The sequence below is a fragment of the Pelobates fuscus genome, chromosome 3 (assembly GCF_036172605.1).
Source record: "Pelobates fuscus isolate aPelFus1 chromosome 3, aPelFus1.pri, whole genome shotgun sequence".
In the NCBI taxonomy this organism is placed as follows: Eukaryota; Metazoa; Chordata; class Amphibia; order Anura; family Pelobatidae; genus Pelobates; species Pelobates fuscus.
The window spans coordinates 381,178,461-381,250,549 of NC_086319.1; the positions used below are offsets into that span (position 1 = coordinate 381,178,461).

Consider the following 72,089-nt stretch of genomic DNA (forward strand, 5'->3'; position numbering starts at 1 on the left):
TTCCCCTACTCTCCTGTGTTAATACATTCCATGTAACAGAGCACTCTGTTTTCACTCTGTTGGGGGAGTGATAGCCGCGATATAACCGCAACTACACCAGCAGGAAATACGTGCCGTCCATCTTGCACTCAAACCTGGATAGAGACCATGGTGGCTACCTGGTTCAATTTGCATCTTAAGTCGCTTCTGCCCACAAGGAACCAGGAGTGTGCTAATTGGTGAGAAGGTAGAGGAGGTGGAATGCTAACGAAAAATATTGAAACTTAGGGGGAGCCCCCTTCTGCAGAGTCGGAGAGACTTATTCCTTTTGACTGTCACTTACCTGGCAGGAGCTCTACGAAGGATTGGATCACTTTTTGGACATTTTACCTTAGGGAGATAGCGCTGTCCAGGGATGTATAATATGTCATTGTATGTGGGAAAACCTGTGTTTTGGGGTTACCGCTGTACGGCGTCTTGTTGTCTGGAAGTTAATTAAATCATCCTAGTTAACGGAGTTATCCTACAGACACATAGGCGCCAGGGATGGGAACTATTGTTCATGTTGATGATCCCCTGTTAGGAATATTGATATAAATATGTGCTGGCTGTGCCAATAAAGTGTGTCAAGTTTGGGGAACTGCTATAATCAGTTCTGCGATTCTAATCCAGTGATCGGGAAACTTTGCCTGAAGTATTCATTCGGAGTACAGGAGCTCCGTCATACATTTACCCACTATTCAAACCTGATGTTTCTTTTGCTTTTTTTTCTGTAAGGCCATAAAAGAAATAAGGGGAATGGAGAACTTAGCTCTGAAGAAAATCAAGAAAGTTGAAAGTATTCAACAAGGTGACTTAAAGGGGGATTTGCTAACATTATACACATATAAATAGGGAACAATATGACTTGTTCAATAACAGAAGTCTACATTACCCAAATTACGATATTAGGGGGAAAAAATGTCATCAATAGTTGCAGAAAGCTGTTTTTACAGTAAGAACATCCTTCACTTGGTCTGAAATTTCAAAGATTAATGGATAGCCATTTTTAATATTTATCAATGCCCAATAATTTAAAAAGAGGCAGAGGCACAATCCTTCTTCCTACAAATAAGATGTAAGATATGGTTGGAGTGGTTTTATGCAGATTAACCTCTTAAATTCACTCAAGTTCCTGTGCATTTCTTGATATCAGAGAGGGCTAAATGTGTCAGTATAGAATGAGATGATCCGAGAGCAGATCTCCATGTAGGAAAGCCAAGTCAGATATCTGCTAGTCCAATACATCAGTAAGTGGGTAGGTGCAAAGAAGTGGAATAGTGGTAGATGGGTGGATTCCAGAACAGAAACTTAAGCTGGGAATGGATCAGGAGAAGGGTTTAGAAGTGGATCTGGAGTGGGAGCAGTATCAGGAGCAAAATCATGATCTGGGTCGGGTGGGAAGCAGGATCAGGCAAAAGGTTTGGAGCTGGACCTGGAGGGGAGCAGTAACAAGAGAAGGATCTGAAGTGGGAACTTGAATTGGGTAAGAAAATTTAACTTTTTGGTACTTCCAACAAAATCAGTGTCTAAACATTAAAAAACTTGCTGTACACCATGGAGTCGCAAACCAACCCAAACATCAGCAGGGAACGCACACAGAGAAAAGCCCTACACAGAACACCTGGGCAATACGGACACAATGACAAATCCAACGCAAAACTAACTAATAAACAAAGAATGTTTAAAAAAATAAAAACTTGCTGTACAGCAGAGATTAATCCACACAAACATTTGGACAATACAACATGAACCTTGAAGTTGAAAAACAAGAAATTCAACCTAAAAATACTAGAAGAATTTTATGACAATTTTACGGCTTCAAACAATGATGTGTATTGACTTTGACTTGCTTATGTACAATTATCATGTTCGTCAAGATCAAGATATGCATACGCAACAGCAAGGTCACGTGTACAGATAACAGTTGATACTTGGGTAATGAGTCTACCTACACGTTTTAATAAAGAGGGTTTGAAGGTTCTGAATAAATTTCCTGGAATAATATACTTAAAAGTTGGCAAGCACATAAGGCCCCTATGCTCGTGGGGCCCCTGGGTAACTGCTCAGAATCAGTGAGCTGGGTATAGCCCAGGGTATGGTTACAATGTACGTGTGACATGGGAAAAGCAGGACATTGTGTGGTTCTGGCTGTACTGGCATTTTTATTGACCCATTTGATGGACAGGCTACGCTGGTATTGTGACAGTAACACAATATTATTATACTTTATTTATAAAGTGCCAACACATTCTGTAGTGCTGTACGTGGTTAGAATTGATACAAGTAAAAAGACAAAGGTACAATACATCTGGGACAATACTAAATTTGACAAACAAATACAGGAGGAGATGAGGGCCCTATTCCAGTGGAAACGACAGCTAGAAGGGTCAGCCAAGTATCACGATGCACTGCTATTTAAAGTGCCTATATGGTTGGTCAAAAACAGATACTGACAAGGCGGAGCCGAGCCACGAAGCGGAGAAGTCGCATGGGACTGCAGCTCCCGCAGAAAAAGCAAACTTTCACCCATTTCAGCCCATTAAACCTCTCTCAAATCATCACCGGTGAAAGGGAGAGCCGGCAGAACCGATATGGGGCGTAAATCTAAAAAAGCGAAGCCCGATCAGCCGAGGCAGAGCCAAGACATCGGGGCTCTTTGGAGACAGGCCCGCGAGGCGGCAAGGCCCAAAATGGCCGACCACACTGACACATACTCCGACTACTCGGACGACTTCTATCAAGAAGGAGAAGTCCCAATGACCGCACACTTACCTGCACAGGGGACTACACCTCCAGACCCGGACAACGCTCCGGTGACCACCGCAGTACTAAAAACCCTGTTGGCGGGCCTCCAGACCACACTACAGGCGGACATGGCTTCCCTGCGCACGGAGCTACAAGGCATGAATGGCAGGCTGGGAACCCTGGAAAACACCTCTGTGGCGCGAGATGCGCAAATCACAGCGATGCAGGCGGAAATTACTAAGCTACAACTCAAAAACGAGGAATATGATCAAAGGTTCACCGCCGCAGAGGAAGAGCGCAGGGCCACTAATATCAAGGTACGGGGGCTGCCGGAGGATATACCGGCAGAGGAGCTGCCGCACTTAGTCCGCAGGCTCCTGACGGAACTACTCACACCGAAGCAATCTAAATGCATTCCAGTCGAATCCGTATTCCGGGTCCCAAAACCGGCTAGAGCCCCGGCTTCTGCAACCCGTGATCTCATAGTCCGTTTCCACCACCGCAAGGACAAGGCCACACTCCAGGCAGCACTTAAGAACAGAACTCAGGTTTCGTTTGAGGGTCATACATTAACCTTCTTCGCTGATGTGACTGGCGGCACGCTAGCATGGAGGGGGACCCTGAAGCCATTCACTACCCTCCTCAGGCAACGGGACATTAAATACAGGTGGCGCTCTGACCGATCGTTAATTGTCAGGAAAGGGGAAGACAGCCATGTGGTGCACTCGATGCAGGATGCAAGAAACATACAGCACATCTTAGGCCTACCCCAAGATGCGATCCCTGGACCGGTACACCAAGAGAACCCACGCCAGCAACACAGATGGGACCCAGTGCGCTCCAAAATATTTGTACCACGCGGACCAGAACAGACCACCGCCGAAGATAACGGCACTTGAAGGGGCCCTGAGGTCTTTCCAAATGCAGATCACTCTGAACGGGACTATAGGCCACTCGGCCGCACTAAGACACTATGACATAAGACTAAGACACTATGACATATTACGCGGGCCACTCAAGTTCAATGAGTGTCCTTAATGTTGTTTTAACGCTCATTAGTTGTATAGCAAATGTCCACACAATACAGCTCACTTATGCATACGCCCACACCGGCGCCTCATCTGATCCAAACTACTCTCAAACGCACCTAGACATACGTGGGGCTCCTTCCCTCCCCCCCCTCCCCGGCCGTGGGTGGCCGCGGGGGGGGGGGGGCGGCGAGGCAGTAACCAGGTACAGCATACCCAATTTTGCAGTCAGTGACACGTTTGAGCACAACAAGAAATGCTTCACAATTTATACATCCATTACATAGTTTTATACCATGTTTTATTGTATTATATTATATAGTCCAGAGACGTCTCTCTAACATGTGCACACTTTATATATAAGTGAAAACAAGCGATATCAAGAGGTTAACAGTTTAGAATTTTTGTTTTGTTTTATCTCAATGTAACCTATATGCATTCAAATCTCACTCGCCCATTAATGGCGTAGTACACAATGAGCTAGATGTTACCTGGGCACCTAAACCAACGTGATACTCTCGATTACTCAAGGCTAATCGCCTAGCTGTAATTCATACATTGTACTTCATTTATTACTACCAAGCCTATTACTATGCTCTTCAAAAAAAAAAAATTTGTGCAATTCCCACCGGCCACTGTATTAATCGCATGTATCCCAGTTTTATTGCACGCTGTTGTGGCGTATGTGACTCGTATGTAATATCTTGCACTCCAAAAATAAAGAATTCAAAAAAAATAAAAATAAAACAGATACTGACATTGAAGGTAAGCAGTCCTGAGATGACAGTCAGCCATGACAGCAAAACAAAGTCACCCATTTCCTTTACGTATTGTGACAGTCTTAAAATCCAAATTGACTTTGCAGGATTCATTTCCTGTGCTTCTCCTGTGTGGTTGTAATTTTTGCCTGTTTATTGAGGTGGTTACACCCTGTAACAGATTACTCTAGTCCTAGGAATCGAGGAGGGATTTGTAGGCCAGCCTTCTCCCCACAGACTATGGACCATGTCCCAGTACCCTCTGAGAAATGCACAAAATGGCTAATGTCAATGGGGAGGGGTATAAGAGGGACCTGGGTGCTTATTCTACCATTGTCAATAGGGAGGGGTATAAGAGGGACCAGGGTGCTTATTCTACCCTCCAGTGGGAGCTGGGTGTACTCTAGAGATCGCCTGAACCTATTCGCTCACCGAATGCCTGACCGAAAGATAACCTGAATCACAGTGGAACTAATCACCACATTGGAACTTTACCACGATCCAGTAAATCTTTGATCGGCTATTTGAATAGTATGTCGCTTTTCTCTCAAAGCTCCATGAACTCCTTCTATGAGACCCTGACTATCCAGTTGCACACACATCGAACTCCTAGATGCATTAGAGAATAGCTGTCAGCCGGTTTCAAACTTTATCATGCTGTTGCTTTGGCACGGGTTCGCCAATCCGAGTGCTCTTTGAATTTGCAAGCTAGGGATTTGGGATTCCCTGGCTCCCATATCTGGAGAGGACACAATATGGGGAGTCGTTATTAACTTTAAACTGACCTAATTAACTCTTATCAATCTGTACAGAGAGCCGCTGAGAATGGAACATTTTTGTATGAATCATCTTGGCAACCAGTCTTACGGCAAACCGGTAAAACTAAACATGTGCGAGGGAGTGCAACCAGGAACTAAAGATATTTAAAGAAACATCTGAGCGGCCATTTAAAGTAAAGACCTTAAACTGGAGACCGGGAAGGCTGCGATCAAAGGATGTGATCTGCACTTAAACTGCAAGATTTGGGAACAATAGGGGACAATTCAGGACTTTGCATGATTGGCTGTTAAATATTTACTGTTTAATCAATCTAATGTATAAATAACCTGTGTGTCTCCCATTGAAGTGAGTTCTCTGGCTTACTACATTCAGTCTTGGCTAATGTTTGTGGGTGTCCAAGGAAAAAGCTATAGCATGTTGAGTACACACTTTGGAGAGCTACATCCCTCCGTTCTCTCAGCAGGGCTATTATCACTACAGAGGAGAAGAATACACAGATGGTGAGGGAAGGGCAAAGCTTCTCTGAAGAGCCTCCTGGGAGCCAGAGAAGAATTGACTACAGAATGGGACAGGTCAAGATTCCAAGCCCACTAGCCTTAGAATGCATCTTACACATTCAGTAACTAACAGGAAACAGTTTGTCACATTTCAGAATGTGTAAACTGTAGACTTAATTCCATGAAGGAGCCCGGAATGTAACTGACATTGCTACGGGCAGAGAACTTGGTACTAAAACGTGCTCCCCAGAGGCCATGTTTGAGATACTGTTGGATAAATTATATTTTGGATGGAGAGAGGCACGTTTGTTATAACCTAGGGCAACAAGTAATTCCTGCCCTATCGAGTTTAAAATAATAAAACCTCACCAACTTCCAATTAAAATATGGAATGTTTATTCCCCCTCGTTGAGGGGCTATGCTTTAAACACAAGGATATACATTTTTTATCCTGACATTGATTTTCTGCATTAGGAACATACTCACCTGATAAATTAATAATACTTGAGAATTTTTTTCTCCCTTGTTCTGTCTGGTCTTTTCGACCCAAGATTAGGCTATGAAGCCCTGCTGTTGTGCATTCACAGAATCCAGGCTCCCTCGGCTATAATTTCACCCCCGGGAAGCTTTCTGTCCTATAACTCAATTTTTCTGTCTAGCAAGTTATATAATCATTCACTGTTTACTCCTTTCTAAGATGGCTTGTTTCAATGCATTACCGTAATTTGTTATCAGTGAGCTGTTCAGCTTTAGGAGAACAATGCATTCTCCCTAACCATAAACAATACATTCTCCCTAACCATAACCTCCTCTCTAATTTAATTCTGTCCGTGGCAGTGTGGTGTTACATGCCACCATTGTTAGTAGCAATATAATGCCATTGCACCCACAGTAGCATGTTAAATATATATGGTTACAGAATACCTAGGAAACAAATGATAGAAAATGTAAACAACAGAAACAAGTTGTAGTCACGAAACCCTTAATTACCAAAAACAATTAACAGGTCATATGGTCAGCTGCAGTTGCAGAGTAAAACCAGAATAAGCCCATAAGGAGCACAGAAGCCAGAATAATCTGAATATAAGTCATGTCACGTAATAATATATCTGACAAACGCAAGCACATTCTCTCAGAGCGGTACCATGACAGGACACTGAGCTCGGGGATTGCTGGGTAATTGTTTGGATTTTGGCAAGACAAGTCAGCCATTTTCTTTACAGAGAATGGTTCATAACTATTCCTATAAATAACATACCATACATCCACGCTGAATTGTAGTGAAATTAAATCAAAATGGCAGACGTTAGGGGAAAAATTGCTGGTTTTAAAAGATTCTAGCTAAAACGAGCTAAATGTTTTTGGTTCAATTGTCATTTGACAACCATGCAGTGACCTTTTCGATATGTTGATAAAAGTCAAAGGTTGGTACTAGAGACTTTTTTCAAATTTCTTTTAATTATGTGAAGAAAAAAAAAAATATGTAGAAATGTAAACTCACCCAGTCTAATTGAAAGTGTAAATGCAAAATTAAAGGGACACTCCAAACACACAAAGCTCTTCAGTTTGAAACTAAATCTTTTTTTCTGCAGTACAAACAAATTTTGTACGGGATTCTTCGCGGTTTAAAACTTTATATATCGAACAAGTTAGTTATCTTTAAAAACATATTTGTCACGAATGACAGGACAGGCTGAGGTTGGCTCAAAGATGCAGTGACCTGACTTATTAGCTGACCTTAATGGATAATTTATTGCATGTTCCACTATTTTATTTCATATTTTTGGTTGGTGAGGCTGGGGAGCTCCGAGGATCGCCCCTGGAACTGACCTATAAGGGTTCCTAGTGGGACTTCTTCACTTCAGATATCTGCGTATTCCAAATTCCATTTAAGAGTCAGTTAATAAGACAGACCCTGGTGGATCCCGTTCATACTTATTCACTGACGTGGTTGGCTTTTGTGTGGATGAGCAAAATGAGGTTAAATTCAGTTAATTAAATTGCAATCAAATTTTCAGATCTGGTTGAGGTTTGGTTATTTATGGTGCTTCAAGTGTTTTTTTTGAGTAAAGTTTTCTTGGTAATTTTGTTTATACATTTAAGTGTTTTGTTTATTATTCCTCATTCCATAAATATTAGCATTTTATTTAAAAAAAAAAATTATTACTAAATTGCCTCAGGGGTATATAATGAAATGTGATGATCTTGCCTCCGCTCTGCAGTAAAAGATTTGTTGATCACAGGGCAATGCATCTACCGTGATATTATAAAAATGAGTTTCTACTTCAATACATAAATAACTTGTCACATTAATATTTATGTATTTACACTAAATTCAATAAACAGGGAATTGTGCAGAACTGAATATGAATTGCATATTTGAGGTCAAAATACTTAGGAAGAGAAGGCATTTGATTTGGATTTCCTAATATGATCTAATGTTTGTAATTACTTGGTCAATTCTACTCAATTTCTGGTTTCGTAAATATCTGTTGAGTTTACCTGCAAATAGAGAATGATGGCGAATTATCAAACAAATCGCAAAATTCAGGGTGCAATAGAGATTGCAAATTTGTCTGTATCAGCTTTTGCTGCCTACAGTTTGTGATTGAATTTTTTTCTACAATACAGTGTTTAAAAATAAGATTTGCTGGAATTGCTTCTACCTGTTTTTTTGTTGTTGATGTTTTTCGGTTTACTTTTATATTGATTTTGGCATATTCTATCTTTGGGAGATTTACCCTTATAAGTTTAATTATATCAGTACCTACTATCAGTTTCTGATTTGTACTTTGTATTCAATGGGATCTGGTTTTATTAGGTGATTTTTGTAATCAGATAACTAACTGCTAGGGGTAATCATTCTTGACTTGGGATTTGGAAAAATTTGTAAAAATCTCATCGGGAGTGACTAAACGGGTAACGGACATGTAACGGACATGAAAACTGTAAAGTTTCCTTCAAAATTGCACGAATAGAAAAAAGCTATTTTGGCGTAAAATTGAAATTGGTGATGTTTTAGGGTCAAGGGATCTCTAATTGTAAGGAAAGCTCTGTAGAGGTAAAATGTTGTTGGAAAGAACTTACCAGTGGCTAAATGAACTCATCGAGTCTTTCCCGTTAGTGTATAAAGGCTCAAGTCATAGCTGTCATTTAGGGCTTTCTTTCACTCTCGAACATGTATTATGCAAGCCTTTAACCATGCTAGAAGCCAAATTATTTTTTTGCAGTGAATTTCCTTTCTGACGGTGCCTTTTTCTTGCTAAACTGAAAATTGCAGAGATCGGGTTAAGAAATGGCGCATTGTAAGAAATAATAGCTAAATTTTCAAAATATATTAGTGATAAAAGCAGTGTTCTTCATACCGAATGTGTGTTTGTTTGTGTTTAAAAAACGAATGCCTACCGCATATAGGATAAAGTTGCCATAGACTGTTCTTAGTTTATTTTACACTGTTTACTTTATACAGTTGATTTTATACCGTTTATTTTATACTGTCTCGCACACCACACACATCTGGGAAAAACAGTTTGTTTTCTCCCCTAGGCCCACTCATCAGGCTCACACTGCGCCATTAGTCGCTGGGGACTGTAACGGAGGCCATCCCCCCCCATCACCCCTCACCAAGTACTGATAACACGACAACGCATCTTAAGTGCAGACCCTGAGAAGGGCTCCGTGTCCCTAAGAGGTATTGCTACACGCAGGTGCCTTCCCGGACGCATGCCATCCTATTCTATGGGGGGGTAATAACTGCGACCTCTTAGCATTACACTCTAATGTAAAACATATGTCATACTCAACTAAACCACACATTCCCGAGCCATGGTACCCGATATGTTAAAAGTCACCGTAGCACATCACCATGGACACATTAGTCTGATTAGTCTGAATTGTTTAATATCATAAAAGTGCTTGACTTTACCTGCCACACACTTGTTACTTTTGTTTGACGTGCGCTTGCATTTGATGTTAAGGCAAAGCGAGCTTATTGTTATATGCTGCACAATAAAAATAAAGAATATAAAAAATAAAAAAATAAAAAAAAGAATATAAAAAAAACAAACAAAAAACCGAATGCCAAGATAAAGAGGTAACACATTACATGAGGGATCTAAACATTGTGTGTAATATTTTTTGTTATTCTCATATAATAAAAGGAACACACATGTTCCATTTTGTAATGACTTTATTGTCTACATTCCCGAGTCACTCTGCATCCCGTGTTATCAGCATTGCACAAAATGTTGCAAGATGAGAACAAAAAATTCTAAATGTGTTTTGTCTTATTCTCGTGTGCAAATATGTTTAGGATGTCAGTCTTGGTAAAGAAGGAGCACAAAGGTAGCATATAAACCAAATGGACTGTGCTTATTCATACAAATCGCACTATTATTTATACATATCTTTAAACCCAGACATTCTACGTGAGGTGTCATAATAGACCTTTAACTTACTGAGAGACGCACTGGCTTTTCCTGGATCCGTATCCCTCCCATATGCTGTTTGGATGCACATGAAAAGTGCTGTTTTGTGTACTTTCCACTTGCTCCAGTATCACAATCAGTTAATTAATGGAGGAGGAACCTTAATTAAACTTAATTGCATATATCAGCGTCAGAGGATGGAGTTGTAGCTCATATATATATAATTATTATTATTATTTATATAGCGCCATCATATTCCGTAGCGCTGTACAATGGGTACATACAGATTTTTTTTTTTATTAAATCAGTGTATCTCTGTGATGAATATTCTCTGCATGCAGACGCTGAACGTCAATGCTGCATACTGTGCAGCACTGACCCAGGAAGAACCTCTAGTGGCCGTCTGAGTGATTGCCACTAGAGGTGCCCCTGAACAGCAAGGTAAACGCTGTCTCTTCTCTGAAAAGGCAGTGTTTACATGAAAAATCCTGCAGGGACTGACTATACTCACCAGAACCACAACATTAAGCTGTAGTAGTTCTGGTGACTATAGTGTCCCTTATAATTGTAAAGAGTATAGCAAAGTCTTGGGGCAAAGCACAATTTCTAGGGTAGAGTCTAGCACCTCACCATCTTCATCAGCCCCCACGGCTACACTGATTAGATTTACCTACCACAGCATGTGACATACTGGAGGTAAACGCTATTCATGTACTTCTTATCAGCAGACTTGATATGTATGAAGACGAAAACACAATGGTTATGGTAACCCTATTTTATTTAACCTTTAATTTAAAAAAAAAAAAAAATTATATATATTTTTTTTTCCCTGCCAAAATGTTATTCTTTTCAACTGAGAAGAGTTAATTATGTTTTTTTACAAACTTAGATATTAATTAGTGGTGGATCTAAAGACAGGGTTTTATTAAGTAAAAAAGTACATTTTATTTATACACTAAACTCTGAACCACAAAACTACTAATTTCAGGACATTTTTCCAACTTGGCTAATTGTCCAGTTAGGGCATATTGTGGACTAACGTTTTCAATAGTTTAGTTAATAAATCTTCCTGTATTATCTCCCGTGATTTTAAAAGCCAAGCCAGCATGCAGCACTAGGGACGACCTCCACAAAACAATCCTTTGGCTTGAGAAATCAATGCATTTTAAAGATTTTTATTTAGAGTGTTTAATTATAGAGCCTGGGGCTGATTAGACGAGAAGAGTGACCAGTCCATAGTGGGGGGTGGAGAGAAGGGAGGGATGAAGGGAGGGAGAGAAGGCTTGAGGGAGGGGGATGTACGAAATATTAAGACACACGTAGCATCACTGCATTGAAGGCAGATACAGCAGTGATACTCTCAGCTGATACGCCACCAATCTGTCAGACTATTGAACAGTCAAAGACTGGAGGTAAGAGACATGGGGGGTGATGGCACGGGGAGGGGGGGTGAATGTAAAGAAAATTCTAGGAGATCATGTAAGTTACTGAGAAAAGACGGTGACGATGAATCACTTTAGATGTCGCAGACTCCTCCGGTACTCAAGGGGTTAAGTAGGGAATTAAGGGAATCAAAGCGGTGCAGGATGGAGGCGCAGCGCTAGGTAACTGGGATAATATGATTTACAAGGGTGGTAGAGAGAGAAGCAGGAGAATGACGAAATGCAGGGGGAGAGAAAACACTGCGAGGGCTGCACTGCATTAAGTAGACAGGCTGCAGAGGGGTTCATTGGGAAAACCGCAACAGGTGGGAGACCGAGACTGGTCTAAGGGGATTTGTTTACTAAACTCTGAGAATTTTACCAAATCAGTCATTTTTGCCTAAATGATGCTGTTTGGATTTCACTGTGCTGCGTTACATTTATTGAATAACCCCGGTGTGCACAGGTAATGGGCTGCGTGACGCCATGCGCCTGTGAGCATGGTGCAAGCTGTGTAAGGTGATATGGGATTTTTAGGCACACCAGAAATTTTAGGTCAAAATCATTAAATGTGAACTATTCTCTGCGTTTCCGATTTTGCTACGTTAGCCTTAAATCAGTGGTCCCTTTGTCCTTAATTCACAGTTTAGTGATCAAACCCCGTGCGGGAGTATTAGGTAGGCCAGCGTGTACGTGCGCAGGGTATGTGCTGCGTTTTGTGTATGTTTGAAGCATGTTGAAGGGAGTGTATGCAGAGGAGCTGTTTATAGAGCACATGTTAAAACTCACCTGGAATATGGGGCGTTAGTAATAAATAGGGCAATGACAGGAATATATCGCTGGTTTCTATGGTGATTGATCCATTTAAAGAATGCCTCTAAATGGTTTCCTAGATACCCACCAAAGAAAATTTAAAAAAATACACTAGAGACATTGTTTAACTCCTTAAGGACACATGACATGTGTGACATGTCATGATTCCCTTTTATTCCAGAAGTTTGGTCCTTAAGGGGTTAAATGAGGGCTACCAGACTCGTGAAAGGTCGGAATGATAAATAATACAGATCTCAAGAGAACAAAACCCCTATTTATTGATAATCTAGATCAAATAGCCGTTCAAATTAAACTTTCAAAAACCTTTAGCAAGCTACAACAGAAAAGCCGTTTCCATAGCACGTATATAAATACTAGTTATAAGTACAGTAAGTATTATACGAAGTAGAGTAATAACTTGGAGGTGAGGATACTAGCAGTGATCAGCTTATATGATTTTAAAGAAATAGTAGTCAATGCAAGGAACAGTGTCCCAGCAGAGCTGGTGGTGAGTAATGTGTGTGAAATCCTGGCATAGATACCCTGGTGTCCTAAACAGGGAACACAATCAATAATTAAATCAGTGGTTTTACACAAGAAAAGGCTGATCAGACAGGTTGGTTATCGTTTTAATCTGTCATCAAAATATGTGATTATTTGATTTACTGTAGAATGTGTAAAACAGGTTTTTGCTTTTTAACTCACAACCGTAATGAGTTCTGTGACACTCTGTGAGCTACCTATATTTTTTCATAATTTATATTTCTTTTTTTTTTTTTTCGTCCAGTGTCCTGTTTGTTATATTATGCGTTGTGTTATATGTACATGTAACACGCTGGCTGGCTGTATTCGTAGAAAGTAAACTATAGGTGGAATTCGATTAGAGTTTTTGTGTTTAGTAAGTAAAAAAGAAGGATGTAAGTGTGTTTGAATAAGACAGTAAGCAAGGCACCGTATCATGGAAGGAAGGTTGTGTATAAATATCTTCGGGCTAATCGGTAGGATAAACATTGTACGGACTGCCGGGAGCCTAGCAGTGTACTGCATTCAGCACAGAATATGAGCCACGTCCACTTTATAACAAAATGTAATGAATTCATTGCTGGCAGTATAATTAAACAGTAGAGAACCCATCAACTGGCAAGATGGGCAAGGTCCACAAGTCTTCATACACACTGCAAGAACAGACTAATAGCATCGGCATAAAGGCAAAGAAAATCAGGGGACGGGCAGGGGGGGGTATTTCATAATAATCCGAAGCCCACTTAGGGATCATACATCCATTCCGTTTTCTACATGCAAAATTATATATTGTCATTGAAATAAAATCTATTAGTAGAATGGGATAACCAACTTTTAACAAACAATTTGTTTTTCCGATCTTTCTTAAACACGTGATCTTTATAGTCACACCAGATCCACGGAGGTGGGGTGGTATTTGTACTTCCGCAAACCCCCTTGTTTCTACACCCATGACTAACGGAACAATGCCACCGTCCAATAATTTTTTTTTTTAAATCCATTGATTATTTTAAAAAAATAATAAAAAAAAATTGGAAAAAAGAAAGGTTAAAATGGCACAGTACTTACAAAGAGGCAAAATTAGTTAGCAAAAAAAAAAAAGCCTAATGCATGGTTGGTGATACCCTGGTTGACAGGATGATTGATGTAAGCATGGCGCCATGCAGGGGCAAAGTTAACTTCAAAATAAAAAATGTCCAGGATTTGAGTCTATGGTAAGATTTGATGACTGTGCTAGTTACACGTGCTGTCACCCGCTCCACGACGAAATGTCCTCTCCCTAACTAAATGTCATTGATGTCTGCCACTTCAATATAATTCTATTAACCTCTTAGCTATATTCTCCCTGGGATGCATCCCACTATTGTCCCATTTATGCTGTTCTGGTTTCTTTCCTGCGTTATCTCTGTATCATCTCACAATGTCCTCTGCCATTCCATTGAATCACTCTCCCACTAAGGGCTTGCTCAAAAAAAAATGCTGCCCACAACCAACTACCACCACACATACCCTAACTTCTCACACACATTTCACCGATCACAATAAACATAACATTCACACACAGACACTCTCTAATCCAGACAGGCAAATACACAGACACTTATTACATGGTGAGGTTTCAGTTAAATCTTTGTCCCAAACCAGACCCCTTTATGAGCCTTACTCTACCTCTAGGTTCTTACCATAGCTATTAATATTTTTTTCAAAACCTCTCTTTCTTACTCTGGGTGGATCTCGGTTTGTAATTGCTCTACAATCCAAAATTGATTTTTTTTCGCCCTCTCCTCATCTCTATCTTTTTCACACTTATCAGTTTCCATTCCAAATTCCCACTGTCCCCCGGCCTTCTTACATGTGCGTTTCTACCGTTCCAATTACAATTATTTATACAGAGCCGACATATTCAGAAGCGTTGTACAATAGGTAAAACAAGACAAGGAACTAATGCAAACATGTTTGACATACGGGAACAGTAAGTGAAGAGTGCCCTCCCCAAACCCAAACCAGCGTCTTCTGTTATCAAACCCCCTTTATTCTCCTTGCCTCTTTTCCATACTGTCCTCAGTGTTTGTGCACGTAGACACTTTCTGTCATTCTCTCTCTTCTCACACATACACACACGTTCTCAGTGCCCTCTACAAACACAAACACAGGCTGCCCAAACAGCAGTGACTGACTGCGCACTTGCGTTCACAAGCAGATTGTGAACTCACTATTTACATCACATTCGTAGTGGGTACCCATGGATGCACACACACTCGTCACCAAGTTCCTCCCACATCCATTCTACATCCGTCCATCCATCTCCAACAGTCAGGACTGAAAGCTGCATGATATTTCAACTCTGTACAAATTGTGATTTCCCAATGGACTGTGTCCAGCACTAAAGCCTATAATGAAGATTTTGGGGGGGGGAGGGGGGGTTACTGGTATATATGTTGCTGAAAGGATTTGGGGTATAAACTGTCCTACATTCAAAGCTTCTGCACATAAAGCCCCTCCCTAGGCAATGCTCATGATACCATTTTAACCATTCTTCATGCAGAGCGTAATACCCTTTATGGGTTGTTTTTTTAAATTTTATTTATTTTTAACAAACAGTGGATTCCTTAGAAAACGACGTTCTTCTGTTATCAGATTCTAGCACTGTGTATGAGGGTAACTTCCTCCAAACAAAAATTCAAAGGAAGAAAGAGTTGATACAATGGGGAAATAAATACAAAAAAAATTCTATTCTAAAAAATGTAACTGAGATACCGAAAGTGGAGCAATCACCATAGAAACCACCCAACACGTACCAATTGCAGCTCTACCCTTTTCACATTTTTGCACCAATTTTCGAACAGAATACTTTGATAGTTCCCCCCTCCTCGCCCAACCCAACATACTAAAACAATCTTACCATGATGGGAAGGATACTTGTGAGCTCACAGTTTCAGCTAGACACACAGATACTTTATTTCTAAGAATAACCCGTTTTATACACAAAACATTCTCAGTTCAAATTCAAAACTGAACTTTTATTGACGGTCATTAAAATCCACATGCAGCAAATCACATTGTCAAAGTAAAGCCAGCGGCAGAATCGCATCAAACTTAATGTGTTTTTCACGCTTAGCAAAGTGCTTACCCATAAATAAAACCTACAAAGGCTGAAATCCATTAAATAAAGTACAAATAGGGGGTGCGACTACATTGACCACTTCCGAAAAATCTCTGGCTCTTGGGATTAGTCCAAACCAGGGACGAGAAACCAAATATTGACATAAACGCAATGGACGGATTTGTAATAATATCCGGGTTATTTTCATTTTCTTACATTGGAATTCTGAACTGTTATTTGAATGGATCTACGTAGATTTAAAGGTATTTTAATCAATCAATGAATAAATATTGATTTGTTCGCAGGTACTTTAGCACTACAGTTTTAGGAACTATAGTCCAGGGATAGGCAACCTTCGGCACTCCAGATGTTGTGGACTACATCCCCCATAATGCTCTTACACCCATAATGCTGGTAAAGCATCATGGGAGGTGTAGTGCAAAACATCTGGAGTGCTGAAGGTTGCCTATGCCTGAACTATACTAATGTCAGATTTGTGGACTGATACCCTATTCTGAAGAGTTTTTATAAACGCAACAAAAGTTAAATCATAGTCAGTATAAGACTTCATGTTAAACCCTGGTTTTAGTTTTGAAATTTAGAAATTTTACCAAAGAATCATCTACACCCCGTGATTCCATGGCGAGACACCCCCAAATATCAAAGCAAAATGTTTTACAGAGTTATTCGCTAAAGTGAGAATTCAAAGTGAATTTCCCATTTAAGGCCAGAGTAGTCGAACTAGAAATAAAACTAACTTCCAATTCAGCTATTTTGGCCTTAAATTCAGACACCAAAATAACTTCATTTAAAGTTATATTTATAAAATATTTTACCAGGATGATACATTGAGTTTTCTCTCGTTTTCAAGTATGTCCTGGGTCCACAAAACATTGCATTGATACAATAGGATACAATATTACAAAAATACAATATACAAACTATAAATATATATATATATATATATATACACATAAACACATATATAGATTGAATACATAACAGGTAATAAATATATTCAACCATGACAGGTGCATTCCGTGCTGATGTTTATTGCCATAGATCTCTTAAAAGATTTTAGATTGAATGAAGAATTGACTGTGTCCGTGAGGTTATTCCATAATTGGTGCTCTGTAGGAAAAGGAGGATCGACACACTTTATTTCTGTATTGCGGTATGCTAAATATCGTGCTAGTACTGGATTGGAGGTTATAGGAGGTGGGAACAGCTGGGGAGAGCATTCTACTCAGGTAGGGTGGGAGCTTCCCAGAAATGCTCTTATGCACAAGGCTGGAAAGATGAAGAGTGCGTCGGGATTCCAGCGACAGCCAGTTTAGTTCTTGTAACATGTCACAGTGATGAGCAAAGTAATTACATTCTAGTACAAAGCGGCAGAACAAATTATATAACGTATTAAGTTTATTAAGGTGGGTTTGCGGTGCGGGTGCATATACTACACCCCCATAATCAACGACCAGCATTAGCATTTGTTGCACTATCTGTTTCATTACTGTAGGGCTTAGGCAGTATTTCTTTGTGTACAGGGCACCTAGTTGTGGGTAAAGTTTTGAAGAGATTCTTTGAATGTGAAGGCCAAAGGATAGATTGGGGTCTAGCAACATGTTTAGGGAGAGTCTGTTATCCGCTATCCACTTTTCTACCTCTGTGAATTGGTTTTGGTGCACAGCCTCAAGTTGCGGTAGCTTGGGTTTACTGGCGTTGTTAAATGACGTTGTTATGGTGCCAGAAGGCGCCCGGGGGACTTTTACCTCAAGGATTTAAACAGGTTTTTAAAAAGCTGCCTCCATCGGCAATGTCCACTTTCCCTAGGCGGCATCTGGCTTTTGAAATGTCACTTTCAAGAAAGCGTGGAGTACCGCAGGGATGGGGCATCGCTGATTGGCTGAGAGTGGTCAACTGATGCTCTCAGCCAATCAGTGATTCTCCACTTTCAAAATTGGCTTAGAAAAGGTTATGGCTTAGTGCTAATCCAGGTCCCAATGTTTTTCCTCTTCTTATTAAATACAGTGAAAGGGTTTTTAGCTTAGGGGTAAATAAAGTGAGAACTCAAGAATTGTTTAAATGGTGTTCAAGGTTAGTAGTTCAAGGTGAGCAGTAAAACTATCAAATTAATCGCCCTTTGGGCATCTTAGAAAACATCTGAGAAGGCTAACAACAAAATTGAGTTTCCAGCAGTTTCCCTGTGGAAACTGTCAGAAATAATCCCATTATTTAATGATTCACCAGTTTGAGTTAGATCTGAAAAACTAATAATGGTTGTTTCAATATTATCCATAATCCATAAAGTGTATCCATTATCCATAAAGTGTTTTTACAATATAATTGTGTTTGTTTACTAACCAGATTACCAACAGTTCAGCAATGTTCATCAATGTAGTAACTGGAGTAATAAAATAATTTTGGAAATGGGTTTTCAGACATATCACTGCTCCCACCAACTTGTGTATAGCAAAGTGGACGAGGGTGCAAATGTTGCCCCCATAGCAGTGCCATGCCTTTGGAGTTAGTAAACCTCATGAAGGCTGGCTCATTGATGGAGAGTGTCAGCTGAGTATCTCTCGGCCAATGAGCTAAGCCCTGCATGGCAAGGATTAGGTCAGTGCAGGGAGCTTCTGGGAACACAGGAGAAGACAATCAGCACCCGGCAGACCCCAGGTAAGTTGTCAAATCGTTGTCTAGTGTTTTTATTACTGATCACGACTACCATAGGGGTTATGGTGCTTGGAGTATTGCCCTAAGTGTGCATAAGCATTTTTTTGGACTCACAAATGCAGCTTTAGAAACAATGAGACAATTATTTTAAAAGATCTTGATATAACTTTTTCCAACAGCATCCCTTCAGGTTGATCTTTATATTGATAGAATATTTTATGTTGTATCTGCTTAGTTATTCCAGTCGAGAATTATTATTTTTACTGATATCAAGAATTTAGGCAATATTTGGTTCCCGTTTCTCACTCCAGTTTCAGGTATGAGTATTAGGTATAGTATTATGTTACTATATTTGCTTGTTTAGTCTCAGAAGATGTTAATGGGATACTAAAGTGCACCTGCCTCTCTCCCCCCTCCCGCGCCCCGGTAAATAAAGGGTTAAAAGCCATTTATTTACTTACCTGATCCGAGCACCGATGTCCCTCAGCGCTGGGTTGAAGCTCCTCATCCGTCCCCCGACGAACGGGTTCTAATGCACATGCTCGGCAAATGCCGCTCACAGATTAGACCTCCCAATAGGAAAGCATCGAACTAATGCTTTCCTATGACGAATAATCTGACGCTGGAGGTCCTCATGCAGAGCGTGACTACTATAGTGGGCTGTAGTGGTTATGGTGCTTGGAGTATTGCCCTAAGTGTGCATAAGCATTTTTTTGGACTCACAAATGCAGCTTTAGAAACAATGAGACAATTATTTTAAAAGATCTTGATATAACTTTTTCCAACATCATCCCTTCAGGACCTCCAAATCTGACGCTGGAGGTCTTCACGCTCTGCATGAGGACCTCCAGCGTCAGATTTTTCCTCATAGGAAAGCATTAGTTTGATGCTTTCCTATTGGGAGGTCTAATCTGTGAGCGGCATTTGCCGAGCATGTGCATTAGAACCCGTTCGTCGGGGGACGAATGAGGAGCTTCAATCCAGCGCTGAGGGACATTGGTGCTCGGATCAAGTAAGTAAATAAATAAATAAATCCAGTGTCAGATACCAGACCAAAGGTCCACCTCAATCCAAGAAGACCTATAGTGACTGTCTGCTAGACAGCCACTAGAGGCTGACTTAGACTGTAATGTAAACATTGCCGTTTCTCTGGAACATTTCAGCATTAAGGGCAATAGGGACACTGCACTCAGACCACTTCAATGAGCTGAAGTGGTGTGGGGGCCTACAGTGTCCCTTTAATTTGAAACTTTTATCAAAGCATATCTTCTGAATCCACAGCTAGACATCCTTAAATTTTAGAGCAAAGTCTTACAGAGATTTTCAATAAACTGAGAATTCAAAGTGAATTTCAAACTTAAGGCAAGAGTAGCCAAACTGGAAACACAGCTGACTTCCCATTCAGCTATTTTGGCCTTAAATGGACACTATAGACATCAAGACCACTTCATCTCATGTCCCCTTTTTGAGAAACTGCAATTATTATATTGCAGGGTTAAGACTGCCTCTAGTGACTAACCATCAGACAGCCACTAGAGGTCCTTCCTGTTTGCTAGGCAACTTTTGCCTCTGCATGAGGACATCCAGCGTCGGTAAAATCCCCATAGGAAAGCATTGAAGCAATGCTTTCCTATATGGAAAGCTTACTGCGCTTGCAGAAGAGCATGTTCAGTACCAGACAATATAAAATATACCACCTTGCCAATCATCAAAAAGCCAACATATTCACCTGTATAAGGAGCATGCTGAATTATACCAATAGCAGTGTCATGTGATAAGGCATTCATATTGTACTTGCCTCTTAAAGACAAAAAAAGGGTAATAAGGCACTCAGGAGCCGGGTTACTGTAATAAGATGTTACAGGGTAATAAGGCACTCAGGAGCCGGGTTACTGTAATAAGATATTACAGGGTAATAAGGCACTCAGGAGCCGGGTTACTGTAATAAGATGTTACAGGGTAATAAGGCACTCAGGAGCCGGGTTACTGTAATAAGATGTTACAGGGTAATAAGGCACTCAGGAGTCGGGTTACTGTAATAAGATGTTACAGGGTAATAAGGCACTCAGGAGCCGCGTTACTGTAATAAGATGTTACAGGGTAATAAGGCACTCAGGAGCCGCGTTACTGTAATAAGATGTTACAGGGTAATAAGGCACTCAGGAGCCGGGTTACTGTAATAAGATGTTACAGGGTAATAAGGCACTCAGGAGCCGGGTTACTGTAATAAGATGTTACAGGGTAATAAGGCGCTCAGGAGCCGGGTTACCGTAATAAGATGTTACGGGGTAATAAGGCACTCAGGAGCTGGGTTACTGTAATAAGATGTTACAGGGTAATAAGGCGCTCAGGAGCCGGGTTACTGTAATAAGATGTTACAGGGTAATAAGACACTCAGGAGCCGGGTTACTGTAATAAGACGTTACAGGGTAATAAGGCACTCAGGAGCCGGGTTACTGTAATAAGACGTTACAGGGTAATAAGGCACTCAGGAGCCGGGTTACTGTAATAAGATGTTACAGGGTAATAAGACACTCAGGAGCCGGGTTACTGTAATAAGATGCTACAGGGTAATAAGGCACTCAGGAGCCGGGTTACTGTAATAAGAAATTACAAGGTAATAAGGCACTCAGGAGCCGGGTTACTGTAATAAGATGTTACAGGGTAATAAGGCACTCAGGAGCCGTGTTACTGTAATAAGATGTTACAGGGTAATAAGGCACTCAGGAGCCGGGTTACTGTAATAAGATGTTACAGGGTAATAAGGCGCTCAGGAGCCGTGCTACTGTAATAAGATGTTACAGGGTAATAAGGCGCTCAGGAGCCGGGTTACTGTAATAAGATGTTACAGGGTAATAAGGCACTCAGGAGCAGGGTTACTGTAATAAGATGTTACAGGGTAATAAGGCACTCAGGGGCCGGGTTACGGTAATAAGATGTTACAGGGTAATAAGGCACTCAGGAGCCGGGTTACTGTAATAAGATGTTACAGGGTAATAAGGCACTCAGGAGCCGCGTTACTGTAATAAGATGTTACAGGGTAATAAGGCACTCAGGAGCCGCGTTACTGTAATAAGATGTTACAGGGTAATAAGGCACTCAGGAGTCGGGTTACTGTAATAAGATGTTACAGGGTAATAAGGCACTCAGGAGTCGGGTTACTGTAATAAGATGTTACAGGGTAATAAGGCACTCAGGAGCCGGGTTACTGTAATAAGACGTTACGGGGCAATAAGGCAATCAGGAGCCGGGTTGCTGTAATAAGATGTTACAGGGTAATAAGGCACTCAGGGGCCGGGTTACTGTAATAAGATGTTACAGGGTAATAAGGCACTCAGGGGCCGGGTTACTGTAATAAGATGTTACAGGGTAATAAGGCACTCAGGAGCCGGGTTACTGTAATAAGATGTTACAGTGTAATAAGGCACTCAGGAGCCGGGTTACTGTTATAAGACGTTACGGGGCAATAAGGCAATCAGGAGCCGGGTTGCTGTAATAAGATGTTACAGGGTAATAAGGTACTCAGGAGCCGGGTTACTGTAATAAGATGTTACTGGGGTAATAAGGCACTCAGGAGCCGAGTTACTGTAATAAGATGTTACAGGGCAATAAGGTACTCAGGAGCCGGGTTACTGTAATAATATGTTACAGGGTAATAAGGCGCTCAGGAGCCAGGTTACTGTAATTAGATGTTACAGGGTAATAAGGCACTCAGGAGCCGGGTTACTGTAATAAGATGTTACAGGGTAATAAGGCGCTCAGGAGCCGGGTTACTGTAATAAGACGTTATGGGGCAATAAGGCACTCAGGAGCCAGGTTACTTTAAAAAGATGTTACAGGGTAATAAGGCACTCAGGAGCCGGGTTACTGTAATAAGACGTTACGGGGTAATAAGGCACTCAGGAGCCGGGTTACTGTAATAAGATGTTACAGGGCTATAAGGCACTCAGGAGCCGGGTTACTGTAATAAGATTTTACAGGGTAATAAGGCACTCAGGAGCCTGGTTACTGTATTAAGATGTTACAGGGTAATAAGGCACTCAGGAGCCGGGTTACTGTAATAAGATGTTACAGGGTTATAAGGCATGCAGGAGCCGGGTTACTGTATTAAGATGTTACAGGGTAATAAGGCACTCAGGAGCCGGGTTACTGTAATAAGATGTTACAGGGGTTATTAACTTTACAGCACCCTCTGACTTACATATATGTATATTTTTTTGATTTTCCAATTTGCAGACCAGCATGACAGCTCTGATCCTGTTGCTGCTCGAGTCCCTCCTAGTATTCTCATTATCCACAGCGTCACCAGAGACTTGCCTGTCAAACGGCAAACAATACAAACTCACTCCCTCTGCAGAGCCTGGACTGCGGGAGTGTCAACAGTATTCGAAAAGTGAGTGAAATAAACAATATTTTTTTCTAATCTGGATGTAGGCCATGGCCGCATAGTTTGCCAACCAGACATGTCACGCTAATTCAGTGGTTCCTCAGATATACATAGTAAGTTATATTCACCAAAGTGAGAATTCTTGTGGATTCAGAATGAATTCAAAGTCAAAATTAACTGACAATAGAACTGACTTGGAGAATTTTTCCAATTCAGCTAGTTTATTTTTTTTAATTCCGTTTTAACCGGTTGCCATGATGTTTCTATGAGAATTGCTTGGGTCAGGTGACTAATTTATATTTCTCATTGCCACAGTGCTACGGAATTTGCTGGCGCTATATAAATAAAATAATAATAAGACTTTAATTGGGGAGGGAGCATAAAAAGTAATGCTTTTGAGGAAATCTCATGACACATACAAAGAAATGGAACATGACACATACTGGGCAAGAGATTGGAGACCCAAATGTCCTTCTTGCCAGGGCCGGATTAACATAGGGGCTGTTGGAGCTGCAGCTCCAGGCCCATGTCTATGGAATAGGCCCATTGAAAAAAATAAATATATATATATTTATTTTTTACTACTCTTCATATGCTTTTATTTAGGTTTGGAAACTTAATAGGGATGTAGGGGAACAAAACTGGTGTGGACTGTCTGACAATTAAATTAGTCAAAACTTTTTCTAAGTTGTACTTATTGTAACTGAGACCAACACACTCACCATCCAGTTCAATGGTCCATCTGTTGTTAATTAGTTAATTAATTAATTAGTGTTAACTAAAGGAACGCTCAAACCCACTACAGATTATTGTAATAATACAGCATCTTGTGGCTGTTTTGTTCAGTAAATATTTTGGTGCAGTTCATCCAGTTTTTGTCAGTTTTCAAGCAGTAAAAGTTTGGTTCTTGTGGCACCCAAAGTCCTGCCCCAATTCTGTCCCCGTGATAATGCAGAAGACTAATTTTTTGAATGACAGCCTCCACGTGCTTAGGAGATGTGAAACAATCGCTGCAGAACAAGCGGCTTTTGGTGCCGGACAGCCCTGGTGTTTGTACAATAACCTCTTGCCACATGCACACGCACTCACATTTTATCTACAGCTGCACCCGCTGGTTCTTAAAGATTAGGTTTAGACAGATCTCTTTACATCACACTATGCTAGGCACGGTCACTAAGCGGTACAGGGCACCACCTGCCATACGACAGCTATTGCAATATTGTAGTTACCGTGCAGCAACCTGAAAAATTCTTTAACGGCCCTTCCATCATTCACACAAGTACTACCACATCTCAGGTCCTCTACGATGCAGTACACTTGTGATCTAATCCTGCTCTAGGTTACCGCATCCATACTTTCAATATGTTCGTTCTCTCACTCCATCACACAATCTACTTGCTCCAAAACGCTTCGCCTTAAATGGACACTATCGTCACCAGAACGATTTTATTTGTTCTGGTGAGTATAATCTGTCCCTTCAGGCATTTTGCAACAAACACTGTCTTTTCAGATGGCTACAAAAGGTGCTTCCTGTGTGCAGGAAGTGTGCAGCACTGCCATTCAGTGTCTCCACCCTCTGCATGCACACACGCAACTTTCTTTATAGAGAGGCACTGATTCAATGCATCTCTAGGAGGCAATGCTGATTGGCCAGGTAGGTGTTTGGCTCCGCCCCCGGTTCACCTCCTTGGCAATCTCAGCCAATCCAATGCTTTCCTATGGTACAGCATTGTGATTGGCTGAGTTCATTACTTTTGATGGTCAGCCAAGGAGGGAGATCAGTGCCAGAGCCAGCACCAGCAGACTGGAATAAAGAAAACATTTTATTATATTTAGGGGGCATAGCAGGGCTAGATGGTGTTTTTAACACTAAAGGGTCAGGAATACATGTTTGTGTTCCTGACCCTATAGTTTTTCTTTAAAACCAAGGCAACCTTTAGACATCAGACTTTCCATGTGTATCATCCCACAATCTCACCGTCTTTGTTTCTACATTTTAGATGCATGCTGTTCTCCTGAGTACTTACACGCCAATCTCCCCTCTCCATTCCCCTGGGATCAGTGTGGTCCTCTTAGCCACAGGTAAGACCCTTTGTACACACGTAGTGGAAGAGATCAAACAAACACACCCATCTAACCAAGCTTACCTCTCTCCCACTCACAGGTGTAAGGCACAAATAAGCCGAGTGGAGTGCATGTATCTGTGCTCCCCACATATTTCTGAATGGGGGGACCCTGAATCTGCTTCTGGACTGAATAAGCTGCCTCTGTGCATTGGATTCTGCAACCAATGGTGAGATCCAGATTTTCATTTACTATAGTAACCAGTAGACTTACGCAAAACAAGAGTTTCAGCTGTTACGAATGAATACAATTCCTTTTTAATCCGTGAAAAAAAAGTGATCTGTGTGTAAAAAAGGTGCTTAAAATAATAAGTGATAACAAATAATTATTAGCTGCTACAACACTTGAAGAAGATCTCTCCAATCTTAAAGTAACAATAAAAGATAGGGAATTTGAGAGGGTAATACAAATAAGGAAAACCCACCACAAAGGCCCTTAAGTGGAGCGCTGGTAAATACTCACCCCTAAATTTAGGGGTATCGGATAATTCCAAGTGAAGTTGAATATGCAAAAACAAAAGGGGAAACAATCCCCAATGGTGAAGTATGTCTACAATTTTTAATCCGTGCCCAAAAAAATCAAACTGTCTGGGATTCCTGTAGAATGTCACTCAACAAGGTGTTAAAAGTGGAGCAATTACCATAGAATATTCCTGCTGATTACTACACACGCCAGAGTCGCTATTTATAAATAACCCTCACCGAAACCTGCGCAGCAAGGATCTCTCCCTGCCCTGCATTAATCTGGTGGCCAGTTACCGTAAAACTAATTCATGCTAATGAGTTAAGCAGTTAAATCTCAGGGCTCCTTGGGTAAGACTAACTGCAAGCATTCTACAAACTCCACACTGGAAGGGAGTGCGTCCAATGTCTAATGGCGACAAACAGCAAGCTTAGTGAATATCCGAAGCTTTTTTTTATTATTATTATTATTATTATTATTTTGCTTTTAAAGTAAAATTATAACAGGCGCTATTTAAAAAAACTGGTAACTTAATGATATTTGTATGTTCTCCTTGGATACACATAGAAACACATTTGCAGGTTTATTTACAAAAGTGAATTTCACATTTAAGGCCAGAGTAGTCAAATTGAAAGCTTAGACTACTTGAGTTTTTCCTGTTTCACTTTTTTTAACTTAAATTTGAAATTCACTTTGAATTCTCACTTTAGTGACTACTCTGGCTTATTTCTTTAATACCAAATTGTATTGCCTTAAAAACCAAATTTAGCCTCAGCAGCCATCCAGGAACAACAAAATACCTACAGAGAGCACAGCCCTCAGGCGGCCCCTACAAGAACGACACAATACATACACCTCTCACACAAGCCAGCTAAGGCCATATGACACGAAGCCCTAGCACAACCTAGGCTACAAGCCCCACATAACAGGGCGTTGCTACTTGCTCCTCAGGTATAGCCAGGCTGCTGTTGTGACGCTGTAAAAGCCAAATCACCATAACTGCACACAACACTCAAGGTTGACTCATGGCACATCTATTTTTCCACACACAAAACTGTGCATTGCCAAAATGCCGTCATTGTAATGTTATTGTATCATGTTGAAACTCACGACTGCTATTGTGGCAGAGTGAGCTGCTTTGTTTACTTATGCACCCAAAAATAAAGAATTTATATAAAAAAAAATGTTGACTAAAATGGCAAATGGCAAAAGTATCCTCAAAACTTGGCAGGAAGGAGCATCATCTAAGTGTTCTATTAGCTCAAATACCAAAGATTGGATCCAGCGCAATTACGTGGGTATCCAACAATAAATTGGCGCCCGCTCTAGCATACCCTTTGACTCCTTACAATAAGGGAGCTCCAGGGTAAATCTTGGCACCATCATCACAACAAGCTTGAAGCGTTTCTTTAAAATAGGAAGATTTTGCCCTAAAACAGGCTACTTAGAATAGACTTGTTGGACTACAACTACCAAAATTCCTGTAGTAAAATAGACGGGAAAAGAATTATGGTATTTGTTGCCAGTGTTTGACGTGACAAAATTAACCAGGTGGGCCAATACTGACATGAACTCAGCCCTGTCATATATAGTAAAATATCAGCTCGTCACACGACAGTGACAACTACTCAGCAGTTCTCCAGGGTTTGTGAGAGTTTCCTTTATCCTCAGTGACCTAAAAAAAAACTGGCCATCAATGATACAATACCTGCAATGATAAATGTAACGTTTCTATGCATGTATGCATCTGTAAACTATTTATATCCCTGCCTTCTATGGAATGCACTTATTCATGTACATATGTAGAAATTTTTTAGATAAAACTACACTTGGCAGCAGCAATACTTATAATAGTTACCAAAATATGTAAACAAAAACAAAATTACCTGCACACACTCTCCAATCCCAATGGCCATTTAAATAGATCTTTAGTAGCACTGCAATGGCCATTGGAGTGTTAGCTCACCTGCCAACATTAAGACAGTTCTTTATGAGGACAATATATGTTTGAAAGTGTATAGCACTAACAGAAACACTGCATTTCTTCAGGTTACAAGCTTGCAAGGATGATTTCATCTGTCAAGGGGACCCCACTTCTAGCGCAAACTGCTCCAACAGCTGCGTCACATTCGCACAGGTGAGTTTTCAACATTATCTCAACAGTGGTTAAACTAGATGAGCCACACCATATACATTCTCTACAGAATAGATTCTGCAGGAGAAAATGAGCAAGTGGATTAGTGTATTAGGAGTCCAACCATCTGACTCACAATCTGTCCTGGATACTGGCTAATGTGCCCTCTTAAGAGACTCACAGCTTTCTACATCAAAGCTTATTTACAAAAAGGCAATTCTGCGGTTTCTGCATCAGGCTGTTTGCATTGGGTGTATGCCAGTGAGGTAGCTCAGTTGGTTAATTCCCTGACTACAAAGCCTGTTCCAAAATGCATGGTCACAGGTTCAAAGTTCCAGCAGGACCAACTCAGCCCTTCATCCTTCTGAGGTCAATAAAATTAGCAATTAGGTAATACTAACATCTATTACTAATCAGCTGCCTTTTTGGTTAATTCCAAGAGTGTCCCACTGGGAGAAAGGCGCTATTTAAATACTTACATTTCATCCCGGTACCCACAATGTATCTAATACCAGTAACTTTGTTTACTCTACATACATGCAAGCAAAAAATTTAATTTAAAGTTCTAAACTGTTGGATCTTACCACACTTGTCATTTATTTGCCATCGAGTTGGCATAAACCTCTATGCCAGAACATTGAGAGACAAGAGAGCAGTAGAACCCTCTCCACAATAGTTCTACTCTCTTGCACACATATTCCCCAGTAGGTGTTTCTTACAAATAGAGGACGGAGTAACGGACGACACTCGCTTCTGACATTAATGTGTTAGTAAGGCTGTAATGTTCACTTCACATCAGAGAGGATTGCTCTGCTTGGGGAAGTGTCTTCAAAACAGGGTCAATAACTGTGCAAAGGGGAACGTGTCCATGAGGACGACAGAAGGGGAGCGCTACATTAGCGCAACATCAACCAATGGGAAGTCTAAATAAAATGTATATTTCTAAAAAAACAGGCGTTAATCTATTCAATTACCCAAACACTCGACAAACAAGCTGCGGTCTTGAAAGGCTTTGAATTATATAGACTTGTTATCCATAATCATCACAGAGCGTTAAACCGGGATGCAGTTTCAAGTTGACTGCTTCCACTCTGTGCAGATCATTCTGCGATTCGTAAAATAGCTTAGATGAATGTAAGAATCTGGAAGGAATCTAGTTTTGAACTTTTATTTTGTTTAATGTGAATATTTACATGACAGATGGTTGTTTTAAAGGTTTATTGTTTCTAGTTTTGAATATAAAACAAAGACAATCTTTATTTCTATCTCAGGCATTTTCATCAAGCATGCAGTTGTGTGATACTATCTGGGATAATTCATTTGCAACTGAGGAACAGCCAAACCTCTGCATCACACCCCAAAACAGCTTGCCAATTGAACCAAAAAAAGCTTTGCACAAGAGGGACATCCAGATGAATCCAAGCACTTCCGATCTGGACAACACTGAAGAGGGTCCATCTGGGTCATCAGAATTTCAAAATGAACAACCAAAAGAAAGAATGAGAAGAGCATTGCAAAATGTCTTTGATCTAGACAACATTGAAGAGGGTCCATCTGGGTTATCAGACCTTCAAAATGACATACCTATAAAGAGAACGAGGAGAGCATTGGTCAAGAGGAATGTCATTGAGCTTCCTACAACTGCTGAACTAGAAAACGCAGAAGGTCCATCTGGGTCATCAGAATTTCAAAATGAACAACCAAAAGAAAGAATGAGAAGAGCATTGCAAAATGTCTTCGATCTAGACAACATCGAAGAGGGTCCATCTGGATCATCAGACCTTCAAAATTACATACCTATAAAGAGAACGAGGAGAGCATTGGTCAAGAGGAATGTCATTGAGCTTCCTACAACTGCTGAACTAGAAAACGCAGAAGAAGGTCCATCTGGGTCATCAGAATTTCAAAATGAACAACCAAAAGAAAGAATGAGAAGAGCATTGCAAAATGTCTTCGATCTAGACAACATCGAAGAGGGTCCATCTGGATCATCAGACCTTCAAAATGACATACCTATAAAGAGAACGAGGAGAGCATTGGTCAAGAGGAATGTCATTGAGCTTCCTACAACTGCTGAACTAGAAAACGCAGAAGAAGGTCCATCTGGGTCATCAGACTTTCAAAATGAACAACCAAAAGAAAGAATGAGAAGAGCATTGCAAAATGTCTTTGATCTAGACAACATTGAAGAGGGTCCATCTGGGTCATCAGAACTTAAAAACTCTCCACCAAAAGACAGAACAAGGAGGGCTTTGTACAAAAGGAGTGTCTTTGTGGATCTTACCGCTTCAGATACAGGCAACACAGAGGAAGGACCATCTGGGTCATCCGAACTTCAAAATGTCCTGCCAACAAAGAAAGCAGGGAAGGTTTTGCGCAAGAGAAACGTCTTCTTAGAAGAGGTTGAGGGAAGCGGTAGCAGTATTTGAGGAAAGACAGGGTTGTTTTCTTCTACTTCAACAATGCCTAACAGCCAAGCACTAATAGGGCATTTACTCCCAGGTCTCTTCTCTCAAATGCTTTCCTTCATCAGGGTTCAGAAAGTCTTAATCAGAATACAACAAGCTAGGGTCTCAGCAAGCACAAGTTGAGCCAGACTCTACAATCTTAAATAGCACACCCTGAACCAGCTTTAGGCAAAGGTCATCCGATCCAAGAGATCCTTTGCAAATTTTCGTTTACAAGTTGGTATTTAACATCACTATAAATCCTACCATCAAATTACATTTGTTTCCTTTCAAATCAAAGACATAAATCACTGTGCAATCATTTTCTGTAGGGATTCTGGGGGGGGGGGGGGGGGGGGGAGGAACTGATTTTGCTACATATCAACTTTATATTTCTGTCAATCAAGCCATGTGGTGAAAACCACACAGACTAATAAATTTTAAATTCTGAGTTCTAAAGTATTTTGTGTGTATAACATTTTCTAATTCCATAGAGAACATTCAAAAAAGTAAATACACCAAACTTATACTGACCTAAATTGCCTGCTACAACAATGCATTATTAGGCTTCCATCCATCCATATTGGCATTCTTAGTCTTCCTCTAGAAAGGACCCAACTTTATTCATCCCTTAACCTACGTTTGTGGCAATTCCTCAAGGTTTTTTTGTATTCATAACAGATGTATTGAGACTGATCCAGAAACATGCCCTCTGCTTGACATTGAGTACGGACCATAATTTCTATACCCCTGAATTATAAATAAAACACACACATTATACAAAAGAGTTTTATTAAAGATCCTGGGTGATACAGATATTGTACAAAACTGGTAAGGACAGAAATAGCTTCTTCCACCCCTGTGACAGGGGAATGGCCTTGTAGGAACAGTTCCTTAGCCTCTACCATGATTTCAGGATGAACGGTACTGTCAAATCATCACAAGATGAAAGAAACAGCCTCATCTTAGTGGCAGGTGTAACATACAAATAAAGCTGTAGGACAGAAGACACATAGTTCTGAGTTGTTCTCTCAGCCCCATGACACACAATAAGAGGATCGCACCTTCATGAAACTAAAACAACTGTTTATGATCAAGAAAATAGATCAGGAACCCTCCTATTAACGAGAATAAACTCACTGAAACACTACAACGGTTTTACAACTCAGACAGAGGCTCCAGAAGTCTCTCTTGGAAGAACCGGTGTCTTTTGGGTTTGACAGCTTCCTTTTGAGTTGTAAAGTAAGAGGACAGGACAGCCTGAGATTTACTTGGCACACCATCCTCCTCCTCCTCATCTGGCCTGGAAAAAAACGAAATCAAATAGTCTTATTAGGTTTTAACAAGTCACTATCCCGGTTTGTATTTTAAATACTCATAAAAGAAAGTTAGGGAAGGTAAGCTGTGCTTAGGAGTATTTACAGGGCTGCCATTAATGTAAGATGGTAAGGCAATAGCGACCAGACAAGCACGGAAATCCTTCCTAATACTACACAAGGTCTGTCTGACCTCCTTCACCCAGCATAATCTGATATGACTAATCTCCATCAGCTCTGCTAGTGTCACTAACCACCAAGGCAAGAATAAGCTGGTCAGAAACGAACATCTTTCAGCAATCCACAATATGAGAAGTTCAACCCCTGTAGAACCAACCTCTGATAAGTGTACACCTTTGCCTTAACCAATTTTTTCAAATCCTGGTTAGTCCCGCTCAACACCCTTACATTATTCTATCACAATCGTTTACCCTTCTCCCACCCCCTACATCTTTAATAGACATAGGATTACATGACCTCGAGCATATTCTAATCTACATACCCATTACTGCACCTCCATTGTAGCTTGCACAGCTCTACTAGACAGTCTTTGACCGAGCAAAAGGTCTCGGTCGTCAATTATTTAACCTCTTCTAGAGAGGAGTTAAGATCAGGAAAAATAAAAACACACACACACACACAGGGGAAAAAAAACAACACACAAATTAATAAAATAAAACCCTACTGTATTTTTTTACCAATTTACGTTCTAATAACACACTTCGTTAACAGTTTCCTATAAGCATTATGTAAAATGAATATATAAAGCACGCTCCAGCAGGGGACATAAATTGCATCGCGTCAGAATGTTAAGCACTCCACTCACCAGACCACTGGGGCGGCACTTCTGTCCAGGATGGTTTGGGCTGTACTCCAGCTAAACCTGACAAACTGTGGGTATCCAAAAACAGGGTCCAGATATTTGGCAAGCCAATCCTTTGTCTTGGGGTCTGCAAAAGGAAAACATATTAATTTGAGTCAGAGCAGAGTTTGGGAGAATTTATTTTTTTTAATGCTTAAAATTTCAAACTTATTCACCAGCAAATTCTAATATTATATAAAAGGACTCGGTGAAGCCATAAATTGATGAATAGGAGTCAAAGGTTTTATATATCGAATTTAGTCCTTGGGGGGCTGGGAGGAGGGACAAACAAAAACACCCTCTACCCCGTAAATAAAGTGATTTAGCTTCTGAGACTGCAGGAGCTTGATCTATACACCAAAACAACTTTAGCGCACTTAGGCTTTGGTGTATAGATTAGGTCCCTGCAGTCTCACTGCTCAATTCTCTGCAATTTAGGAGTTCAATCACTTTGTTAATGCAGCCCTAGCCACACCTCACCTGGCTGTGACACAGTATCCATGAAAAGAAAATTTGATTAATTTTCAATCAGATATTACAGCTCAATGTATTTACTTTAGAAGCTCTTATCTGCTGTTCTGTAACACACAGGGGGCTCCTGTTGGCCATTAGCAGAGCAGGAGATAAGAAATTATAAAAAAGAGTCAGACTGCACGATCAGAACAACATTGCTTCATTAACCTAAAGTTGTTTTGGTGTCTAGTATCAGATTAAGTCCCACACCCAGATTCTTTAATCAGAAATCCTATATTGTCAACTAATAGAGAGGGTACATTGAGTGTTGTGGTAAAATTAAGTTTTGAGAAGAGATAACATTGTTTTTTCTTATCTTTACAAGCAATAACAGGTCCTATACCAAGAATGCTGCAGCTTTTAACCCCCTCACCCCCCTGTTTTATCTGTTCACTTATTCAGCAAATGTTAATGAAGTTCTTGTTGAACAGAAAATAATAAATACTCTACACGTAGAAATATTTTGAATCAATATCAGCTTTCAATGTTTTCTTTTCTGTGTCAGTTAGCGTATAATAGTACAGTGCATGTTTACACACACACCCAAACAAACACTAACACTAATTCACAAAAAATCTTTTGACCAACTTTTTTTTTCTCTGAATATGGTCACATTTAAATGTTTCCATGGAAAAGTGAAAAAATTATGATTTTCTAAAGTTTGTAAAAGGATCCTATAGTGTCCCTCTACAGTTAACTATTGGTCCGGCCTCCAGCGATTTAAAGGACGTCCTTATGCAAAGTATGCGGACGTCCAACATCGTTTCAGAGTTAAACTCTATGAAATGACAGGAAGCACCTCTACTTGCAACCTAGGAGACATCCGTAATAATGTAAATATTCAGGGTTAAGGGGACAGGGCACTGCATCCAGGCAGATTCTTAAATGAGATGAAGAGGTCTGGGTGCCTATAGTGTCCCTTTAAATGAACACTCCACAGGTAAAAGCATGGGCAAAAATGAACACATACCAAAAAAAAAAAAAAAAAAACAGACTTACATTTTTAGGTATACCCCCAATGACTCCATACGTGCATTATTCATACATGGCATGCTCATGTAGAGTGCACTTGCCACTTACGTTTGCTCAGGGAGCCTAACAGAAGTAGGTAGAAACCTCCCAGGTTGTTTCATTGACAGCCAGGGAATGTTCCATTATTTAAATAATAAAAGTGACGATTTCTTATAGCAAAATGTGCTTTTATAAAGTACCTTTTTAATGTGATACTCCTCACCCATAAAGCTCTTCAGCCCTTTAAGCTCTTTCACTACACTCCGAGGATCAATTAAAAGTATGATGTTGACATTTATTGGGATTAGCATTATTACTGTTATTGTTGGTACATTCTACAGGACATGTTAGTTTTACAATACGGAATCCGGTCAGAAGTTATGATCAGTGAAATCAGTATTTCATTTAGACAGGCAATGATTTAATAAGGGGATAGCTTACTAATCATTCTACATTAACAGATTACGCTCGACAATTGAGCAAAATGCAGGAGTGTACGTTTTTAGAGGAAGGCAAATTCTGGCACGGCTAGATGTGGATTTGTAGTAGATAAGGAAATAAACGTGTGTGTGTATAATAAATTATAATATATATATATATATACATACATACATACATGCACATAGCACTGTTACTTAGCAAAATACACAGAAGGCAAGGACAGAAAAGGATGCCTTGCTGATAAAGAATTGTAACACACTAGCCCCTCCACTCGACAGACTCTTTTTCCATCTGCATCTTGAAACCAAACAGATACATTTATATAGTCTGTGCATAGTTTCATTCTGGGCAAACAATCTTATCAGGGTTACATATTTCATGTAGTTACAAAGGAAAGGGGAAAAACAAACTCGTCAAACCCAATAAAATGTATTTTATTATTTTAATCAATGACCACATCCTTATTTCCTGTGTACGAGTGGCGTGAATTTGGCCCCATTCAAGGAGTCGAAAAGGTGGAAGAGAGACCAACAGCACCCCCATCTACATCGAAGGAAGGCACCAGTGGATGCAAAAAAAATTCCATATATTTTGTGAGTTCAATAATTTGTTGCTGGTGTGATTTTAAAGAAACAGTGCATTTTTAAAACCATTTAATTTTAGATATACAGCTGTAACCTTGAATATTCTGTTTGCACACTACACATTGTATCATAAAAGCAGGGACTGGAGTAGGAGTCCATATCTCCTCAGCATAGAGAGTAGAGAAGATAAAAGCTCTTTATCAGAGTGAAGGGTTCCCCTAAACTAAACCACCCTTTTAGTTACATCGGTTTACACAAAGCAGTACGTGAAGTATCACCATGCAAAAGGGGTGTTCCAGCAAGCAATCACTGATAAACGTTCAGATTCAAAATGTAAAACTATAGCCAGGATCAGTTTAACTGTGACCCTGATGGGGCAAACTCAAATTAATTAGAACAAAAAACACAAACAGTGGAGAGAGTACACCCAAATACAGGATGTGATTCTACCCACAGTAATTAGCTCTGTCCCTGCATATCAACCGGACGTACAGAGAGAACCTTCAGGCAGAACATAGAATGTATCTAGCTATAGGTCAAATACTGCCTCAAATAAACAAGGTTTAAGACACAAAGTGTATTTATCCAACAGGCGTTTAGCGGGGTTTATATAGTAACAGGAAGATAAGCTCCAAAAATGTGTAAGATATCCCAATACTGCTCCAACGGTCTCTACAGTCTGCTGTACTAAACAAGGCAATGCACAAAAAGGGGGATATTAAAAGCACCAAGTCACAATGCAGTCATATTCTGCTGAATTACTTATTCAGATCTTTAAAAAGTGGGGAAAAACCAACAAGTTTATAGTCGCATTGACCCTGGCAAACAGTACATAGTGTTTTGCACTCATTAAATGTCAGACACAATTATCTGGTTTTATTTATCTGTGTGTAATTCTAAATGCTTCCAGTGGCCGTACGCAGGTTACGTAAAATATTTAATGAACACACCATGCACCATAACCCAGTACAGACAGTGGTCCTGTTACTTCCTGGGTCGGTTAGCTCAGTGGAAGTAAACTCAAGAGGCAGCAATTGCCCAGAGCACCTGCCTTGCTAAGGCTTCTCCTTGAGCTGCATTGGGAAGTCTGTGATTGGACAGTCACAGAAAGTCTGGGCGGGGTTAGAAGAGGAGGGCTTTCAAATGCAGCAGACAAGAGATGTGCAGCTCTTGCCAGCTAGTTTTAGATATAACTCCAATGAAGAAAAAAAAAATACATAATTAAATGCATGCATGTTTTCATTGGGGACATATCAACTAGATTATTTTCCTTTTTTTTTTCTTCAAAGAATCAGTCTAAGCACCATAAATACTTTGCACTCTGCCCCCCTGCAGAGAGTGGAATCTACCTGTAGCAAAGGGCAAACATTGATGCAGCTATAAGACTCTCACACACAGGAATTATGTTTACTTCCTCTTTTTCCATACAAGATCCATCCAAACTGAATAGACAGTGACTTCTCCAAAGGACAGAGTCCAAGCGGTGGCACTGTGGCGAAACCAGCTTCGCCACTGTGAACTGGAGAGGCCTGGCTGCTAGCCTCCTGCCCGCTGACTATGGCCCCTGGACATATTGCACTTTAAAGACTATATTTGGGCAGGTAATAATTTGTATTGCTGCTGCTGGCCCTTTAAAAGCAGCGATGGACATATTGGAACTTTTGGGACTACTGTACCTTTAAGACTGTGGAACGTAGTACAGTAATCCTGCCTTTAATACTTTAAATGTCATGTATGTATTGTTGTATGCAGTTAACCTGGGTTATATATATATATATATGCAGCCTTCATCTGATTGTTCGGTAGAATCACTCCATTCATTGTATTGAGGAAACTACCGAACAACCAGACCACCCAGGATTAAGTGTGCCTCCAATTACCGTTTGCAACAATGTTGCAAACGGGTAATTGGCAATCATGTAATGTGTTCTGTGTCCTCTGGGTGGCCGCCATTCAGGAAACCAACACGTGGCGGCGGCCATCTTTAACTACCGAACAGCGGTGTTTTTCTGGAACTGAAATCGGACACTTGACTAGGCAAACACCGCTGAGACCTCCATACTTCCAGAAGTTCGTATGGAAACTACCGAATGACCCCCCGTTCGGTAGAAAGAACCCCACAAACAAGGGAATTCATTCAAACCCTCTCCAGGCTCTATAACACAGGCAATTCGTCTGTTTTCATTCCCTTGTTTGTGACCGACCGCAGGGCCAAAATGCATGGAACTGTTTTCGGATACTTTACCCATGCGGTCGGTCAATACTTTAAAGTTCCATAACTCCTGAACCATTTATCCGAATGGGCTGATTCTTGCATATGTTGTCCCCCTGAATAAGGGCTATCAGGGGATACCTGTTTTGGAGGTGTAGCATATGTATTTGGGGTACATCCAGGAATTGGGGAAAAAGGTGTACAGTATAATTGTGTTAAGTGTTAATCTAAGGGGAGGAAATGTGTGGGAGGTACATCCATGTGATTGGTTAATTTCATCCTCCCCCTGGGAGTGTCCTGTATGTACTTGTTGGTAATAAAAGCCAGACTGGGTGTCCCAGTCTTGAGTTCCTGCTTAACCCTCAAAATGAAGTGTCGTCTCGTTCTTGGGGGGGATTGGATTGTAAGCTGACTGCCAAGAGTGTAAGCCGATTGTATGCTTTTCTTGTTCAGCTGTTCCAGTTCGGAGTGTCATTTCGTATCCAGCTCGTGAGTTCTGATGTTCTGCAGTAGCTGTGCCTGTCTATGGAAAAGGGGATTATCGCCTAAACGCATTTTTCCCCTTTTATGCAGAAATGGTCCGTTACAGGCACCAAGTTGGCTACTTGGCAGATTGATAAGTTATACTTATCCCATACGATTGTATAAAGTTTGTAATCGTATCAATTGAACATACATTGGAAGATTACTCAATAGTAGAAACATGGAAAACAATTGGACAAATCGCTACACCAATCTGTTTTCAACAGGCAATAACATTAACAAATCAATGGCATATTAAAGTTTTTTTTGTTCAGCTACCGGCTTTCAAGGATCCCACCCCTTATTGCCAATATCACAATTTCCTAAAAATAATAATAATTCACTATCACAGACTTTTGGGAGGCACCTACCGTTTGGATAGCCAGAGCCATAATTCATATCAATATCACCCAAATCCTCCAAGAACTTCCACCCTTTTACCACCCGGTCTCGTGCCACCTGAAATTAAGAAAAATGAATGATCAGCAGGTTGACAACATGATGTAAGCTAGAAGGGAACGTATACACAGTATTAAGCGCTTAAAAGGGCACCAGTCAGTACGACTTCTACATGAAACTGTTATGGTGTCCGATGGTCCTGAGTACTTTGCCTTATGGGGTTCAACTGTTTTTGAACAGTTCAACCTTAAAATGCTGTGCACGGCGTCCGTCCTCTCGGCCCCTCTGCCTCCTCCTTCTCAGGCCCCAGTGCAGAAGTCTTTCTCTTAGTCACTGGTGATAGACCGTTATCCAACAATCTCAGACCATCACGTGTCTCTCACTCAGAGAATTGTTTTAGAAAGCGCTAAGTGGGTGTTTGATCCAGATGTGCATACAAAATTATCAGCCAAGAATACATAACTTCCCATTTTTGCCAGAGTAAAGAATAAAGGGACCACAGTCAGTCACCCCAGAAGATCCAAATGTAGCCCACATTTTGCCATTGGGATTTCATTTAGCTACAAATGAAAGTTTACTGAATAAACCCCATACAGTTCTCCAATATGGCACAAATGGTAATCTTTCAAGGCAAATATAAATGGTGGTCCCGTTAAATAGTAGTTTACACAAAGTTGATAACTATTTCCAGTAGTTCCTAAGAACATCTCACCTTTGCACAGATACTTGCTGCACTAACAACAGGAAACAATGAATCAGCCTTCGGTCTCACAGTGACATCCAGCTCAGGGAATCTGTGTTTCAGTTTCTCCTGGTATTTCTCTGCCGGGCCCACTGTATCTACAAACACCTGAGAGAATGGCATGTTCAGTACCACACTATTAAATATCCCACCTTGCCAATCACCAAAAAGCAAACATCTCACCTCTTTCAGCTGAACACCTGTATCTAGAGCATGCTGAATTAGACCGATAGCAGTGTCATGCGATAAGGCATTTAAATTGTACTTTGCTCTACAAGACAAAAAAAAAAAAAAAGGATTAAGAGGTTTACTGAAACAAAAGGAATTGCTAATAAAATAATTAGTGATAACTAGTAAGTAATAGGCACCTAGAACCTGGATTAAACCGATGTTACAGGCTAATAAGGCACTCAGGAGCCGGGTTACTGTAATACGATGTTACAGGGTAATACGATGTTACAGGGTAATACGATGTTACAGGGTAATACGATGTTACAGGGTAATACGATGTTACAGGGTAATACGATGTTACAGGGTAATACGATGTTACAGGGTAATACGATGTTACAGGGTAATACGATGTTACAGGGTAATACGATGTTACAGGGTAATACGATGTTACAGGGTAATACGATGTTACAGGGTAATACGATGTTACAGGGTAATACGATGTTACAGGGTAATACGATGTTACAGGGTAATACGATGTTACAGGGTAATACGATGTTACAGGGTAATACGATGTTACAGGGTAATACGATGTTACAGGGTAATACGATGTTACAGGGTAATACGATGTTACAGGGTAATACGATGTTACAGGGTAATACGATGTTACAGGGTAATACGATGTTACAGGGTAATACGATGTTACAGGGTAATACGATGTTACAGGGTAATACGATGTTACAGGGTAATACGATGTTACAGGGTAATACGATGTTACAGGGTAATACGATGTTACAGGGTAATACGATGTTACAGGGTAATACGATGTTACAGGGTAATACGATGTTACAGGGTAATACGATGTTACAGGGTAATACGATGTTACAGGGTAATACGATGTTACAGGGTAATACGATGTTACAGGGTAATACGATGTTACAGGGTAATACGATGTTACAGGGTAATACGATGTTACAGGGTAATACGATGTTACAGGGTAATACGATGTTACAGGGTAATACGATGTTACAGGGTAATACGATGTTACAGGGTAATACGATGTTACAGGGTAATACGATGTTACAGGGTAATACGATGTTACAGGGTAATACGATGTTACAGGGTAATACGATGTTACAGGGTAATACGATGTTACAGGGTAATACGATGTTACAGGGTAATACGATGTTACAGGGTAATACGATGTTACAGGGTAATACGATGTTACAGGGTAATACGATGTTACAGGGTAATACGATGTTACAGGGTAATACGATGTTACAGGGTAATACGATGTTACAGGGTAATACGATGTTACAGGGTAATACGATGTTACAGGGTAATACGATGTTACAGGGTAATACGATGTTACAGGGTAATACGATGTTACAGGGTAATACGATGTTACAGGGTAATACGATGTTACAGGGTAATACGATGTTACAGGGTAATACGATGTTACAGGGTAATACGATGTTACAGGGTAATACGATGTTACAGGGTAATACGATGTTACAGGGTAATACGATGTTACAGGGTAATACGATGTTACAGGGTAATACGATGTTACAGGGTAATACGATGTTACAGGGTAATACGATGTTACAGGGTAATACGATGTTACAGGGTAATACGATGTTACAGGGTAATACGATGTTACAGGGTAATACGATGTTACAGGGTAATACGATGTTACAGGGTAATACGATGTTACAGGGTAATACGATGTTACAGGGTAATACGATGTTACAGGGTAATACGATGTTACAGGGTAATACGATGTTACAGGGTAATACGATGTTACAGGGTAATACGATGTTACAGGGTAATACGATGTTACAGGGTAATACGATGTTACAGGGTAATACGATGTTACAGGGTAATACGATGTTACAGGGTAATACGATGTTACAGGGTAATACGATGTTACAGGGTAATACGATGTTACAGGGTAATACGATGTTACAGGGTAATACGATGTTACAGGGTAATACGATGTTACAGGGTAATACGATGTTACAGGGTAATAAGGCACTCAGGAGCAAGGTTACTGTAATAAGATGTTACAGGGTAATAAGGCACTCAGGAGCCGGGTTACTGTAATAAGATGTTACAGGGTAATAAGGCACTCAGGAGCAAGGTTACTGTAATAAGATGTTACAGGGTAATAAGGCACTCAGGAGCCGGGTTACTGTAATAAGATGTTACAGGGTAATAAGGCACTCAGGAGCCGGGATACTGTAATAAGATGTTACAGGGTAATAAGGCACTCAGGAGCCAGGTTACTGTAATAAGATGTTACAGAGTAATAAGGCACTCAAACATTCAGTTACTGTAATAAAATTTTGGCAAGGAAATCTAAAACTCAGAGGCTGGATTACTTGATAATTGTACAGGTTTAAAAAGGATTTTCAAAATGTACCTTTGTTGCATGCTGGTAGAGATGACATTAGGGGACAGTATGTGTAAGGCCCAGCCAATGAAGTCTGTTGTAGCATTTAACTTTTCAAACAGACGTTCCCTCTCAGCTTCATTGAGTGTCTTGGAATCTACAGAAAGAAGAGGACGACAAAATATTATTTAAACGAGACTTACAACATTATTGACCACACATTCTGTGTGGTCAATGCTAGAATTAGAATGCCTCTTGCTACTTTTCAAAGAGTGTATCCAAGAAACATTGCTTATATACACATGCCCGCTTCTTGTATCTCATTATCGCCGTCATGAACATCTTGGCCTCTTCATAAAGCATTCTCAGTAGGGATCCCATAATTCCTTTTAGCCAAGACCTCTTATTCTTGGTGATTTCAACATCCCTGCCAGCTCTGAAGTCTCTAGACTTTTTTTTTTTCCCTATGACTTCCTCCTTGGGTCAGCACCAAGAACTATCCAATACTCCAACTCTCTTACACAAAGTTAACTTGATACCTCCGTAAGTGTCCTAGATCAGTTGATTGTAGCTGAAGGAAGTTTGCAATATTAAATCCCCTGCACTGCTAATCAATACTGCTCTCCCATAGCTCAGCACACCCCTCAAACAATACTACTTTAAGTCCTTAAAGGAACACGTAGAGTACCGTAACCACTATAGCCCACTGTAATGGTCACAGTGCCAGGAGTGCCCCTGCGCCAAACGAGTAAGCAAACAGTTTAAGAACTATTTGACAAATTATCTGGTACACCAGGTGCCCACGCTGACGACTTAGACTCAGCGGCTGTGCTTAGTTCAGTGAAACTAACCGATTCTTTATGCAGGAGCATCCAGAAGGAAAGATGCAGTCACGGGGCGTCTAATGGAACCAGGGTAGGTTGTCAATCCATTCTTAAACAGTTTCACTATCTGAGAGGCACCATAACCACTATGCACAGCCCTTCTGCGAGCCTTTACACTGACTCCCTATATATTCACACATTCAATTCCATTCACTAATCCTTACCTATTAGCACTTCCTACCAGTGCCCAACGTACATATCCTTCCTCATCCCAACCTCTCTCCTAATGACTTCTGTTTTTCTCTGATTTGCATCAACACAATTACTGTTTTAAAGGAGATTTCATGGTACGCACTTTATTTCTTGGGATTTACTTTTCCACTTAGTCTCATACTTTAATAATTTAAGCCAGTGTTTCCCAACCCAGTCCTCAAGGCACACCTACCAGTCCAGGATTTAAGGATTACCCAGTTTTGTCTAAGGTGTTTTTAGAAAGAAAAAAAAGAAAAAAACACCTTAGACACAACTGGGTCACCCCTAAATCCTGGACTGGTAGGTGTGTCTTGAGGACTGGGTTGGGAAACACTGATTTAAGCCTTAAAAGCCCCCCCCCCCCCCTTTTTGTCAGAAGCATTTGAACTGAACAATTAACGTTTGTCCCCTTTGTCCTCATTTACCCCGATGTAGTCATATGCTGTTTACAGACTATACTGTCCACACACATGCAATCCATTCTTATTTTGAACAAATGGCATGTTATGTTTACCTACTGTGAAAATGACTCCCCCGTTACCATTATATTGTAAACCTGTTTAAACAAGGCCCTCACTACCTCTTGTTCTGTATGTAAAACTTGTGAGTTGAATTAATTTGTGTAACTTGAAAAAACATGGTAAAGCACTGTAGAAAATGTTTTTGTAATATATTTTAATATAATGACAGACAGTAATAGTGGTGATAAATGGAGTTAACAGGGACATTATGACAGCAGTAAGGTGAAGTAAGGTTTTTTTAACCAAGCATGTTTTAACCCCTGTATTGCGGTTTATATATGTGATAGATTTAATGTGCTATGTAAATGAGATGATGACAACCCAATTATTCTTTACATCCTTTTAAATGTTTCTTACCTGCTACTTTCAACTCCTCCAATTCCTTTTTGCGTGACACGGGACAGTAACAGATCCCATAAACCATAGGACCTACAGAGGGAGAGAAAAGAGGGATAATAGTTTAATATATAAATATCTAAACATCTTATAGAACCTGCATAGCTGGCCTGTTTAAACAGACCACAAACCTTGCCATTAACGTTGTAAGGTTTGTGAAGCAGTAATCTGAATTGGTTGTATGTAAAACAGCAGAACAAGACAGGTTTAAATGCATAGAAAAGTAATGTGGCCTCCCTAATATGTGAAAATCAAATCTATATTCTGATGGTTCAGTGGTGTTTTGAGAAAAGTCTCCTTGCTCTTTCTGGGTGAACCAGAAAACTGAGCACAATCTGTCAGTTCTCTTATGAAAAGAGTCACTTTCAATAAATGTATTCCTTTTAATATTAAATGGCAATGATGGGTGGTTGGGCTCTGAGAGCACACGCTTTGTTCATGTTTGGCATGGTAGCTGTTTTGCAGTATATTTTACGTGATTCTCAGGAGTCTTAAGTATTTAGCATGACAATAGTTGTGACTTTTCCCCTTGCATCCTAATGAATAGATGGACATGTAGGTAAAAACGCACAAGAACTTCTAAGTCGATTAAATTGACAATATAGGCATCCAGACCAATTCATCTCATTAAAGTGGTCTAGGTGCAATGTCCCTGTTCTTTAACCCTGCAATCAGAGAAACTGCAATGTTTAAATTGCAGGGTTAGGACTGCCTCTAGAGGCACTTCCTGTTTCACGTCCCAATGCTTCCTGGAGCTTCCTTAGTAACAATTGTCAGGAATTCACAGTGAAGTTTAAGTGAAAGGCTAAATAAATGAAACCGGAAGCAAATCGGATTTGTAGAAATGTGCCAGCATGGCTACTTCGTCATTAAATTTGACATTCACTTTAAATTCCCCAAAATTCCTACTTTATTAAATAACCTTAATTCTTTAATGTTTCCTTCTCTCTCCATGCCGATTGCCAGGAGCAAAGAATAGAGAATGACTGACATGTATCCAAGATAGAGACACCCAGTTGTAGGATAAACAGCTGCAATTGTCTACATTTTATTTCATTTTCCACTCTTGTATTGAATTAACAGCATAAATTTAAAAAAATCATAGTAAGTAACAGTTACTCTTTTAAGGGGCACGCTGAACACCATGAACACTAGACTTCAGCATGCTGTGCTGGGTATGGTAGCCAGAGTCCAATCACAATGTTCCACAGTAAAAGGTTTATGAATGGTTTGACTCTATTGCAATTGCAATAGACAAAATGCAAGGTAATGTAAAAGGTGGCCATTTTTGCAGTTTCTGCATTCCCCATGCAAAATATATCGACTTATCTATTTTTCACTATATCAAATGCTGTTGTGCACCAAAACCACTTCAGATTGTTGAAATGGTTATGGTACAAGGACCCAGCGTATGCAATGTTTCTGACAGCAGCAGGATAATTAGAGCAAACTTCACCTCTGGTTCCGGTCAATTATACACGTTTTAATTGCACAACTTGGTCAGTGCTCTCTCTCCATTATCTTAACTTTTCTCAATTCATACAACTGAAACTGAGCAGCCCATACCAGCCAGCATGCATTCAATTTCTCTAGAGATCACTATGGATAACCCACTTAAAGGGACACTGCACTTCCCAAATAAAAAAAAAAGGGTAAAATCACTCTGCAAACCAGGAAGTAACAGGACTTCTTGTCTGCTTGAAAGCAATTCGGGTGCAACATGGTTAATTTATAAACGTAAATTTCTGCTGAAATCTGCACTTTTTGTAAAAGTTTAAGAAGACGACACACTATTTTCACATATAGCATGTCAGCACACTAAAGTGCTTTAGGAGTCCAGAGTGTCCCTTTAAGCGGAGCACAGCTAAAGAAAATAGACAATGTGTCAAACTTGCGTTCTGAGCAACTAATATCATCAGATAAAATGTATAATGCACATTTTATACTGTATTGGAAAGAGACAGCACAGTCACCTTATTAATAAAGCAGTAAAGGTCTAACTAATTTTAAAGTGGAACTGTCAAGTAACGGCTCCTCTTTGGTCACCTCAGTCCCCATTAAACAATTTACTGGGGTGTATAATGAAGAGGAGATTAATAAATAAAAAAAACACATTTAGCTCCTCTGCATTAAGGGCAACTTTGTTGTCTTACGATGCCTCAAGCAAATAAAAACTAGTGACATTTTTTCAAAACTATACAATCACATTAATGGAACACAAGCTAATAAAGACACACGCCCATGAGTGTAGACTACTACAAGGCTCCAAAATGACTGAACCTGAGAAGACTCACATTAACCCACTCTTGTTTTGTCAGGGTTAAAGGACCTCTTCAGTGCCAGGAAAACAAACCGTTTTCCTGGCACTGCAGGTCCCCTCTCCCTCCCGCCCCCATCAGTGACTTACCTGTATCCAGTGCCGATGTCCCTCGGCGTTGGGTCAGCCGACGCTATTAGCATGCATGGCTGGCGGCAGGGGAGACCTAATGCGTGGCAATGCCGCGCACACGCATTAGACCTCCCCATAGGAAAGCATTGAATAATGCTTTCAAAGGGGATTTCAGTAACGCTGGAGGTCCTCACATAGCGTGAGAACATCCAGCAATGTTATAGCACACTTTTCGTGTTCTATGAACACGGAAGTGTCCTCTAGTGGCTGTCTAGTAGACAGCCACTAGAGGAGGACTAAACTCTGCAAGGTAAATATTGCAGTTTATGAAAACTGCAATAATTACACTTGCAGGGTTAAGGGTAGTGTGAGTTGGCACCCAGACCACTCCAATGGGCAGAAGTGGTCTGGGCGCCTGGAGTGTCCCTTTAATAATTGTGTTACCTATTTTTTAATGTTTTGTAGGTCTTTACTTTTATGTGTTTTACCTACAACAATGAACGCACATGCGAAAGTAAAAAAAAATTATTGTAAAATCTTTTGTTGCACTTTATCTGTGAAAACTGAATAGTAAGTACAAATTGAAGGGACGAAAAAAAAAAAACTACATAAGACAGAAGGCTGTTAGAAGAAGATACAGACTTGAATGTGTACTGGAAACACAGGACATGATTGATAGGTGTGAAAACATGTTTAACCTAGAGTTTGCGGCTCTTTGAAAGGCTGTAATTGAGCACTATATACATATGACATGATGTTAATCCAGGTTAAAGGGCAGCCCGGTAGCCAGTATCCAGGTGACACTGGGCACCCCAGTATCCAGGTGACAGGGGGGGCCCGGTGTCGTCGCCGGTGACAGGCGGGCCCGGTGTCGTCCCCGGTGACAGGGGGGCCCGGTGTCGTCCCCGGTGACAGGGGGGCCCGGTGTCGTCCCCGGTGACAGGGGGGCCCGGTGTCGTCCCCGGTGACAGGGGGGCGGTGACAGGGGGGCCCGGTGTCGTCCCCGGTGACAGGGGGGCCCGGTGTCGTCCCCGGTGACAGGGGGGCCCGGTGTCGTCCCCGGTGACAGGGGGGCCCGGTGTCGTCCCCGGTGACAGGGGGGCCCGGTGTCGTCCCACAGTATGAATGTCACGGAGAGCTAAGGTTTAACTGTATGAGCACGGTAACGGCAGCTCACCGAGCACGGGGCCCCTGCCAGCCTCATCTATCCCCAGGCAGCAGTCCTCCCTCTGGCACTCCTCGGGGACGGGCGAGGCCAGGAGCCGGCTGCAGGAATTTTCCCGTTCGAAATCCCCGAGCTCCATGCTTACTGCGGCACTTCCGGCATCAGGCGCAAGCAACTTTCCCGCGCAATCCAAATGACGTCACTAGACGCGCCAGCCAATGAGCCGATTCCCCCAGTTTCATCCAACTTTATTAGTAGCGAGCAGAACGCACAGTGTGTGGGATGCAGTCAGGGTCTGTAGGCCACTGTCCAAGTTCTGAAATAAACCCAGACTGTGTGCCTTGTGTGCTTTACTGTCATTTATGGGCTTCTCTTAAAATGCCCTCATACATATTGTATTTGGTTATTAAAGAAAAACAAAAAAGGCCTTTTAGTATCCTATATTAAAATATAAAATTGTAAATAGATAAGAGGGATACTTTAATTTTAAGGGAGGGGATATTGACCCAAAAGAGGGACTGTCCCTCCTAAATAGAGACACTTGGGATGTACAATGATCAGTCATGAAAGGATTATTATATTAAAAAATAGTTTTGAGGTGACAGGTGTCCTTTAAGTATGAATAAAATTATAAAAATAAAAAAAAACAATTAATTTATAAGATATGTTAAAGGGGCACTATATGTCCTATATTCTCAGCAGCTCGTTGTAGTGGTTATGGTGTTAGGATGCTGCAAACATACTGCTTCTGTGTCCAGGTGGATTCCTCATTAATTAATAACGTTATTCCCAGATTCAGTATCAATTTGCAAGGTTATTGACTAATCGGGTTATTCAGCAAACTTTGAATTATCAGGAATTGAAAGTGAATTCAATGTGCAATTTCAAATTTAATTATTTTGGCCTAAAATTTAAAATTTCGTTTGAATTACTAACAATTCACACTTTAATAAAGAATCCTTCTACTATGAAACAATCTATCCAGAGCAGAATAATATACAATGAAAGCAGTATGGACTGATTCGCAAAACACCATTTCGTTTAAATAACTTTTTTTATTTTATTTTGTATCTCAAACATGAGAGAGGAAAAGCCTACCCAATTCAATATGCTTTTCAGGGCTATTGCAGACTGTTTTTTACCCGATCAGATTTCAGTGGTAGACTATAAATACCACTCACAAGCCATTTTTGTTGCTTTGCGGTTTTTTGATCTCATAGGCAGTCCACCTTCGGACACTGCGGGCAGTCTGTTTGAGTGCAAGGCACCTCCTGACGCAGACTCCCGCTACCAAAGAAAGCCAGTCCCTGTAGATCTTGAACAGCCCTTGTGCGCACCTGAATTCTGCGCCTGCAACTGCACCTCCATGCCCCCCATTCGGTGTATTTAATCTTCTCTATTTCTACAAAAAAAAAAGTGAGGCACAGTGAATAAGAAACTCTCTTTGCTGTGTTTTCATTCTGCAGGATATGAAGCATGTCAGGGCACAGATTCTGGTCTTTGTTCTCCTTATACTGAATCTATCTTGTGCGAAATAACACAGCCTAAGGTGTGCCGGGCAGCATGTTTATCTACTTTGAATAAGGTCAATTTTTTAATTGATATTTTATTAAAAGGACACTGTAGGCACCATAACCACTGATTGAAGTAGCTATGGTGCCTGGATACCATGGGCGTTGGGTCTATATCAATGATATAAGGTTATATAATATAATATATATATAATGATATAAAGGTTTTATGGGATATGATCATTCTCCATATACCAGAATGAGAAACTCTGATTGTAGTCCACGTGAATACGACCTGTGAGTTTCATACACAAAATACACACCTCCCCTGCCTGTATATATGTGTTAATGCGTGCAAGGGGGTTAATACAATTAGCTAATTGCTGCCAGCAGGTAACGAGTGACAAATATAGTTGAAAAAAAAATAATCATGATTATTCACTCACTAAAGTGAGAATTCAAAGTGAATTTGAAGTGAAATTTGAGTCTTGACTGGCGTTTAACTTCAAATTTACTTTAAATTCTCAATTTAGTGAATAACCCTGTATATTATTTTAAGACCCAACATGTTTCTATAGGCATATGCCTGTATAAAATTTAAATGAAAGGCCCTTGACTTTGAAGAATGCTGCCACCTAATGGCACAGAGTAGTGTGCATATTTCACATAATTATATCTCTATGTTTTCCCTAACACAATACAGTAATTGAGTTATTGCATAACGTTCTCAAATCAGACATCGTCATCCACGCATTTAATGAGTCCGATTTATATAGCAATGCCACAAGTATATCTTGTAAGTGAATAATCAGTAAAGTTGATAAATATTATATAAGTGGAGTATTGCAGTAAATTTATATAATAATGTCAGCAACTACACATTGTTATAAACTGTACATTAATAACATTGAGACCTACACTTCATCAGAGGGGCCCAAACTAGGGATGTATGATCGACATTTTTGTAAAGTATTTAGTGTAATCTACTAATGCTCCAAATGTGAGAGTGTGTGAATGAGGGGACATCTATCTGTACTGTAATAGCAAACGTGCGTTATTCACATAGTTCTTTTTTTCTGTTTTAATTCTTGATCTTCCCATCCCTCAACTTGTATGTCACTTGTGTGTCTCCCCATGTCACCCAACTTGTGTCCAGAAGTCTACTTGTCCACCCAATCTATGACCCTCTTTGTCCGTCCCACTCCCACCCCACTTATGGCCCTCATTCTCCAGCAACATTTCATCCCTGTTTCTCCATACCACCCCCACTTTGGACCCTTAGTCCCCACGTACGCCCTCTTGTGATTCTCGTTCTAAATTCTCTGTAACCCTGCTGTCAATTACCTAGTATCAGATATTGTGCCTGCTACAAGTCAGCAAACCGTGTTGTTTTATTTGTGGACATACTTATTTTACATTAAGCAAGCTGAAGTGCTTTTGAGGACTGGGGAATCCCCTTAAAATAAAATACATATTTAATCAAAAGATTAGCTAGCAATTTGTTTATGCTCTGCAATACAATCTATATAGTTATATTGTGTGATATTTAGAGTACAGATAGTAACAGTGCGTGATGTTTAGTTTTATAGGATATTTTTATGACACATGAAAGAAGTGCCACAAATATCACTGTATTTTGGTGGTATATGTATAGGCTGCAACTCCCTGTGAGGATGATAGGAGTTGGAGTCCATTGTTTACAATAACCTTTAGGCCACGCAGTATCACATGGGATTGTGAGAAGTCACAGAGTCTATACTACTCTCAATTCTGCATACCTCCCAACATTTTAAATTGACAAAGAGGGACACATTAATTGTAGGGTGTGAGAGGGCGTGTGGCCATGGGTAGGACATTTCTGAGAAACTTTAGGTCACTTACTGATAACAATTTATACAACCAAAATGCAATTTAGAACAAGAACAATGTGTCTTATTTACACAGACTGATTTCTAGAAACACTTATTGTAGTTTAAATGAACATTACTGGGAGTATTATTGCTGTGGAGCTCTGTTATACACTCAGACACATTACTGGGAGTATTATTGCTGTGGAGCTCTGTTATACACTCAGACACATTACTGGGAGTATTATTGCTTTGAAGCTCTGTTATACACTCAGACACATTACTGGGAGTATTATTGCTTTGAAGCTCTGTTATACACTCAAACACATTACTGGGAGTATTATTGCTGTGGAGCTCTGTTATACACTCAGACACATTACTGGGAGTATTATTGCTGTGGAGCTCTGTTATACACACAGACACATTACTGGGAGTATTATTGCTGTGGAGCTCTGTTATACACTCGGACACATTACTGAGAGTATTATTGCTGTGGAGCTCTGTTATACACTCGGACACATTACTGGGAGTATTATTGCTGTGGAGCTCTGTTATACACACAGACACATTACTGGGAGTATTATTGCTGTGGAGTTCTGTTATACACACAGCCACACCAACAATACAGAGCTCCTAGAATAGAGGGACATACATTAGGATAGAAAAGATGGACAGATGGATTTGGGCACAAAATAGGGACTGTCCTCCCAAATAGGGACACTTGGAAGGTATGGTTCTGACGAATCATTGCTCAGGACATTGTTCATTTGAAAAGCATAGCCAATAGGAATGCAGAGACAGTGTTGCCAGTAGTGACCAAAAAGCAGCCTAGATCGCAGCAGGGCCCTCTCTACCTTTTGTATTTGTCTGTGTATATTGTATGCTCCCCACTAATTGTACAGCGCTGCGGTATCTGTTGGCGCCTTATAAATGCCAGTAATAAATAAAATAAATAAATGGGAAAGCATGATATACACCCATTGTACAGCGCTACGGAATCTGATGGTGCTATATAAATAATAAAATATTAATAATAATAATAATAATAATAATATAGACATAACCGTTAAAATGGCTAATCCCAAATTTGTGGGCGGTTATTACCCTCTTCCTGATTTTGGTCCGTTTCCTCATCTTTATAACGGCCTCCGAGCAGTAAATTATTACCAGGGATGTACGGTTCTTTGTCCAAACTCATGCAGAGGCTTACGAGGAGGAGCAGCACTATCACAGCCATTGAGACGTCCCTCGTGGGCTGGTCCCCAAAAGCTGTTGATGTCATGGTACCGACCTTCCCATAGTTATCTCTTTTCCTATTGGCTACTGTAGACTAACCTGCCAACTATCTTTATTTCTGTTGGACGGAATGTTCACCGACACTGTGTCTTTATTCTCACCTGTAATTAATTCGAATAACATCGGATTTACAGCTGCTGTCATTAGCGGTTATGAACTAAGACTTGCACACGTTGAAGGGACTATATATGTAAATTTCAAATTAAAAATTTTAGTGCATTATCTAAAGAAATGCAATAAAGTTACTGGCAAAAAAATAAATAAATAAAAATAAGAGTGAAAAAAAGCTTTGATTTGAAGTTTCACACAGGACACAGCTTAGTAGGTCTGTCTGTAGGTGCCCAGCAAGAGATTATGGGATAGGTCAGGCTTCCCCAAACTCCGTCCCTCCAGATGTTGCTGAACTACAACTCCCATGATTCTCAGCCTATCTATTTCATTCATAGAATCATGGGAGTTGTAGTTTAGCAACATCTGGAGGGCCAGTGTTTGGGGAAGCCTGGGATAGGTAGTTTATCCCCAAAGGGGAGGTCTAATCATCACATGGCATGCCTGAATCTGCTCAATATACTGATAGCAGCCACACCATGACTGTTATCAGTTTACAGACATTGTTTAGCTAACCAGACAGTTGTTTTGTTTCAGGAAAGCCACAGACTGAGCATGCGCAATCCACAACTTTTCAGAACTATTAGAGTGTTTTTTTCTCTTTCTCCCCCACCGTATCCATCTCTAATCCTTATCTATCTCTTTTTTGTTACAGCTATATCTCCTACCCTACATCATTAACTTTTTTTTTGTTTCATTTTCCTGCAGCATTGCATATTAATTATGCATATTGCACAATATATAGAAGTAATACGTGTCCAGGAAAATATGGCGGGTCAGGCATAGCGTTACCAGATTCTCCATGTTTTCGCGACACATATCACTTCTTCGTGTCGATGAGCAATGCATGAAAAGTGCTTCCCTGCAGTGGGTACAATTCATATGAGAATTCCACAATGATGAATTATATGATTTCCCTCCAAGTGCCATTATTTAAATGTTCACTCTTCCAATGCATAACTATTTTTGGTCACGTTATGCTTTGCCTTGGTATTCACTATGGCATTTTATGCAAATTATAAGAAGGATAAGGCGGTAGAAACCAAATGGAAGAAACCTAGATGTTATAAAACCACAGCTTTGATTATGCTTTGCCAGCAGGTGATCTTTATTGACACTCTGTGCTAAGTTATCTGCTTTCTCTCTAACTCTCATGGATTTCAGGATAAAACTTACCAGGAAAGGTTAAAGGGACTCTCCAGTGCCAGGAAGACACATAGTTTTCTTGGCACTGCAGGTCCCCTTACCCTCCCACCTACCATCCCCGGTTGACTTACCTGAGGCAGCGCCGATGTCCCTCGGCACTGTTTCTGGGTCCGCCCACGCTCCTCCCCATCACCACGTCATCCGGCGGGGGAGACCTAATGCGCATGCGCATTAGACCTCTCCATAGGAAAGCATTGAAAATGCTTTCAATGCTTTCCTATGGGGATTTTAGCACACAACGTGAGGACGTCCAGCGACGCTGTAGCACAGAAAACCTGTGCTAGAATCCCGGAAGTGCCCTCTAGTGGCTGTCTAGTAGACAGCCACTAGAGGAGGAGTTAACCCCTGCAAGGTAATTATTGCAGTTTATGAAAACTGCAATAATTACACTTGCAGGGTTAAGGGTAGTGGGAGTTGGCACCCAGACCACTCCAATGGGTAGAAGTGGTTTGCGTGCCTGGAGTGTCCCTTTAAAGGATCTTAACATGTATAGCTTGGAGGAAAGACGAGGCAGGGGGATATGATAGGAACATTTAAATACATAAAGGGAATCAACACAGTAAAGGAGGAGACTATATTTAAAAGAAGAAAAACTACCACAACAAGAGGACATAGTCTTAAATTAGAGGGGCAAAGGTTTAAAAATAATATCAGGAAGTATTACTTTACTGAGAGGGTAGTGGATGCATGGAATAGCCTTCCAACTGAAGTGGTAGAGGTTAACACAGTGAGGGGGTTTAAGCATGCGTGGGATAGGCTAGACTTAAGAAAAGACCAGGGACTAATTAAAAGTATTTCGAAATGTTGGGCAGACTAGATGGGCCGAATCTGCCGTCACAGTCTATGTTTCTATGTAGATTAATCGACAGGTGAATTTAGTTAGGTTAATTAAATCACATTTTGAATTGCATAATAGGGAAAATACTGCAAATTACAAGCTTTGCCCATCCCACCCATTGTCCAACTATTTAACCATCACAGGAGGAGGGGACGACGACTTCTGTTTCTAAGCCACAAACCCTTCCAGGTATGTATGTGAGACAGTTTCCATGCCAAAAATTCTCATTGTTTAGGTGTTCCATATAGTTTATGCAGTCATTTATTACATATTACCAAAAGGCAGGAGAATAATCTGCTGTAACAATTGTAATTTAGAGTATTTGTTATGAAGGAGTCTCTATTTCTGCCCTAGTTTTCATAGCTGTAATATTTGGTGATGGTAAATGGTGTTCAAGGGCTCTGTAATAAGGAACTTGGGAGTCATCCTAAAGCTCTTTCTAGATTAACTGATTATCAATACAAGCAGTGTCTTTCATGTACAGCCCATCCATGTATAGAACTATGGAAGAATAGGGGAGATTTATCAGAGCAAAGCCTATAAAGCGAATGCTTCCTTCCTTGATCTGACAGGGCACTCTGCAATCAAATGCTAATCGCAGGCCTCTGTTAAATTGAGGCTTGAGTGTGTGTGTGTGTATAAATCTCACATTTTTTAGGGCTGTGTTTGTAAATGCATCTTTTAGTGTGGTGTTTTGGTAGTTTGTCTATTAAATGGTAATTTCCTATATAAAGATATTGTTGACTAAAATGTTTATGCTCAGTCAGTCACTGGATGAGGTTGATTGGAGTTTTATTTCTCATAAGCTGCTTAGCAAGTGGCTGCCTCACTCTCTGATTACATCAGATGTATAGTTTAACTCCCACCAACCTCAGTAACCAATCCATATCCACGGGAATGATAGAAGTGGCCTTCTGCACCCATGAAATAGACAGTTGGACTCTCACTGAAATTTCAATGCAGCCAAAAGATACTGGGACAATGTAGGGACTGTCTTGGTAGTTTGTGTGTGTGTGTCAAGGTTTTGTCATTCCCTTTTGCGGTCACTGGTGGGTTCCTCCACAGACCTCCCTTGTGTAATCTTGCGCAAGGGTGAGAGCACAGCTCTGACATTGGAGGGAGACCAGATGAATGTCTCTCAAAACATTTTGCACCATTTAACTAAAATAAATTGTAGTTGTGGTGCTTGCCTTCTCCCTTAAATAACTAACTACTTGGGGGGCATCAATTGCTTATGTTTAAAGTTAGTGCTAAAAATTATTATAATCTACTAGCCAATTCAAAACTACTCGCCACCACAGAGTGCACTTTCTTTCAGCATACTGTTCAGTATGTGATTGCAATATTGCATGATGAGATTATCCAAGGTTATATTGATATGAAGGATACCCAACATATATAAGGGCTATTCACTAAACTTCTAACTCGGGCAATATTGCTGATTTGTTAAAACTTTCAAACTTCTAGTCACTTGGTTCTTTTAGAACCAGGGGTTAAAGAAACACTTCAAGCACCATAACCACTCCAGCACATTGTAGTGGTTATGGTGTAAGGAGCGCCCTGGAACCCCATATTGTAAGTAATGCTTTAGAATGCCTGGCTTCTTACCGGGGTGCCACTCCCGTCTCCTCTCAGCAAAAAATAAAAATTCCATGTCTCTCTAGTGCTCTGGTTTTGTATTTATGAGCTTTAGTAGTTATGGTGTTTGGAGCGTTCCTTTAAATTTCCTCATCATGTGATGCACAATTGTATATATTTTTTCTAATGCTTGTAACTTTGTATTTTTGTCTTCATATATTGATACAGAATGGCCACGGCAAATGATGAACTACAAAAAATAAGCTTCTCTAACTGGTTAAAAGAGAGGAAGAAATTGCTTGGATATGAACTGCACCACTATTTCTTGATAGAGTATCAGAAGTTAAATAGAATTCCTAGAGCGTTGAGGATTAACCTGCGCCCAGCGTGGTTCTCTACGGACAAAGAGTTCTGTGCTGAATTTGAGGGCATCCTTAAAAAGTGCTCTCTGAAACTCATGGCCCTTACAATGGAGCAACTTGTAAAAGAAATTGAGAAATGTAGAGCAGAAATTATCCGGCAAGAGGAAGCTCTGGTGAAAATATTCACAGCTGACGAATGGAAATCCTTAAAGGAAAAATCTGAGGACCAACTCAAAATATTGCGGTTGGAAATAGGATCGAAGAAGTTAAGGAAGTTCATGCGGGATGATGAAGACTACAGGAAGGGTAAAGTGTACAAGTGGACAGAGGATGCTATAACTTCGGGAAACTCTTCTAAACCACTTGATCTGAAGAGACCACGGCTCGAAACTATAGACGAGGAAACCGCTTCAGAAGTTGAATATTCAGAGAATGCGTGCGAGTCGAATAAAGAACCAAGCGAGGTCAAACAATCTAGACGAGGAAGGAGACTCAAACGTCAGTCTTTCGCACTCAGAGGGTCTTCACTCTTAATCTAACAAGGTAAATGTAAAATGGACTCTCATACTTCCTGTCTGCAACAACACTTTTTTGTAAATACAGACCACCAAAAAGTTCCACTTTTAGAAGAACAATCCCAATTTTGGAGTTCTGTCCTGCCTTCCTGATTTGGTTCCCTAGTGGCCCAGTCGGTGAGTGGCTCTGCCCACTGTGAGCTTTGGCAGTAGCACAAGTTGAATCCGTGGCAAAGCCTGCCCTACCCAAATCCATGCCTCCCAATGTTGTGCGCTATAAAACTATGCACTTTGAACTGCAGCCATTTTGTAAGCGTGTCTAGTCCTCTCAGGTATATAAGCACTAACGTTTTCATTTACGTTTATCATTGTCTAAAACGATCTTGTGTTTTTTTTTTTTTTGTATGGTTTATTTCTCTGAAAGCTTTATGTATGTTCTTCCAGCAGGTTACGATGCTGTATCTTGTAGGAATGGAGTTTCTTGACTACATGACTGTTGGACATAAATGTGTACCTGACCGTTCCTCTGATTAATAAAATAGTTTGTAGCGCTCTGGCAAGATTGTATAGAACTTAAAACTATATATAATTTATAAAAAAAATGTTCCTTTTCTTTTTTCCAAGAAGTGTTGTAGTGGAGAGGTGGTATAAATAGTACACATATATAAATGATCATGTATAGATTGTAATGGTGGGGAAAGTCTTGCGACCAAACACAGCTGTGTGATTAATAAATGATGAGAATGAGTCCTCTACATCTTTCCTGTCTAGCTCAATAAATGCATGCCTTAAGGCTGATATGAAAAAGCCACATGTGCAGCCAATTTAATGACAAACTATGCAAATAAAATTATTTTTTATACAACAAATAGCAGTGTGTTTATTCTCTCCCATCCTCTCTTTGAATGGATCCCCTGCACATTGTGCTATCCGCTCAAACAACATCTTGTAATCAGCATAGGGACGACTGGTACCCTGCTTTACCAATACACTCAGCCCAAGTGATTACACTCTCTCCATTGCGTTATTGGGAACTTTTTTTTTTAAATTTTTTCAGGTACATCTAAAACAATATAAACACTATAATGGAACAGATACTAAACCTCAAAATACCACTTGCCAAAAGATTTGGTAGAACCAGGGCATGGACGATGGCATGACAATACTTGCAAGTATGTCACACAGTGCACATAACTGTGGCAAAATGTTTTTCCACCAACAGATGGCGCTGTGCAGCATAATGCCCATTGACAAGTCAAATGACTGTTTGGGTGGGTTGTTCTTAGTCCATAAGAAGGTGCATAATATCTAGGCAGGTTGTAATCTCTTTGTAATGGCACAAGATGAGCTAAAACCAGCTTGAGAACTGAGCGGGGATCCACTGTAGGGCAGGCTAATTGAGCTGTTGTCCGTCCTCAGCACTCTCTTGCAACTTGTTTTTTTGCATATCTAGGCAGGAGTCTATTTCTCAATAGAGGAGTGGGCTAATTGTTCCTGGCAACAAAATGGTAAATTCAGCAGCAAGCGGGGTCATCCATGTGAAAGGCGAAGGGTGCTTCTGTCACAAATTCCACCTCCTGTAGTCCTCACATCCCCGTCCCCATATCTTCTAATGCAGGGGTGGGGAACCTTTGACCCTCCAGATGTTTTGGACAACATATCCCTTGATGATTTCCAAGCATTATGGGGGATGTAGTCCAAAACAGCTGGAGGGCCAAAGATACCCCACCCCTGTTCTAGTGTATTTGCCATATTACTTATACTGTCAGGATTAACTATTGATCCCAAAATGCAAACTTATGTCAGCTTGGCTATAATGGGGAATAGAAGTGTACTACTGGTCCTTAGGGGTGGCTTGGACTAATGCAAACCAGTAGAATGAGGAAAGGTCTACTGGAGGCAAGAATGGTCAAGACAAATATACAAAACCAAGTCCTGCGCTCAAACTCCCACTACTCTTGGGCGACTGCATCGACCATAGTACAAATCAGCCCCTGAATGGTCAAGAGGAGCAACAATGTGTGGAACATAGCAAAGTTAGGAGCAGGCCAAAAAGTCAAATACCAGGAAGATCAAAGAAAGAAGGTAACATGCTCCCAGGTAAAATAGACCAGAACAGGGCACTGCTCTAAGAGTATTCTGGGTTTAACTAGGATACAACGAATACCTATTGACCAGCATCATATGAGCAATGTCAAGACATGCGAGATTGTAGTGAAACTGGCTTGGCGTTGTTCTCTTGTAAGGTCACTCACAAATTTTGACACTTGCACGTCAATTCAGCCGTGGTACTAGTCGTATGGACGCACCATCATTTTCAAAAGGACATGTAATTTTGGCCCTGATCAAACCAAAAATGATGCAAGCCTTTATTCCTTTGTGTTGGCAACTTGCTGACAGTGTGCCTGTGCATAAGTGAGGCCAGGGCCTACTTAAACCCCTGTAATCTCTAGACCAGCGCCCTTGTGTTGTTTTTCAATCCTTACACTCGTCATATTTCTGTTCCTGATTATCTCTAATCTATGGGTTGTTGACTTTTACAGAGGATCCTCTCGTATCTTGACGTGTGTACAAACTAGTCATGGTAGAGCATGACACGTGGCGTCCCAGCGTTGCTTTGCTGGCGCTAGAATGAACAGGTAACATGAAACATACACACTCTTATGCAACTTACATTCAAGCACACACAATTAAACACAGACTCCCAACCAGCCACACACAGTGAGACACTGTGGTTTTGAATAAGAAAAGTCTGTTCTAAAAGGTAGCACAAATACAGTTGCAAGAAAAAGTATGTGAACCCTTTGGAATGATATGGATTTCTGCACAAATTGGTCATAAAATGTGATCTGATCTGAACAATAGTCAATCACAGTCTGCTTAAACTAATAACACACAAAGACTGAAATGTTGCCATGTTTTTATTGAACACAACATGTAAACATTCACAGTGCAGGTGGAAAAAGTATGTGAACCCTTGGATTTAATAACTGGTTGAACCTCCTTTGGCAGCAATAACTTCAACCAAACGTTTCCTGTAGTTGCAGAACAGACCTGCACAACGGTCAGGAGTAATTCTTGAGAGATGTCCCGAATAGTTTGCTGTCGAATAGTTCCTGGCGAACATAGCTTGTTCGCGTTCGCCATGGCGGGCGAACATATGCGATGTTCGGTCCGCCCCCTATTCGTCATCATTGAGTAAACTTTGACCCTGTACCTCACAGTCAGCAGACACATTCCAGCCAATCAGCAGCAGACCCTCCCTCCCAGACCCTCCCACCTCCAGGACAGCATCCATTTTAGATTCATTCGGAAGCTGCATTCTTAGTGAGAGGAGGGACAGTGTAGCTGCTGCTGATTTAATAGGGAAATCGATTGCTAGGCTACTGTATTCAGTGTCCACTACAGTCCTGAAGGACTCATCTGATCTCTGCTGTAAGGACAGCACCCCAAAAAGCCCTTTTTAGGGCTAGAACATCAGTCTGCTTTTTTTTTTTTTTCCTGTGTAATCTAATTGCAGTTGCCTGCCTGCCAGCGTGTGTGTCAGGCTCACAGCGTATACTGTGCCCACTTGCCCAGTGCCACCACTCATATCTGGTGTTACAATAGCTTGCATTTAAAAACAAAAACAAACAAACAAACAAACAAAACTTTTTTGACTGTAATATAATAGCAGTCAGTTTCCTTCACACGTGTGTGTTTTAGGGCCTGCCAGGGCACAGTGTCACACCAGTGCAACTCATATCTGGTGTAACAGTAGTGTACATTTAAAAAAAAAAAACTAGGAATTTGACTGTGAAATAATAGCAGTCAGTTTCCTTCACACGTCTGCGTTTCAGGGCCTGCCAGGGCACAGTGTCACACCAGTGCAACTCATATCTGGTGTAACAGTAGTGTACATTTAAAAAAAACACTTTTTTGACTGTGAAATAATAGCAGTCAGTTTCCTTCACACGTGTGCGTTTCAGGGCCTGCCAGGGCACAGTTTCACACCAGTGCAACTCCTATCTGGTGTAACAGTAGTGTACATTTAAAAAAAAAATTAAAGGGGGGCGGCGCCTGACTTCCGGTGCGGATGGCTGCTTTCTTCTAGAGCTCCGTACCGGCAGGCTTATCAAGCACTAATAATCGCAAGTATACCCGGCGAAATTTCCCCACACTCGGTCCACAACATCCCCACAACGCCCCTGACCGATCTGACATGGGTGGAGGACGAAAATCAAAACGGCCACGGAGGTGGCGCAGATATTCCGCGCCCGCAGGGCAGAGAGCTCCACACGCGGGGAAGATGGCCGCGATGAGGACTCTGACTCCGCAGCAAGCGACACAAGCCGCACGGCAGCCACAAAACCCCTCACAAGGGACGACCTCCGGCACCTGCTACAAGAGATCAAGTCTAATATGGCTGCTGAGTTCACCAGGCACCTAGCACCTATCACTGCGAGCCTCAATGATTTGACACACAGAACCACCGCCATTGAAGATCAAATGGACCGCACATCCTCGCGGACCCAGGCGAACGAGACCGCCATTACTGCACTACAAGAGCAGGTACATCAATTAGAAGAGGCCCAAGAGGACCTTAATAACCGCTCCCGCCGTAATAACATACGGATTAGAGGGGTGCCAGAATCAGTGGGAATTGACACGCTAGCATCCACGCTGCGAGAACTATTCTGCGGCCTACTACTCGAAGCCTCACCAGCCGAACTCCTACTAGACAGGGCACACAGGGCCCTCAAAGTCCCCCTCCCCAATGCAACCCAGCCCAGGGACATTATTATCCGCATGCATTACTTTCACATCAAGGAAGCACTAATGAGAGCGGCCAGAGACAACCCACTGCAGATAGAGGGGCATCAGGTATCCTTCTACCAAGATCTAGCCCCGAGCACTTTACGCAAGAGGCGGGAACTGCGGCCCCTCACCCTAGAACTGGCCAGAAGACATATTAGGTATACCTGGGGACACCCCTTCAAGCTGCAGGTCAGGCGGAATGACAGAACCCACACCCACACGCCGCTGAATTCGTAGAACGTCTGGGCCTACCTGCCATCGACTTCTCTGCGGAATCGACAGACAGGCGACCCATTGGAAGGCCAGCAGCCAGAGGCCCACACCCAAATCTAGCAGGAAATCCAGCGCCCGGAGGACCTCGTCCCCCAACCACCAACTAACCACGATTACGCGCGAGAGGCATCAGGGAAAAGACTACCACTTCCTCCACAAACCTCACCATTAATAAGCCACCAGGACTAAAAGGACTATATCCGAGAGAGAAGAAGACAACTCGCCAGAAGACAACATTTTCCCGGCCGATTGTCGACAAGAACCAGATAAGATATGACTTTGCCCTGAACATGTATACTTAGCCCTTACCCCTATGACAGGCTAGAGGGACACGATAAAACACCAGCCTCGTCCTTAGCCTAATCACCATGTATCAACAGGAAAGCCGCTATGGCCCCATTAGGCCTACCCCAGATTTCCCACGCGCAATGCTAGCTCCTAAAAATGGGTCACCCTACTCCGCTGGCCCTGGTTGCAACCCACTATACTTCCACCCCCCCCCCCCCCCATACACAAACAAACAAAAAAAAGAAAAAAGAAAAAAGAAACAAAAAAAATACAAAAATACTGATAATATAAAAAAAAAAAAAAAAAAAGAACTCATGATTGCCTAACCCTATAGCTTAGATCCTCACCTATAACCGCTCATGCTGAATTTATACCCCTCTAACTGCACCACAGGGAATAGGTGATGTAGGGGATGCTCAAGAAAGGATAGGCAAGCAACTCTCCATCGCCCCTGGGGGGGGACGTACGAGTACTCCAAGACCCATGGCCACCCTGCTATATCCCACGCTCGCTGGATGCCACCTCGCCTGACATCGGAGGCACGAAAATCAGGGAACCCGTCACCAACTGATTAGGCACCCCCTTCTCCCCATGCCTGCAACCCCGCGCAGGATCTCTTAGAGATCAGGGCTTAGTGTATATGAAGCTAAACTGCATTAGGGAACATTCAAGCTGTTTATTTTATGCATGCCATGTTTTCAATGTCTTCAATGTTTTAAATGTTTTGATTGTTATATGTTTTATTCTCTGTGACGCTACCTCCCCTCTAGACTTAGCGTAAACTACATGGAAGACGGGACCCACCGACACACAAAGGACAACACGGACAGCTACCCGATCGACAACTCCAAGATACTGTACCAACTTCCCTACGACCTGACGGCACTGACCTATGACACTAACGCCTTCGTATAAGGTAAGACACTACAGGCCTTACGGAACCACCAATGACATGGACCGACCACCACACACTAAGGTATACGCACCACCAGCCTACATGCCTGCCGGCGACTCTGTTAGAGAGACCGCCAACCCCAGACAACACAACACCACCAGGGTAAGAATACCCACGGAGCGGCTAGACGCTCCCCCCCTTTCCCTACTGGCCACACTATAAGCCCAGTAGCTCACCCCCCCCGACTTTTCGTTTACCCTTCACCGTCCCTTCCTCCCCGGCCTCCCCCCCCCTCCCTTCCCCCCTTTCGGGAACAGAGGGCTAGAGCCCCCCCCCCTTCTCTTCCTCTCTGCCCTCCCCCCAGCCCCACAGCCTTGGACCGCCCGGGCGCGGACCCCACGCCCGCTCACACTCCACACCCGGCTACCATTCACGAGCACCACAAGCACAATGCCCACACACCTACGCTGCGTATCCATTAACGCAAAAGGCCTAAACTCACCCACCAAACGCCACAGCATACTCAGATGGGCACATAAACAAAACATAGACATCCTGCTTATTCAAGAAACTCATTTCACAACCCAACGAGCCTTTCCCTTAACAAATAGATACTACACGAAAAGCTATATGGCTACGTCCCCAGACTCCAAAACAAAAGGAGTTGCCATTCTACTAAAAGCCAATTGCCCCCTCTCTGATATAGCATGCAACAGGGACCCACAGGGACGCTACGTCACGATACAAGGGAGGGTGGGCACCACGACCTATGCCTTCTCCTCAGTTTATGCACCTACAATACCAGATACATCATTTTGGCAACAATTAACGACACACTTCAACACCTATTCCACTGCACGCCTCATCATAGGAGGAGACTGCAATGCAGTCCATACCCCAGCCATCGACAGGACGCATCCCCATAACACGCGCACCCGCCCATCGCAGAATGACAGTTTATTCTACCAATTCCTAGCATCACAAAACCTGATTGACATATGGAGAGCGCAACACCCAACAACCAGAGACTATACATTTTACTCCCACCCACACGGCACGTATTCCCGTATAGACCACTTCTTAGTGACCCCTAACCTAGTACCCCAGGTCACCAGATCAGAAATAGGCTCCATATCATGGTCAGACCATGCTGAGATCGCTATTACTTTGACCCTGCCGACCATCCACAAACATTGGACATGGAGGCTAAACCCTCTCCTCTTACACGACGACCTGATCAAAGACAAAATCACCAAGGAATTGAAAGACTACTTTGACCTCAAAACACGGGCAGACACCGCACCCGCGACAATATGGGCCGCACACAAAACGGTCATTAGAGGCACCCTTATCAGCTTAGCTTCACATAAGAAAAAACGATCGCAACAGCAAATCACAGACGCAATGACGGAGCTCCGTCACCTAGAAACCCTACACAAAAAGAACCCACATCCCAACACGCTAACTAAACTGACAGCGCTTCGGGACTTACTCAAAAGCCTTACCCAAAAAGACACCGCCAAAGCCTTGATGTGGCTAAAACGCACTTTCTATGAAAAAGGGAACAAGGCGGACACAATGCTGGCCCGCCGCCTCAAGCAACGAATCGAAGCTAAACGGATCTCCGCTATACGCACCGCAGAAGGTGATACAAGCAATTGCCCGACACACATAGGTCGTATCTTCCAAGAATACTACACTGACCTCTATAACCACTCCCGACATTCCCAGAACAACCTAGACTCCTTACACGCCCGTATAGATAAATTCCTGAACAACGCGTCCCTGCCCGCGATGACCCAGGAGGCAAAAACCTCAATGGGGCAAGACGTGACGGTGGAAGAGATGGCGTCAGCCCTTGGCTCCTTCAAACCCAACAAGAGCCCGGGCCCAGATGGCTACTCTGCCTTATATTATAAAGAATTTAGCCCACTACTGCTCCCCCACCTGTGCAGGGTATTTAACGCTACACTTAGGGGAGAAACCCTCCCACCGGACATGACTAGCGCGAACATCTGCCTCCTGCCCAAACCCGGTAAGGACCACCTAGAGCCCTCTCACTATAGGCCGATATCTCTACTTAACGTAGACCTTAAACTCATGACTAAGGTCATGGCAAATAGACTGAACCCGCACCTAGGATCCCTAATCCACCCAGATCAGGTGGGATTTATCCCCCACAGACAGGCCGCGGACAACACCCGACGAGCAGTGGACCTTATATGGCTCGCTAACCATAGACAGATCCCGACTGCAGTAATATCACTCGACGCCGAAAAGGCCTTTGACCGCTTAACATGGCCTTTTTTACACCACACCCTAACGCACATAGGACTACCACCGGAATTCACCTCATTCTTGCAGGCGGTATACCACGACCCTCAAGGGGCACTCCTACTACCCCACATACCGCCCCCGCGCTTTCCCATCACCAACGGCACGCGTCAGGGATGCCCTCTGTCACCCCTGCTGTTTGCCCTCTCCCTGGAACCCTTACTCCAGGCGGTGCGAGCCAGCGGGGAGGTGGAGGGGATCACTGTAAGGGGGGAGACATTCAAGATCTCGGCGTATGCCGACGACATTCTCCTGACTCTGACCAACCCGGAACACTCCCTAGGGCCCTTTCTAGGCATCGTACAGGAATACTCCGACATCTCGGGCTACAAGCTCAATCTAAACAAATCTGAACTCCTTCCCGTGCAGTTAGACTCTGCGAGCCTAGAAAGGATACGCCAAACATTCCCACTTAGGATCTGCCACCTGGCTATTTCCTACCTCGGAATCCAATTGCCAGCTGATGTCTCCTCCCTATATGCCAAGAACTACACCCCCATACTCCTTAAAGCACATGAGGACCTCATCAAATGGAGACCCCTGGGGATATCGTGGTTAGGGCGCGTGACCTCCATTAAAATGAATCTCCTCCCTAGGTTCCTCTACCTCTTCCAAACCCTACCCATCCCGCTACATAAACCGGACTTCAAAGCCCTCCAATCAGCTATTGACACGTTCATATGGAACGGACGTAGACCAAGGGTGCGAAGGAGCACACTATACGTGCCAAAGAAAACGGGAGGCCTGGGCCTACCGAACTTCTTACACTACCATACGGCAGCACACTTAGCCCAGATCCAGCAATGGCATCTCCCGCCTGGAAAGAAAAGATGGGTGGACCTGGAACACCTGATCTTTGGACGCGACCACCCGTCCCTATACATGTGGACACCCAGACCTCATAGACCCCTACCACCGCCGACGGCTCCCGCGATTAACCATGCACTAGACCTGTGGGACAAGACGAGGGACAAATATGACCTCTCCTCTTTCCTATCCCCGATGACCCCCATCTGGAGGAACAAACTGTTCCCCCCAGGTCTCACCCCCAAACACTTTGCCAACTTTGAGCAAAGAGATATATCCAGAATAGGACATCTCTATCAGGGCACCGAAACCATCCAATTCGCGGACATCCCAGAATCCTCTTCCCTAACAACATTTGACCATTTCAGGTATATCCAACTGCGAAGCTTCGCGGCTACACCGAGTATCAAGCAAGCGGGGACGGCCCCGCTCACCAAATTCGAACGTGAATGCACAACCCGCCCAAACAGAAAAGGCCAAATATCAGACCTATACATGACCATCGCCAACCACCCCACACAACGCTCCCTCCCATATATTTTAGCATGGGAGAGAGACCTAGGCCCACCAACTGAATCGACGGACTGGCCCGACATCTGGGAGGCAATAGCCTCAGTGTCCATATGCGTAACCCACTCGGAACAAGCATATAAAATGCTGTTTCGGTGGTACCTCACACCACAACGCCTAGCCACCATGCACCAGACGCCAACTAACACATGCTGGAAACAATGCGGGGAGACGGGGACATTCCTACACTGCTGGTGGACGTGCCCGAAACTCCGCCCGCTGTGGCAAAGCGCCACCCAATTAATCACCAAACTGTTACACAAACCGTGCCCGGTGGACCCTTGGGCCCTGTTGCTATCCAAACCCATTGAACCATTCACAAGATCAGAAAACAAACTAATAGCCCGAATCGCACTGGCCATCCGCAGATCTATTGCGGAACTCTGGTCCACGCCCCGTATCCCACCACAAGACATGATCACACGGAAAATAGTAGAGTGCTCGCAAATGGACAAATTGACGGCACAAATCCGAGACACCCCTAAACAGTTCCACAAAATATGGGACCCATGGCTGGAGGGGGACACGACCATCCCCTGGTGACTCGCACACACAGACAGGGACACGATCAACATCATAATTAAAGACTGAACCGCCAACACTTCATCACAACACTGGCTCACCACAAAACTCATACTCCACACTACACACTCTCGGCCCTCCCAGGGCTCGGGCGGGGAAACCCGGCGCCCCAGGCGGTCCACAGGCTGTAACCCCTTCCTATACCCCAACTCACCCATATAGGACCACCTGCAGGGATATCAACCCACCTACCTAATCCCACCATCATGTCGACCCCTAACACAACACAAACAGACACACAGCACACCCACGAATCAGAGAGACGCACGGACGACCACCCCACCAACACACACATAACCGAACCCGACAAGAGCAGACCATTACTGTGACCCTACAGATAGGGCACTATAGAGACCACGCACAGCCTTTCACAAACGACAAGAGATGGACAGACCCGACACCAGGATCTACAGCAGGACTACCCTCAGCACGAGTCCCCAACGCCCTCACCACTCACTACCAACTGGGTGATCAACCATGCAAGCCCAATGACGCAACCTTGAACGAATCACCCCCGACGGATACGACAGATAGGAACCAAACAACGTCCCCGACGGGACTAGGCACTCTAACCCCGGCTGGACTCACGACTCGACCAGACCCCCACCCCCCCCTTAACCTAAAGGTAACCCCCCACCACGGCGATACTGGTATACACAATTACTGGCTCCCAAACGAGCGAGAAAGAACGCATGGATTCCTGACTACCAATCAATGCCGATACACCACTGTATACCATTGCTGGCTTTATAATATTTTTATGCGTACCCTGCGATGGTACAAATCTGAACGGATGCAAATGTTATACCCCCACCCCAACCCTTCCCCTTTTTTCTTTTCTGTACCCCCTCCCCCGAATATTGATATGTCAATTTAAATACACAAAAATCCGATAAATAAAGAATGATTAAAAAAAAAAAAAAAAAAAAAAAAAAAAAAAAAATTTTTGGACTGTAATAGATTGAATAGCAGTTAGTTGTCTGCAAGCGTATGTGTCAGGCCTACAGCGTCTACTCTGCCAACTTCTGCCAGTGCACAGTGCCACTCATATCTGTTGTCACAGTAGCTTGCACGCATAGTACCACTAATCGAAAAAAAAATGACAGGCAGAGGCAGGCCACCCCGCAGGGGCCGTCATGGTCCTGGTGCTGTGATTCCCTTTGGCCTTAGAATAATGCCCAATGTTCAGAGGCCACGTACCCTGAACTCGAAAAGTTCTGAGGACATAGTTGACTGGCTAACACAGGACACCCAATCTTCTACAGCTTCCGCTCGGAACCTTGACGCACCATCCTCCTCCAGCTTAGCTTCGAGCACCTCTCAAGTTACCACTCGTCCACCTGCCGCCACCACCAACACTAGCACCACAGCCGCTTCACTTGATCTGTCAGAGGAGTTATTTACACATCAGTTGGAAGAAATGAGTGATGCACAACCATTATTGCCAGAGGATGTAGATAACAGGGATATGTCTCAGTCAGGCAGCATTACACACATGGACGTACGGTGTGATGATGATGATGATGTTGTACCCACTGCCGCTTCCTTTGCGGAGTTGTCAGATACAAATGAATCGGTTGATGATGACGATGAGTCCGTGGGTGTCACGTGGGTGCCCGCTAGAAGAGAAGAAGAACAGGGGGAAAGTTCAGATGGGGAGACAGAGATGAGTAGGAGACGAGTTGGAAGCAGGGGGAGGTCGTCGCAAGGAGCTAGTGGCACAGTCAGACAGCATGCATCGGCACCCGGGGTCAGCCAGACAGCACTCCAATCAACGCATGCTGTTGCCACCACCAGAATGCCGTCATTGCAGAGCTCAGCAGTGTGGCATTTTTTTTGTGTGTCTGCCTCTGACAACAGCGATGCCATTCGCAACCTGTGCCAAAAGAAACTGAGTCGTGGGAAGTCCAACCCACCTAGGTACAACTGCTTTGCGTAGGCACATGATCGCACATCACAAACGCCTATGGGATCAACACATGAGTACATGCAGCACACAAACTTGAAGCCGCCATCCTCCTCCTGGTCCAGCATCTTCAGCCACGTCAACCACTGCTGTCCTCCTTGCCCCCTCTCAACCATCCGCCACTCCGTCTCTCGCCTTGAGCAGTTCCTGCTCTTCTGCCCACAGTCAGGTGTCTGTCAATGACAGCTGGCTTGAATGAACTCTTAGCCTGCCAGTTTTTACCATACAAGCTGGTGGAGTCTGAGGCGTTCCAAAAATGTGTAGCTATTGGGACACCGCAGTGGAAGGTACCCGGCCGAAATTTCTTTGCACAAAAGGCAATCCCCAACCTGTACTCGATTGTGCAAAAGGAAGTAATGGCATGTCTGGCACACAGTGTTGGGGCAAGGGTCCATCTGACCACTGATACCTGGTCTGCAAAGCATGGTAAGGGCAGGTATATCACCTACACTGCGCATTGGGTAAACCTGCTGACGTGACACCGCCACGACTTGCAGGCAGGCCTGCTCCCACCTCCTCTACTCCTCCTACTCCATCCTCTTCCATAACCTCCTCGGCTGAGTCCTCTTCTGCTGCTGCGTCTTGCTCCACATCAACGGCACCCCCCCAGCTCCCCAGGTACTATTCCACATCCCGGATACGGCAGTGTCACGCCATCTTGGGGTTGACTTGCCTGAAAGCAGAGAGTCACACCGGACCAGCACTCCTGTCCGCCCTGAACGCACAGGTGGATCAGTGGCTGACTCCACACCAACTGGACATCGGCAAAGTGGTTTGTGACAACGGAAGAAATTTGTTGGCGGCATTGAATTTGGGCAAGTTGACACATGTGCCGTGCATGGCACACGTGTGTAATCTGATCGTACAAGGCTTTGTGCATAAGTACCCGGGCTTACAGGACGTCCTGAAGCAGGCCAGGAAGGTGTGTGGCCATTTCAGGCGTTCCTACACGGCCATGGCGCACTTTCAGATATCCAGCAGCGAAACAACATGCCAGTGAGGCGCTTGATTTGTGACAGCCCGACACGTTGGAATTCAACACTCCTAATGTTCGACCGCCTGCTCCAACAAGAAAAAGCCATTAACGACTATTTGTATGACCGGGGTGCTAGGACAGCCTCTGCGGAGCTGGGAATTTTTTTGCCACGTTACTGGACGCTCATGCGCAATGCCTGTAGGCTCATGCATTCTTTTGAGGAGGTGACAAACCTAGTCAGTCGCACCGAAGGCACCATCAACGACATCATACCATTTGTTTTCTTCCGGAAAGGATGCAGCAGTTCCAAAATAAATTTAAAAGTATGCTTTACACAGCGGATAAGGGTGATGTCACAGCACAACGGGAATCTAACAGGGGAAGAGGTGAAAGTAATCCTCCTCCTCCCACGACCACGCCTGCAAGGACAGGACGCTTTACAGACGTGTTGTTAATGGAGGACATGCAGAGCTTTTTAAATCCTACGCATCACCAAAGCCCTTCGGGGTCCACCCTCAGAGAACGACTCGACCGACAGGTAGCAGACTACCTCGCCTTAACTGCAGATATCGACACTCTGAGGAGCGATGAACCCCTTGACTACTGGGTGTGCAGGCTTGACCTGTGGCCTGAGCTATCCCAATTTGCGATAGAACTTCTGGCCTGCCCCGCTTCAAGTGTCCTGTCAGAAAGGACCTTCAGTGCAGCAGGAGATATTGTCACTGAGAAGAGAAGTCGCCTAGGTCAAAAAAGTCGCCTAGGTCAAAAAAGATTACCTCACCTTTATTAAGAAAAATGAGGGATGGATCCCGAAGGGACTGACAGTGGGCGATACATTCGACTAAAAAAGGCCTGATGAGGGGGACATAACAGGGATTAAACTGATAAGAATAGTACTACTTAACACACCACTCCTATCTGGTGGCACATTAGATTGCACGCGCAGTGCCCCAAATTTGAAGTAGGAGGACCGACCAAGCATCTTTTTCCATCTCCCGGTTCCTAAAATCGATGCCATATACACGTCCCCTGATAGGGGACGTAACAGGGATTAAACTGATAAGAATTGTACTACTTAACACACCACTCCTATCTGGTGGCACATTAGATTACACGCGCAGTGCCCGAAATTTGAAGTAGGAGGACCAACCAAGCATCTTTTTCCATCTCCCGGTTCCTAAAATCTATGCCATATACACGTCCCCTGATAGGGGACGTAACAGGGATTAAACTGATAAGAATTGTACTACTTAACACACCACTCCTATCTGGTGGCACATTAGATTACACGCGCAGTGCCCGAAATTTGAAGTAGGAGGACCAACCAAGCATCTTTTTCCATCTCCTGGTTCCTAAAATCGATGCCATATACACGTCCCCTGATAGGGGACGTAACAGGGATTAAACTGATAGGAATAGTACTACTTAACACATCTTATAATAATGCAGAGAGAGGCAACGCAGAGAGGAGTCTGGAAGAAGAGGAGTCAGAGGTGGAAGGAGGTGGAAGACCAAACACAGCAGGCGTCCCAGGGGGCTTGTTGTCATCTTTCGGGGACCCTTGGTGTTGTACGTGGCTGGGTGGAGGAAGAGACCTTCAATGACATCAGTGAGGACAAGGAACGGGACATGGCTAGCTTGGCATCCAACCTTGTGCAAATGGGGAGTTTGCGGTTGTGCAAATGGACTGTTTGCGGTTGTTTGCGGTGCGTTAAACGGAGAGTTTGGTCTGTCAATGTGAAGCGGGCGTAACCCTTACACTACATGATCGATACAACATCATGCCTGATGTTTTAAAGCACGTTATTCCAAACAATTTAGGAATGTTAGGTGATTTATGCCCTTTATGGATTAAAACCAGACTCTGCATCAACTATGTAATTTCCCATGGGAGTTTTGCCATGGATCCCCCTCCGGCATGCCACAGTCCAGGTGTTAGTCCCCTTGAAACAACTTTTCCATCACTATTGTGGCCAGAAAGAGTCCCTGTTTTAAAATTCGCCTGCCTTTTGAAGTCTATGGCGGTTCGCCTGGTTCGCCCGTTCGCGAACATTTGCGGAAATTCGCGTTCGCCATTCACGAAGGAAAATTTTATGTTCGCGACATCTCTATTCTTAACCATTCCTCTTTACAGAACTGTTTCAGTTCAGCAATATTCTTGGGATGTCTGGTTTGAATCGCTTTCTTGAGGTCATGCCACAGCATCTCAATCGGGTTGAGGTCAGGACTCTGACTGGGCCACTTCAGAAGGTGAATTTTCTTCTGTTTAAGCCATTCTGTTGTTGATTT

At 42.3% G+C, this 72,089-nt stretch overlaps 3 protein-coding genes across 5 annotated transcripts; 2 read left to right on the forward strand and 1 right to left on the reverse strand.

The window, feature by feature from the left end:
• The first annotated feature begins 11,562 nt into the window (after positions 1-11,562).
• Positions 11,563-30,801, forward strand: LOC134603520 (uncharacterized). 3 transcript variants are annotated; one of them, XM_063449579.1, is made up of 7 exons: positions 11,563-11,668; positions 18,742-18,791; positions 23,025-23,181; positions 25,176-25,257; positions 25,340-25,468; positions 27,811-27,898; positions 29,167-30,801. In XM_063449579.1, exons 3-7 carry the CDS (start codon positions 23,031-23,033, stop codon positions 30,322-30,324), a joined length of 1,608 nt encoding a protein of 535 aa, XP_063305649.1. In that variant the 5' UTR covers positions 11,563-11,668; positions 18,742-18,791; positions 23,025-23,030; the 3' UTR covers positions 30,325-30,801. The 3 variants fall into 3 exon arrangements, with proteins under 3 accessions (XP_063305649.1, XP_063305650.1, XP_063305648.1); XM_063449580.1 differs by lacking the exon at positions 18,742-18,791 and having other exon boundaries at positions 29,167-29,560; positions 29,654-30,801; XM_063449578.1 differs by lacking the exon at positions 18,742-18,791.
• Positions 30,802-31,117: 316 nt separating this feature from the next.
• Positions 31,118-47,243, reverse strand: RNASEH2A (ribonuclease H2 subunit A). Its single transcript, XM_063449581.1, has 8 exons — positions 47,064-47,243; positions 43,459-43,530; positions 41,535-41,661; positions 39,128-39,215; positions 38,915-39,052; positions 38,175-38,262; positions 32,485-32,608; positions 31,118-31,645 (listed from the first exon to the last, which is right to left on the reverse strand). Exons 1-8 carry the CDS (start codon positions 47,188-47,190, stop codon positions 31,501-31,503), a joined length of 909 nt encoding a protein of 302 aa, XP_063305651.1. The 5' UTR covers positions 47,191-47,243; the 3' UTR covers positions 31,118-31,500.
• Positions 47,244-54,033: 6,790 nt separating this feature from the next.
• Positions 54,034-56,336, forward strand: LOC134601872 (uncharacterized). Its single transcript, XM_063446376.1, has 2 exons — positions 54,034-54,046; positions 55,664-56,336. The coding sequence occupies exon 2, from the start codon at positions 55,665-55,667 to the stop codon at positions 56,334-56,336; it is 672 nt and encodes a 223-aa protein (XP_063302446.1). The 5' UTR covers positions 54,034-54,046; position 55,664.
• Positions 56,337-72,089: the final 15,753 nt, after the last annotated feature.

Excerpts from the sequence above, each read along its gene's own strand:
- RNASEH2A (XM_063449581.1), bottom strand. The coding sequence starts at position 47,190 with ATGGAGCTCGGGGATTTCGAACGGGAAAATTCCTGCAGCCGGCTCCTG. Across the intron at positions 41,662-43,458 it reads GGAGGAGTTGAAAGTAGCAG|ATTCCAAGACACTCAATGAA; the intron begins GTAAGAAACATT and ends TTCTTTCTGTAG. Across the intron at positions 38,263-38,914 it reads CAGCAAGTATCTGTGCAAAG|GTGGCACGAGACCGGGTGGT; the intron begins GTGAGATGTTCT and ends TCTTAATTTCAG.
- LOC134601872 (XM_063446376.1), top strand. The coding sequence starts at position 55,665 with ATGGCCACGGCAAATGATGAACTACAAAAAATAAGCTTCTCTAACTGG.
- LOC134603520 (XM_063449579.1), top strand. The coding sequence starts at position 23,031 with ATGACAGCTCTGATCCTGTTGCTGCTCGAGTCCCTCCTAGTATTCTCA. Across the intron at positions 23,182-25,175 it reads GTGTCAACAGTATTCGAAAA|ATGCATGCTGTTCTCCTGAG; the intron begins GTGAGTGAAATA and ends TCTACATTTTAG. Across the intron at positions 27,899-29,166 it reads GCTGCGTCACATTCGCACAG|GCATTTTCATCAAGCATGCA; the intron begins GTGAGTTTTCAA and ends TTTCTATCTCAG.